Here is a 68150-nt window from a genome sequence, read left to right as displayed (position 1 = left end):
GACCGCCCCACATCCGAAATCACAACCGGTCAATACAGGGAAAGGAAATACCGGAGGTAGGATCATGCAAATACCTCGGTATCGAACTATCAGCCAAATACGACTACTTGACCGAATATTGGGAGAAGCTGAGCGAAAAGGCAAATAAGGCAATCGAAAGACTCAGTGCGAGATATCTCTGGAGTTTTTATATATCCAAAATACTCTTGAAAGCCACAGCAGTCCCCCGAATGTCATATTGCTACGCAGCAAGAAGTATGCCAAAGAGACTGAGAAATCATATCGAAGTCCGGCAAAGAGATGCAGGGAGATGGGCTCTTGGAATACCTTACTCTACCGTGGCGAAGAAGTTCCTCGTTGGTGAGCTCGGCCGGTGCTCTTTCGAGTCCAGAGAGGCCCTCAGTAAAGTGATGTACTTCGAGAGGGTGAAACAGATGGACCAAACTAGATGGCCCCGATTCGCCCTCACGGCCTTAGGGATCAGCAGTACAAAGGGGACAGTAATAGAGAGACTGGAAAGACTGAGGGTGCTCTACAGCCTCGATGATCTCGCACCACAGAAAAGTGCATTAGGAAGAACGATGTGTAAAGTATTCCGCAAGGAACTCAAGGAAAGAGTGAGCGAAGAATTGGACAGTGAATGGAAGCGAAACATGCAGTTCAAGCCCACATTGGGTGCATATCGGCACCATAAAGACACAAGAGGGATATGTAAGCCAATATACGATAACTCTCAAGAGACAAAAAATATCAGTCTTCTCGGCTCAGGTATGATAAGCGAAACAACCGACTCTCTTGGCTCGTAGGTGCGAGTATAACGAGTAGGTGCGATATAAACAGGAATTTCGTACGAAGACCCGTGAAGAGGCACCCTTGTCATACCTTCGACTTCGATTCTGAAAGGTGAGTGGCCGCATTGCAAGTACCCACATTCTATACTGTTGCCTCTAAGCGATGAGTCTGCTCAGGAAACAATCTGATCGCCTGAATCCGGTTCCGGGCATCGCTGCGAACTCATTGAAGTTCTGTGCCCTCATCCTCACTCGCCTCATCGTCATCACCGCGACTTGCGGACTCGCCTATTCCTCGCAGCCGTCGAACGAGCCATCCAAAGCGCAGATACCAATACAATGCGAGGAAGCAGCAAAAAAATTGGAATTGGCGAGAATACGCCCTAAAAAGCGCGCTCAGAAATAAAGAATGAGGGCAATGAGTGTAGCCCTGCCGGATGTAAGACGCACCACGAGATGACGCGTTTTCAATAGGAGAAATTGTGAAGGGAAGGGCACCCAGATCGAGTAGAACCGCCTGAGCAAGCCTCGATTACGACATCTGGTGCCGGGAAAGCCATAAAAGAGGAGTACCCATGCAGCTCGCTACTTACTCGCAACGATCGGACCCTGACTTCTCAAACTCGAGACCCCTTATCTTCCTCTTGTCATCGAATGATAGGTGACGGCGTTGATGCGTCTGATAGGTCGCATCAGATAACGAAAAATCCTATCTGAATCATCCGCGGCGTTCGCCATATTCGACAGTCGTGATTTGATATTGTTTTCCGATAAGTCTCATCGTAAAAATTAGGTTCGTCATGTTCAGGATCAGTGGGTAATAATCGGCAGCGGAGTTCCATATATACATTTATACTCACTGATATATATATGATGCGGCGCTCACTCTGGCTCCGGTGTGTTCAGAGCTTGAGTTTGCCCGCTCGAGTCTGGGTTTCCCCTTTATTCACGTCGGACAGGTTGCTAGTCGGGTGTGCCTCGCCCGAGTTCCAACCCTGCTGGAGTTCGCAAGAATCTCCATTCGAAATACATTAAGCCCCCACCCTTCGAAGAAGTAGAGCAGAAGAGTGAGCGCTTCTGAGTCGCAGATGCTGCCGCAAGGGTCCCATCGGAGGCGACGGCTTCGCCAGGAGACCACACTCACTCTGAGATTCTTATCCGTTGTGGTAGTGCTTGGAACGATTCTCGTCATCGCGGGACGAACTGAAGAAGGCGCACTTCAAGGCGTTTTCAAAATACTGACCTCTGCAGATGATGAGGGGTGCTCTCCTCTCGCCCTCGAAGTTTGCCTTGAAACCCGCACAAAAGGTTTCTGACTCAATCAGAGCCTCACTCACGTCTTGGGACTCATCTTCCAAACCGGTTTTCCGTCTTGCTCAAAGATGCTTTCCCCAGCGTTCGTGATGCTCCTGTTGGTCGCTTCTGTGATCGCTCACCGTAAGTCTCCGGAAAGATTCCAACTTTCCTTTCATTGTACAGGAGTCTTGCCATTCAGCGTTAGCATGAAGTCATTAATTTTCCACAAGGAGAAGGTCCCAGTAGAGCCAGTGAAGGATGCTTCCTCTGGACCCGGTCTCCCTACCGTTCCCGCGTTGTTTGAGCGAGGCTCCTCCCAGAGATTCACGCGTTCATTGTTGAGCTGAGACCTTTCCGGTATTTTTTGCGCAAAGCTTAAGATCGGCTCAGAAATCCCCCGGAATACGGGAGATCGTCGGTCCAGGTTGGACTCTCTCTAGGGATCCTCCTGCTGATAGCTCGAGGGTGACCACAGTGTAGGGAGACGGCATGTTCTTCCCCATCTTCTTCGGGAACCTTCATGATTCATGAGCCTTCAGTAGCATGTGTAGGGGCAGGCGAGGGGGCCATGCCCCTCTCCCCATGACATCGCCTCCGTACATTGAGCTCTATGGGGATCATCCTCCTCATTCTGGCCCCAAAACAACATTGCTGGCCCCCCGGAGGAAAAAATCCCATGTACGCCCCTGTGAGCCCCAGAGGGCTGAACGCCCCACGCGGTAGGCGAATGGTCAGCGCGTGCGGCGCATTCAGTCGCTCGCTGTAGTGACGCTGCTACCGTTGGGAAGGTCCCGGTTCGATTCACGCAGTCGGCCAATATTCCCCCTTGGGGCTCTTGAGGCTCGACATGTGGGTCGGAACTCTAGAAGGAGCGAGAGCGAACGCCGGTTACCTCTCGCCGCTGCAAGGAAAGGCAAGACAGTCAAATTACACTGAACATCACTAATTACAGGAAGTGTAGACGTGAATCTCCTCGTCCAAAACCAGCAAGTGCCACTCGACGGGCCTACGGTTACAATAGGCGAGTTCGTGATCCCCGCAGTACCAGAATCCCTCTTTCTGGAGCGGCAAAAAAATATCCCGAGGTTCAGTCTGCTCGGCTCAAGCCAGATAAGCGAGAGAACCGACTCTCTTGGCTCGTGGGTGCGTGACATAAACGGGAATTTCGGACGAAGACCTGTGTGCAAGAGGCACGCTTGTCACACCTTCGGCTTTGATCTTCAGAGGTGAGCTGCCGTAGCAACTATCATATATTATTGCCTACTCCGATGACTTTAGGTCGATATCGGTCTAGTGGCGACCGACTTACATAGGGTACAAAATAAGTCCTCATCACGAGCTGGTCGAATTTCTCTGAACTCCAAGACAAGGATCTGACTGTGGAATCGCTTCCAGGCATTGCTGCGAGCTCACAGGAGTTTGCTGCCCTCACCCCCACTTGTATCATCATCGTCATCACCGCGACTTGCGGATACGCCCATCCGTTGTAGCCGTCGTACGAGACGAGTGAAGTGCTCGGGTCGATACGTTTTTTTTTGTGGAGCAGCTCGCAAAGGGTCGACCCTATACTTCTCAAAAGGAAGTGCGAGTGCGAAAAGGGGGAGGTGGACTGATGGGAAGGTAGGAGGAAAATGTATAAGAGCCGTAGGAAAAAATGCATCGACGCACTACCAAGAAGAGTAATAAATCGACTTAATATAATCTTCGTCTTTCTGTGTACGTAGCTCGCAAAACAAAGAATGATTAGGGTTTGTAACGAAATGCCGGACGTGGACCGTATTCTATCTAAAGAGTTACAGTTCATTAAGTGAAGTGGATCCTGAGGATGAATATCGTGAAGTCGATTCTAGTACATCTGCCAGAATCGACGATGTACTCGACTTTCAAGACCTTCGACTTCTCTTTGACCTCCCGATAGAAGGTAGAGGACGCAGCTTCCCCTATGGGTGTCATCTTGAGCTCCCCTAAGGGACTATCCCGACTACAAAAACCAATCTGAGCTTTGTTCCCACCTCCACGTATCTGGTGCCAAGCGAGATACTTCCCACAGAATTCGTGATGCTCCCGTTGCTCGCGTGTGTTGTCGCCCTAAGTAAGCATCCGGGACGAATCTGACGTTCCAGCTTCATACAGGATTCTTGCCATTCAGTAGTGAAGTCAGAGCTGCTCCCACGAGGAGCGCATACCCATATTCCTAAGACGCATATGATCCCTTTAGCGTAGTTTCAGAGACGAGGCCTAATCCTCATCATCCTTCTTCAGACTTGGGCGTTGGTTCAGAACAAGATGTGCGCTGTGGGCATGGGGTCTCAAGAGCGACTCGCAGACGAATATTTTCCCTAGCCGTTGGCCATATGCCCACGAGGCGCGAACTCGAGAGAAGTTCCACGATCAGCAGCTGTGGTTTCCCATGTTTTAGCGCGAATAACAAGCAAGGCTCGTGATCATTCTCGGAATCGTAACGTGAATCTCTCCAAGGCAAATCGTCAAGAGGATGCACCCTGCTCGATTGGAAGAACTTCGAGTCTTCAATACCCCAGAGGCTCATATGAAGATCTTGTGAATTCTTAGGAGACTCCTACTGAATCTTCAGGCCCAGGATAAGCAAGCGTCGAACTCGGCGCGGGAGACTCCATGATTCGCGCTGGACCGGAACCTGTTTTCCTTGAAGGACAGGAAATATTCGCGGATTCACTTCGCTCAAATGGGCGCAAGGGCCGGCTCTCTTGAGAGATGCGGATGGCGGCGAAGACCTGTGTGGGGAGGCACGCTCTTCACACCTCCGGCCTCGATCTATCTTCAGAGGTGAGCTGCCGTACCGCATCTGGATTGTTGCTGGGGGGTTCGGGTCGACCCCGACGTCGCTCGATTTGGTGACGAACCACTTTCGTCGGGCGTAGAATCGGTCCTTCTTTCATCGTGAGCTATCCGGCTATGTCAGAGCTCTTGAGAAGAGTGCAAGGGAAGAGACTGACAGAGGAGGTAGGAAGAAAGTCGGCTGGCAGGAGAGACTGACAGCGAAGGAAAAAAGTCAGCTGCCAGGGAAGCCCGACAAGCCGGCGGCAACAGCTGTGAGCGATGCCCCTTCGTGAATCCTTCCCGATCAGGGAGAAAACGATGCTACAGGCTTTTCGAACCGACTGAGATCATTGATACGGTGTCGACTCCAGGATGCCTCACCCCGAGGCCATCGGGAATCGAGGTGGAATCTACGAACTCGAGCTGGGATCAAATTCTCACATTCCATCTCTTCTCGACGCAATCGTGAACAACTGCCCTACATGAGTAGCAACCCCGAACAGCTCGTTGAGGGGTGGTTGAGATGCACTTAGAAATTATCTCCCGAGGCCGAGCGTCGGCGATAAAATCCATCGATTCGTATTTTTGGAGAAAGACGATGGGTCATCTTTTCAAAACTAGAGCGATTTCTCTATGGAGGGTCTACGTTGTATAAGTAGAGGCATGACATATGAAACCGAAAAAATACAGACTTGAGAGATGTTGTGGCTGCAGAGAGCCAAAACATTCAATCTTGGAAGATCGGGATCATGAAGGAAGTCTCCGTTCGATTCACGGCAGTGCACCCAGGGGGCGCAGACAACGCTCGCATCGATTCGACTGGCGACGAGCAGAGAAAGTCGACAGAGGTCCAGACTGTCTCGGCGTCGGGAGAGAAACTGAGGCTTAAGTTGCTGTCGAAGTTAAACCGGAAGGGAAGATGACGTCTTCCCATACGATTGCATCAATGAGATTGTGAACGAGTGAAGATTTTCAGCGACCGAACCCAGCATGGCTTTGCTCTTGATGAATTCTGCAAGGTCCCGCCCCGAGCGCCGCCTTCAGCACGAGCTTCCCGCTCGCTCGAGAACGGCGCTCTGCGCTTGATCTCACGAGGTTCTATCAGTCGCTCGATTTCAATGTGAACGAGCAATTCGAGGCCAATCTGAGGGAGCTGTGGGAGAAAAGGAGGTCAGGCGAGAGCTTGGCAGCGTGTACCGAGAGCGGACGAAGGGGAGCGTATGAGGCTACAGCGGAGAGACTCGCGAGGATCCTGGACGGTTCTGGAAGAGGTCAGAGATGGCGACGAGGGCTCCGAAGAGAATAATGACGTTGATGAGGAATCCGATAGAGCACGAGCGAACGACGAAAACCATACTCCTCAGGTTCGCTTCCTCGACTCTCTCAGAAAGCACCGAAAATTCGGAGAAATCACGATGAGTGGTGAAGAATGTGGTCCAACTCGTCTGCTAAGCCACAACAGAGGCTGGAAGTGAGTTCCATCCGTGAAAAAAAGCTGGAAAAGCGGTGGTCAGTGACTTAAAACTATTGCGTGTGTGTGTTGAGTGAACTTAGCAAGCTAGAGCATAAACTGAGTGACCAAGAAAACTGTGACACCACCACCTCACCGGTTTCGATGACGAGCGTGATCGGTGAATCCATAACCCTCACGAGAGCCCCGATTGAGTAGGTGAAAAAACTACGCAATCAGAGAGCTTCAGACTACCCACAAGGATGCAAAAGCCATGTGGAGCAAATACAACCATCGCCGTGGGCTGCGCGCAGTGTAAAGATGCGATCAGCACAGAGTTTCCTGCGGAGGTACAAAAGGAGGTACTGCTGCGTGATTTGAGCGCTGAAGCACCGACTTCACTCCGAGAGAGAAAGGCATTCATCGGAGGTTTCGAAACTCTTAGATGAAATGAACGCCTTGAAGCTGGAGGAGGAGAGATCGTGCAGGAAGATCTGCTTCTTGGCTCCGATAATATTCTAAATCGCGCGCCAGATGGGGCACAACAGAGGCTACAGCTGGGAGACCGCGCGATCCAAGCCGAACAGGATGATCCAAGAGATCAAATCGCCGGCAATATTATTTATAGGAGGTCGGACCTCAGCGGCCGTCAAACGTCCGAAAACCAAGGGCAACATTCTGAGTGTCTTTGGTGGGGACAAATACGCGATATGGAGGGAGCACCGATCCCGAACCACGCAAGAAATTTGCGCGGAGATCAAGAGAATAGTGGGAAAGTATGAAACGACTGATTCCCACGTCCTCATATCGTGTGGTCTGATAGCAGGCCAAAGATCAAACAGTGCTGGGGGTGCATGACGAAATCTTGCGACCACTCAGACTTCTGAAAGCCATGACGGGTCGAATTGAGACACTGTCGTGGATTACGATGATCCAGGATTCGCTGTGTGGATCAACCCTAGCGTGAATAAGGCCATGTATGACTCGGAGGCGGTGCACAAGGGAACGATACGAATCCTGGTTGCAAGAAATAAGCCGTCAGAGGATTTTTCACGCAGGCCAAGTAAAGACAATGCAGAGCTTTACGGTCTGACCGACAAAGGTGTGAAGGACCTAGAGGTCCTAATAACTCAACATCTCAGGGAGGTAACCGGTTCCTCTCCCCAAGAGATTGAGGAGAGGACGGGAGCTGGAGCCACCAATTTCGAAAGAAAGTATGGAGAAATGCGGAAGCGGCTCGGGACACAAATGCAGTCTTAAGCCGATGAAGCCATATTCGAGCATATGGCTTAATACTTCCCGCCTGTGGGGCTGACCACTGAAAGGTACAGATCCAAAGCGCGTAAAAGCTCGGAAGACTCAAATCGACCTGGGACATCCAGGGGAGACGAGTCGGTGCCAAGGGGAGGACGAGACGAAAGAGCCGTCCGATTCGACAAAGGAAGCAGATCGAGATCGCGGTCGAGATCTAGGGCCCGGGGCGGACAGAAACGTTCGAGGAGCCGCGATAGATCACCGCAGACGAGTCGTCCTCGGCGGGCGTATGAACCGACGGAGGACAGACGGCAAGAGGCGAGACAGACCTACCGATCTCAAGAGAGGCCCCGAGGGGGTTCAGAGCCCGACGGGACTCCAGGCAGAGGCCCGCGTGGCAAGAAGAACCACAACGGCAGCAGCGACAACAACAACAACAGCCTCGACGACAGCAACAACAACAGCAGCCGGAGGAGCAACTAGAACAACAGAGACCGGAGGACCTACCGGGCGGAGGCGAATCCGCACGGTAGGAGCACCCCGGTGCTCCTAACACTAGACGTCAACGTCGACGGCGGGCACGGAGTGGCGGAAGAACACTTCCTGTGCCCGACCTGAGGCTCGCGACCTTAAATCTAAATGGTGAGCGGATCCAAAAGAGTAAATGGGCAGTGGTTGAACAAGAAGTCCTGCGGAGCGAGCACGCCGACATCCTGATGGTGAGTGAATCTAGGCTTATGAACAGAGAGAAACTGCCGAGGATTCAGGGTTCCCGGTGGCTAGGAAATAACAAGAGCGGGCCATCGGGGCGATCAGCATCCGATGGCGTTGGTAATCTGCCGGCCAATCACCTCGAACTGGAACAGAAGGGAGCTGGTGATGACTGGATAGCGGCGGGATTCAAGAAGGGGTCGGAAGAGTGGGTAGTGATTCCAATCTACTGCACACACTCATCAATAGCCTCAAATAGGAACCAGCTAAAGTCAATATCTGATTTCATTGATGCAGAATGCAATGGGAAAGGACTGATAATTGGCGGAGACTTCAATGCACACACCCGCCTCTTCGCAGACTACAACAATGCCAGGAGGAGGCGATTGTTGGAGCTCTGTGAGAACCAAAGACCTACAATCCTGAACTCGACCGACTTTTGCGCCAGTCGATTCACGAGGAAAAATGCAACCATAGACTATCTCCTGTGCAATGACATGGTGCTAAAAACATGTCAATACATGAAAGTAGACGAAGACCGGGAAGTGACTCAGCTGAGAGATCTCAACCTGAGAAGCATGACCTGTAGAGTACCGATAAAAAGTCCTGAAAAAGCAGGCAGTGAGACGGATAAAAATTATGAACGCGCGAAGAGTGGCACCAGTCGGCATGGAGTACCGAGAGAAATGATCATACAAAGAAAACATATAGAGTTCCAGGAGGACTATAAATACTTAGGGATCACTATATGCAACGTCCAGAAATACCTCCTTGTACAGGAACAAATATGGAAGAAGAAGGCACAATGTGTTACAAAGATTTCATGCTCAGGTATTGTGGACGTTCAACAGATTCGAAATCACACGAACCCAATCGATGGCCACGGGTACACCGAGGCTGACAAATGCGAACGCTCTGCTAGAATCGAGAGCATCGAAGCGAGTCGCAGCCCTGTTCGATAGAGCTCAGGTCGCCTCGGGGAAATGGGCGATGGGAATCACTGGATACAAAGTGGCGTCAGACCTCGTACTTCGCGAATTCGGGTGGTCTACATTCGAAGCTCGAGAAGCACAGAGCAAAATCCGATACTTTGCAAGGATCACTTTTTTCAATGATACGGTGGAGGAACGTATCGGAGAGAGGTTGAGCGAGACTTGGTCGGAATCGATAAGATTCCTGAAGACGGATTCCTGGTCATCAGGTTCCCTCTTCAGGTAGCAGGTCGGCTCGAAACGCTCCAATTTTAGGAAACGTCGAGTCCTATCTTCTTTGCCTGCCGTGCTCTTCCATCGAGCCACTCGTCATCCGTCATGTTCTCCATTCGCGGCGTTCGCTATTTGTGACCTTCGGTATCTCGAGCTGCGACGATTTTTCCCGAAGAACAAGGTTCCTCATCTTCAGGAATCATTGATGCGAATGACTGAATCACATCTCAATCAGGCGCATGTTCCTGCTCCTCCGCGACCACGGCATGAACTCGCCCGCACGTTATTAGTCGGGTGTGCCCCGCTTGACTCGTAGCCCCGGTAGAGTTCGGAGGAGTCTCTATTTAAAATACATCAAGCCTTCTTCGAAGAGCGGAAGACTGTGTGCTCCTCGAAGATGCTGCCGCACTTATGCAGCCAAATGCTCCATTTTGGCCCACTCCTCCAACCACTCCCGCGTTCTTGGAGCAAGGCCTCTTCCGGACATTTACGCGATCATTCGGCACCGCCCGATATTCTTGCGCAGATGCTGGGCAAGCCCCTAATAATTCGTCTCTGCGGGGAGCGGTCATTTCCATCACTGTTAGAGATATACCGCCCCTTGAATCCTTGAGATTCGTCACGTTGATCGGACCTGGGTGAGTCGGAGAACCACGAGTCTCCGTGATCTACAGATGGACGTATAAACCTCGAGGTGGCCATGCGGTGAGCGCGTGCGACGCATTCAGCCGCGCGCCATCGAGACGCCCCTCCTGTCGGGGAGGTCCCGGGTTCGATTCCCGAGGTCGGCCGACATCTGTTGAGGAGAACTTGGAGTTCTCTATTAGGAAATGGGGTCGAGGTATAAGTCGCGATTCATGGGAGACCAATAGCGGACGCTGGTTCCCTCTCATTTCGCTGCCGTGGCAGCAGCGGAACAAATTAGATGGTCTTACGACGTTATGACGGATTACCTGGAGAGTAGACGTGAATCTCCACGTCCAAGAGCAGCACGTGACGAACTTGGCCCTCCCGATCGAAAGACCAGTGATGACCATAGAAGCCTTGGAAGTTCCCACGGTACCGGGAGCTGTTTCCTTGAAAGAAGGAAATATGTCCCGAAATTCAGTCTGCTCGGCTCGAGTCAAATAAGCGAGAGAACCGACTCTCTGGAATCGTGGGTTCGGGATTTGAACGGGAAATTCTGCCGCAGACCTGTGTGCGGGAGGCACGCCTGTCACACGTTCGGCTTCGATCTACTAAGGTGAGCTGTCGTGTTGCAACCGGAATATTGGCGAGTTATTATATGAATCGAGCGACATCGACGCGGCCAAGTCTCATCAAGAACAAAATAATTTCCTCATCATGAGCAATTCGGGTATCTGGAGTCTTAGATTAGCAAGATCTTAATTACTTACTCATTTAATTGGAGCCTATCCTGAGGATGAATATTATAAAGTCGATTCTGGCGGACATACAAGACTTTCAACGCACTCGAGCTCACCGAGGACTCAGAGGCTCAGCGTAGACTCTCTGCGCCTGTCGACCTAAGGTCTCAGAACGCCCATTCGGAGCTAATGTTCTGGATTAGCCAATCCTCGGGTAGGGAACCATATGACTCAAGATTCACATCAATCGCTGTCGAACACAATGTGCACATCCCGTGGGACGCGCACCAATGATTGATGACTTCAGATTGTTCCTTCGTGTTTGGGAATGTTTTCCTCAAGATCTGTAGTGATTCGGTTGCTCGCGTCCGTAATCGCTCACAGTGAGTTTCTAGAGAGATTTTTATTGGTGGCTCTCATGCAGGATTCTCTACGAATAGTGTTAGCACGTAGCGACTCGGCGATGAATTTTCGTCTTCACCGTATGCAGAACGCCGTTCCCGTGGGACGGACAAGCGGTCATGTACAGCGGCGAATGGAGATTCAGACCTCCATCATGCGCAACAGCTCTGCGAACTCTTGACAGGTATCGGGAATCGGGTGTAGAGACCGTCTGCGGGGCGGGAACGTGTAGAGCTAGGAGACGACTAATGAGTCTCCTCTGATTCTCCTTCATAGCGGCCGGGTCTGCCCACAACTTCTGTGTTCTTGGAGCGAGGTTTGTACGGGAGGTTTGCTCGATCATGAGACACCTGAACCTCCTCCAGATAAATTCTGAGCGAATGAAGAGCTAGGCTCGGGAATTTCTTTGAGATATGATGGATCGGCTTAGATTAGCTATTTCCGATTGCTCTGGGGTACTGCAATTGCCAATAGTTGGGCGATGATACCGTAATTATGTACTATGAACATCGACATTTGCCGCGTCGATCAAGCCTGCTCGACGTGTAGATTGCGAGTGCCCATGATCCAGAGCCAGATCCCTCAGAGGCAGAGACATTCGACCATGCACTGAGAATCTTCGAGATTGTCCTACGAGCAACGAGTTTTACGCTTCATGCACTTCATGTATCCGGGAGAGAGGAGGTCCCGAATTAGATTCCGAGGGTCGGTCGATATTTCTCGCTGAGGGGCCTATGACGACATGATGAATTACAGGAAGGGTGAACGTGAATCTCCTCGTGCAAAATCAGGAAGCGCCGATGGACGGGCCTGCGGTCACTATAGGCGAGTTCGTGATCCCCGCAGTACCAGAATCCCTCTTTCTGGAGCGGCAAAAAAATATCCCGAGGTTCAGTCTGCTCGGCTTAAGTCAGATAAGCGAGAGAACCGACTCTCTTGGCTCGCGGGTGCGTGACATAAATGGCAATTTCGGACGAAGACCTGTATGCAAGAGGCACCCTTGTCATACCTTCGGCTTCGATCTTCAGAGGTGAGTTGCCGTACTGCAAGTACATACTAGAAACCAGAAATACTTCCTACGGCAGTCATTCCCAAGCTGAGGTCATGATTATGTTGCCAACCTGTCGATATTGATGCCATGTTCGACGATATGTGTAGATTTACGAACTTTCCGCAATATGATCAAATGCGAGTTATACGGAAACTTTGTCAAAATTCGCTCCAGCTACACCAGAAGGGAACTCCAGATCTATCCCATTGCTTCACGTTCGCTTGGCGAATAGCCCGCCGTCTATCCATAGACTGTCCAGGGAAGCTGAGAAATCTCATTTTGCTGAAAACCTCGAATAAAGCCACATGAACAACAACATACCATATTCTCGCCTCCAGGCGATTGTATTGCATCGATGTCGCTCGATTTGGTGGCGAATGAGTCTCATCGGGGGCAAAATCTCTGATTCCCAAATTACGAGCTATTGGGACTTCTTTGAATTCTCAGGAGACGATCTGATCGCCTGAATCCGCTTCCAGGCCTTCGCCATATTCGACGGTGTATATTTGATATTGTTTTCCAATTATCCTCATTGTAGGAATGAGGTTCGTCATGTGCAGGATTAGTGGGTAATAATCGGTAGCGGAGTTACGTACATATACCCACTGATATGATGCGACGCTCACTCTGGCTCCGGTGTGTTCAGAGCTTGAGTTTGCCCGCTCGAGTCTGAGTTTCCCCTTTATTCACGTCGGACATGTTGCTAGTCGGGTGTGCCTCGCCCGAGTTCTAACCCCGCTGAAGTTCGCGAGAATCTCCATTCGAAATTCATTAGGCCCCCACCCTTCGAAGAATCAGAGCAAAAGAGTGAGCGCTTCTGAGTCGCAGATGCTGCCGCAAGGGTCCCATCGAAGGCGACGGCTTCGCCAGGAGAGCACACTCACTCTGAGATTCTTATCCGTTGTGGTAGTGCTTGGAACGATTCTCGTCATCGCGGAACGAACTGAAGAAGGCGCACTTCAAGGCGTTTTCAAAATACTGACCTCTGCAGATGATGAGGGGTGCTCTCCTCTCGCCCTCGAAGTTTGCCTCGAAACCCGCACAAAAGGTTGCTGACTCAATCTGAGCCTCACTCACGTCGTGGGACTCATCTTCCAAACCTGTTTTCCGTCTTGCTCAAAGATGCTTTCCCCAGCGTTCGTGGTGCTCCTGTTGGTCGCTTCTGTCTTCGCTCACCGTGAGTATCCGGAAAAATTCTAAGTTTCCATTCATAGTACAGGATTCTCGCCATTCAGCGTTAGCATGGAGTTATCAATGTTCCCACGAGGAAGAAGTCCCAGTAGAACAAGAGAAGGATGCTTCCTCCTGGCCCGGTCTCTTTACCACTCCTGCGTTCTTGGAGCGAGGCCTCTCCCGGAGATTCACGCAATCATTGGTCGGCTGAGACCTTTCCCGGTATAATTTGCGCAAAGGTCAAGCTAGGCTCAATAATCCTCCCAGGGCACGGCGGATCGGTCTAGACTAGACACCCTCCAGAATAACAGCCTCCGATAGCTCCAGGGTGACCACAGTATAGGACGACGGCATGTTCTTCTTCACCATCGAAAGCAAGATGCCTATCCCGGGATCATTGATATTTCATCAACCCTGGCTGGCTTCGAGAAGCTCCCTGAGCCCTCAGGAGCGTATATCAGAGGAGGGGGGCCCGTTTCCCAAAAACAACGAGCATGAACGCCGATTGCCTCGGTCGCCGCTGCAAGAAAAAGCAAGAACGTCAAATAACACTGAACATCACTAATTACAGGAAGTGTAGACGTGAATCTCCTCGTCCAAAACCAGCAAGTGCCACTCGACGGGCCCACGGTTACAATAGGCGACTTCGTGATCCCAGCTGTACCGGAATCCCTTTTCCTCGAGAGGCAAAAGAATATCCCGAGGTTCAGTCTGCTCGGCTCGAGCCAGATAAGCGAGAGAACCGACTCTCTTGGCTCGTGGGTGCGTGACATAAACGGGAATTTCGGACGAAGACCTGTGTGCAAGAGGCACGCTTGTCACACCTTCGGCTTAGATCTTCAGAGGTGAGCTGCCGTAGCAACTATCATATATTATTGCCTACTCCTAGGACTTTAGGTCGATGTCGGTTTAGTGGCGACCGACTTACATGGGGTACAAAATAAGTCCTCATCACGAGCTGTTCGAATTTCTCCGAACTCCAAGACAAGGATCTGACTGTGGAATCGCTTCCAGGCATTGCTGCGAGCTCACAGGAGTTTGCTGCCCTCACCCCCACTTGTATCATCATCGTCATCACCGCGACTTGCGAGTTGGCAACCCATAGTAGCCGTCGACCGATATGACCAGAGCGCAGATATCGATATGTACCTTATAAGAAAACTATAATATAATTCCACGATCTTGATCATACTCGTCAACCGAGTAGCGCACCGTAATGAAGAACGGCGAGAGTGTGTAGAACCGATGAATGTTTGATATAATATACCGTATGATGACAATCCCCATTACGTGTTTTCGATCTGAGAGAATCCGAGAGACAAAGGGGAATCAAGCAGAGGAGCTTCGTCTGGGCTTGCTGAACTTCACACTTCACAACGATCGAAGAGCATCACGCCGACGGTAGCCGTGAACTCCATACGTCCGCAGCGGAAAAAAGACCGAGACAGACCGATAACGCTCGGCCAATCGCACGCTAAGTACGATAATGGCGGGGCTTCTAGTTTAGGCTCAAGAGAGTCACTGGACATTGAATCGCGGAGGCGGCGGCTGGCATGGGGTTCTGCAGCATCGTCACGAGGAGAGCCGTGTTGAGACGGGGGGCCCTCGTAGATATGAACGAAGAAGAGAAATCGTCGAACCTATCAGCGGAGAAGTCGAGACAACACAGAGGCGCTAGGGGCTAGGGGATCGTAACCTCCGTCGGGGAGGTCGTCGTGGCCCAAGCGGAGCCTGAGAGATCCTCCGCCACTCAGCTCGACGACTGAGGTAGCCTTTATAAGAGCATCGAGAGATCTTAATGCGATGAGATCTTGAGCATTATTATCACTCGATGCCTGTTCTGCACACTCGGGACCCTCGCTCATCATGGACGTGCGGCCCAATCACGTCGGCGCCGCAGGGCACGATTCCGACATGCCGCCTTCCCTGAGGAAAGAGGCCTGTCCGACGACGAGCGTTGATATTCGTCTCCGAGACAGCTTTCGGACACTGGTCCCTTGGTGGGTAGCTCCTTGCGAGTGTTTTCCCTCGGAAGCAGCGACAGACGGCGTGGATGGATCCCGATTTGGATGTAACGAGTCCCAAGATATTCATTAATTTGATGAAGCTCTCTTCGTTAAGGATGAAATAACTGTAGTTGGTGCATGGCTCGGTCAACGAAGGCTCTGTGCGACCATTTGGAAGTCCGCGGCTCGCAGTGCAGTCAAGTCTTAGTGAAGGAACTCAGCTCGTTCCACAGAGCCATTGTCTGAAAGAAAAATCCCTCATCCGCGACTGTCTTCCTCTGACTCTATGGCACGGTTCCGCTGCTGCCTTCCGAGGGTAGAGAGCCCTACAGCATGACTGGGGGCGTTATGAAATGGAGTCGGAGGCGGCAGAAGACGGAATCCGTTCGTTAAGCGAAATATGGTTCGGTCTCCGCGGCATAATTTCCCGGAACGTTCCTTGAACGAGGTTTCGCCCGATATTTCAACGGCTCCCTTTTGTTCCCACAATATCCTGGTGAGAGCTTTCACCTCAAAATCTGGAAGGGTTGAAACACGTTCGCTTATCTATTTTATGTTCGATATGCTTTTATCCCTCTCTTGAGTGCCTTGGCTCCACTTTCATCAAGACATTGATCGAGCGGTCTAGAAGCGGCTCGGGTGAGTCTCGATGATCGTTCTCCGATCCGACCTCGGGAGCGACGAATCAGTGAGCCTACCGACGCACATCGATCTACTCATACCGATCACGCCGCCGGAGAACGAAAAATATGTCAGGATAAACTCTATACGAACGACTTTGGACACACTTCAGAAATTATGTAGTTCCATGTTCTATCCCCAGTCCGATACCCAACCGTTCCATTCCTCGAGCAGAAGGGCCGCGAGGGGGGACATATCCACTGATACATATTTGATCGCGGATACTTTGTTCCCAATTCCTGATGGTGAACTCAACTAGCGAAATCAAGACTCAATACAACCGGGCTAGGTCATGCCCGAGGCGAAACTCAAAAGTGGCGCAGCGTCCAGAGAATTACGTTCCAATGCCATCTATCCACCGGGCCTTCCAAGCGGAATACATGATATGTAAGAGCTTCTTCCTTTGGTTGGCATCCGAGGGCGTTCCCAGATGGGAAACGCCCGGGCCGACTGCCGTTGTCTCGATGCGTTGCCACCTGGACTGATCCGAAACTCTCCTCCAATGTCCCGAACGTGCCTGCTCCATCCACGTAGCATCTTGCAACAGCTCCTACGCATGGGTTCCCTTCTTGCAACGGCTCCCCTCGCTAGATCTCGGTTGTCCGAGATCCATTGAGCTGTCTCAGATACGCGCCGGATGGGGCTAAAGATTTTTGAAGGCATCACATCGTTGCATTCTCTCCGGCGTTGGAGCGATCCTCATGGATGCTCTTCCCCACTGCAGCGCAGTCACGACGCGACGGTTGAAATCCAGAGGAGGCTGCGTGGCCGATCAGTCGATCGACGTAGATCGGGTTGTCAATATTGACGTCCATCGGGGAAGATGTCGGCTGATGAGGTCAAGATTGAAGACTTGTTTTTCTGATTTTTCACCAGGAATTTGTCTTTGCGATGTCTGCTCAGGAATTCCGGCGGGGCAGCTCGATTCACCTCTCTCTCTCTGCGTGTTCTTACATATATTTTTCTTCTCGCGTTCCCGACGAAACTCGATTCTCATATTCATTTATCCATTCATATTTCAGTAGGTTTTCTCTGTTTCGCTGTGACGGAGCGAGCAGAAATGAATTTCTCCCGTCTCGGTAGAGCTTTGTCAACCGTTCCAGTAGCCTATCAATACGCCGGTCGGAAACACGATTCTCACAATGAATTCATCGATGAATGGAATAATCTCGCGGTGAGAGGTCCGGCGTTATCTCCTTCATGAGTGGGCGCGATTCCCGGAGAAATCCGCATGACACGTCAGGAGAAAGCGCTTTCGCCATCCACATTGTTACATCATCACCCTCAGGAGAGATAAAGCGGCCGTAGATTAGGCGCGCTTCCGGAGCATATCGATGGGTTTTAGTAAACACAGCGCATTCCACTTGCAACAGTCGAGTGATGTTTGACCGATGACGTGGCAATTGGTGAAAATCAAGTGTCGTCGGATAAAGGTTCGACCAAGTGCGCAGCTAGTCGCCTCGCAAGCCAGCTCGCGATCGACGTCAGAGACCGCTACGACGGTCGCAACGTGGACGGAGCTCGCACACAGATACATTCCGCTGTCTATCCATGCGCACCGCTTGAGTGACGTATCTCTTTATTACTACGCGGCTGGTGATTTGCAGTGGTGTCATGTCGTCCGATCTTCGACTGCGCAGGGAGACCGCGCGGCGCTCATTTGCCAGCCGTTCGAACGACAGCACGCTCTGACCCTACGCCGACGTCAAGGACAGGTCAGCCGGGATTGCTTCGGAGCTCGCGGGCATCGCCAACAAGAGCTTTCTCCAGTCGCAGTTCCAGAAGTCGCGATCACTGCCCCAAGCTGTTTTCGAACAGCGAGAAAGAAAACCGCGGCGCAGTTTCCACGAGAGCCGCGCGTTCAATACCCCGAGACCGAAAGCCGACCGTGGATCGTCCAGGGATAACACGAATGCGGAAAAAAATACCGAATCTTTTTCGAACATTAGATATCGTTCCGTAGCGGGACTGTCCTATCTGTCGGGGAAAATCTCGAAATAGCCGAGCGCAGAGTTCGAGCAACGGTCGTATTCTTGGAACAAAAAACACACCCATGCGACCGTGTGTGACAAGTGCCGTGCGGTGAAGACCTCTGTGATTAGGTATTCGCTCGAAGATCGCTCCGCAGAGACCATGGGAACGAACGTTCGACCTGAGATTCTAGAATGAGCGGCGAGGGCTGTCCCATCCGCTGCGAAATTTCCACACTCATTGCTGACCGGCAGAATGCGCGGAGACCTCCCGAGGAAGATCACCGCAGGGACCCGCGTAGGATCGAATCTCCCCAAGGGATTCGAGCTGGATGATTTCTCCCTCCTGTAGATGGCGCACGTGGAAGGGGGGCATGGTTCCTACCCAAATCGTCCGGACATGAGGCTGAGGCCTTGAGGGGGCTGTTGGACTTTGCCTGTAGAAAGCCGGATCCCCCTAATAGAAAAATATCGTGCCGCGCCTTCCCCCCATCGGTCATGATCATGATTCATGGCCGAACTCCAATCCTTCGCTCGAGGGGGCGCTCCCAGAGACTTCTAACAAGAGCTAAACCTGATCACTCAGAACATTACTTGCATCATGAGTTTCAATTATTTTCGCTCCGCTAACTTGTGCTTCCAGTCAGCTTTCTTCCCAAGATTGTAGGCCCTGACGTCGAACTCGATGTTACGTAGAGCGGGGAAGCTTTGTGTGGCCAAGATGAATCATCGAGGCTTCGGCTACAGGTAGCTTGCCCCAAGGAATCGAAATCGTTGCTCTTCCAAGGTTCGATCCACTCGAGAACATCCTCGATAAGGTAGACCTGCGCAGACTTCATGGATTCGCGCATAGTACGAATTTGGCGCTGTGCATGCTGTCTCCACATTGGTGTCGTACTTCAAACTTCCTGTCGTAGAATCACGACCTCCTCACCTATAACGCCCATCCCGAATCCGCTTCTTAGACGTCTGGCAGTGCGAGCTCTCTGGGATTTCAGGATAGTCGGATGCAATTCAGTTTGAGTTATTCAGTCTCTTCAGCATCGTCCAGGGTCGCTCGCCGCCTTCCTGGCAAGGCCTCAACGGAAGTCTGCGCAGCCGGGGATTGAGCAGGCAGTCGGGACCGTGAGCGGGTCGGCTGTTCATCGCCATTCGGTGGAAATGCCATTCAAACTAACCCCTATTCCTTAAACATAATTCCAAAGATCTCCCCAGGAACTGCCGCTCGACCTCAACTCTAAACTACGGGTGTAATTCGAGCCGCTCGATTGCCCTCTCCCACCGGGCACCGCCGGGCGCCAATCGATGGATCAAAGAAGCAGAAAAGAACCTCCGGGAGCACATGGGCCAGAACTAGAAGAACATCGCACAGAACGTTCCCTTAGGTACATCAATAATGCTACACCAATCGAATCGCCCATTATACGGGGTTTCCGAAGGAGATGCTGCGTGAGAAGATCCCGCTGCTCCATTCTGAGCTAGAGGGCTGTAGAGGTAGTTGGCAAAACGGGAGCTCGCTGGAATTACTGAGTAGAGCGAGCTTCTCTAAGAGAATGAGGACAATTTGCATCGAGGTTGTTGCAGAGCGAAATATATTCGGATCAAAGCCATAATAATCGCCTTTCATTTTACAGTAATTTTTCTAGATTCGTTACGTCATACTATAGAAACTCCTTGCTGGCATTGGTTTGGAATTGGTTTGACTCATATCATAGCGATTTCATATTGTTCTAAATATAAATAAAGCAGATAATATATACACAAAATCAGAAGGGGAATTTCATAGTGCTAAGCTAGATGAAATAAATATGGAGAAGAGTCCATTTTTGTTGATGTTTTCTAAGTTCCTATGAATGTTGTTGCTGATGGTGTTCATCCGTCCGATGATGAGCTTCCTTAGGTGATTGTTGTTCTCGGAGCGTGTAAAAACCACGGCCGGCTTCGTCGTCATCATCGCCAGCATCATCAGCGATTTTCCAGGGCCTCTCCCGCGCCAAAGCCAAGCTTTCCAGCTTCATGAAGACTCGAAAATTCAAGATCCTGATATTTTTTGGTTTTTATCTTTGCAGCGTCCGTCTCGGGGAGGACTAGAGGAAAGTAGGAAGAGAAGCGGAATCGGGACTCCAGAAGGCAGAGAGAAATTCAGGCGTATGTCCGCGAAGCGCCGCACGGCTCTTGGCGGCAGCCGGAACGCAGAATAGCGATAGGTCAAAGATGTTTTGGTCTTTGAGGCTGGCACCGTCGTCGGTTTCTTCAGTAGTCGTCCTCTGAGTTGGGCGCCAGCGGGTACAAGAAGGCGGTCTGACGATCGGAGCCCAGTTCGTTCTCGGCCGAGCACGCATAGCCGCCCATGTCTTCCCACCGGATGTTTTTGATCTCGAGGTCGCCGTTATCGAGGATGCGGAAACGGTCGCTGTTCTGCTCGGTCACAGATTGCTTCGTGTCTTCGTTGTACCAATTGAGGGCAACGTTCGAGCCCTGGGCACGACAGACCAGGATAACGTCCATGCCAGAGGTGGCGAGCTTGTTGTGGGTCCACATTGTGATGCGAGCTGGGGATACTGCAAAGAAGAGGCGGATTATTAGATATTTTTCCCTCGTTGGGCAGATCACCTCAAATTGAGGGCCGATTGATCTTGGCGATGATAATCTCCGATCGGACCCGAACTGCTGGGATTCACTTACCCGAATTGAAATGCATGGATTTCTTCGACGGATTTCGGCATCGAGGCGCCGCGAGTAGGTTCGGAGCCCGAGACAACTGGAGCTTGTAGCTAGCGGACCGCGTTACTTCAGGAGTAGCCGCTACGCAGGTGTATTCAGCTTCGTCGGCGAGTGATGCACAGTCGATGAACAATTTCGACTTGACTTCGGTGAGAGAGAAACCTTTCTTCACGTGATTTTCCCTTGTGAAGATATTCGATCCGTACGCGCCATCCTGAAATAGAGGAGAAAGTTCGAATCTGATTTCGAATGTCCCCGGGATGACGAGACCGAATGTTCTCGAGATGACTACGAGGGAATGGATTCCGTCCGTCACGCGCCCGCTTACCTGTGGAAGTTTCTCGCCGTTCTTCAGCCAGTAGATGGTGGCGGGTTTCGGGCCGAAAGCAACGCATTCCAGAACCGTTTGTTCGTCTTGGAAAACAGATTCGCGAGGACCGGTCACATTGACTTGGAGGCGATAATAGCCATTGATGCTTCCTGCAAGATCGAAACGGGAATGGTCAGAGGGACTCGGCGCTCGGGGGGTCGGATCGTCAGAGGTCGGTCGTCGTAGTGATATTGACGGAGCCGGCGCCGTATTTTAGCTCTTCGGGGGATTCGCTAACTTCTATCGGCGAAAATCACACTAGCTATCTACCTGTGCGTCAGTTGTGAGGAACGCGGTTCAATCCGCAGAAATTTCGCACAGCTGCTCCTAGGAGCAAATAAAATGTGACCGGAAAGGATAGCGGACCAGGACTCGAAAAAAGGCCCAAACCCCCACAACCATCGATCTTCACGCGAAAACTCATCCCCCTATACTGCCAATGAGCGCCGGGCTACGGATCCGGATGGCGGATTCCGTCGTGGATAGCGGCCGGGATCGCGAGCGCCTCCACGAAGGGGTAACGTGCGCAAACGGGCTCGAACATGCACTGACTGAGCTGGAGAAAATTGAGACAAGCGATTCGATACTCACGTCCATTACGTTGCAGCCCGGCTCGGCTCTGACGGGTGAAGAGAAAATGTTGGGGACGGTCGGATTCGATTCTTTGCAGGTCTCGAGCCGTGAGACGGGTGCGCGGAAGAACGAATGCTGTGGTTGACAGAGGCGCTACGCTGAGCAGTACAGCGGCAACCACCAGAGTCCAACGTAGCAGGCTAGAGTCCTTGCTCAGCCGAAGGCTCATAACTTTGTTGCGTTGAGCTGTGTTTCGAAGAATAATAGAGTGAAGCCGATTGCGCTACTCTGGGTCGACCTTTGTGCCTTTGGTCGAGATCCGAGACGCTCGCGGAGTCAGAAGTTTTTAATTAAATTACGAGTTGGGGGTACTTCTTGCTCGCCGCTCTTAGAAACGGGAACTATAACGCGCACTAGGCTGAATCTGGTTGATCCTCTCCGGATGAGTGGTGATGAGGTTTTGTGCAACAATGTTGTTGTGAACGAGTGACAATACTTGAACTAATTGTCAGGGGGATCACAACTACAATTGGAAAAGTTCACTAAGCGAAGCTATCGTCACAGACACTTGTGTAAAGACACTGTCCGCGTTGTCGCCGTCGTCGTTGTCAATTCACAAATGTACGTAGAGCTCGACGTCAACGCTGTCAACGATGAAGCTTCTTGCGCTCTAGAGATGACCAATGATGAGCAAGCGGGCGCGGAGCGAGGTAGAGAGTCGAAGGGAAAATTATCGGTGCTGTCGTCTAGTGATTTCGAACGTGACCACAGCAGCATGTCCAAGTCGCACTGTAACCCGGACGGGAGCAAGCGATGCTTAGCAATGAACAAGAGAGCACATGCTCGAATATAAAAGGTACGGCCACATCCTCGCCACCAAAAAAACTCTCGCACACGTAGCCGCTACCGGTGCCGCCGCCGCCGCCGCCTGATCACCGCGTCCGTACCGAGAACAACGGCGCAGAGAGGGTATTCTTCCTCACCACCGGGGCCGCCGATGGCAATCGCCGCCCATCTCGCGGCAGCGGCATCGGCTGCAGCGGCGGCGCTCTACGAGACGTCTCATCCCCTTCATGTCGTCGTCTCTTCATCATCTCCTCTACGGCGAGCCCGAAGGCAACGACGACGCCGACAGTGCGTTGCTGAACAAGCCGTCCGGTCCGTCGAACAGATCATCGAGAAGAACCCTCTGACGTCAATGATTCGCTTAGCTCACAGACAAGATTGCTCTCCTGAAGGACCGTTGTCGATACCGTTGCTGCGGCGATCATGGGAATGCCTCGAGGAAAGCCTCAGAGCTCGGGCGAGAATCCCATTCGAATCTCCCCGTCGAAAGACCCCCAGAATCGCGAAATCAATTTTTGAGCGATCGAAGGAGCCCTCGGGCCGGCGTCGGAGGAATTCTTGGAAATTGTTATTCTCTTGACTCGCGTCCACTCGTTCGCCGGAGCCGGGTCCACAGCGGGAGAGGGGCAGCTAGAATTCGAATTTCTGTCAAGATTTCCCAGAAGCATTTATTTAGAGCGGAGAGGGGCGACTCGGAAGCGAAGAAAATCATGAAGTTTCTCCCCAACGCACTAACGCATTGTAGATTGCCTCCCAGCATTAACGTTTCTACCAGCATTCGATCGAATTCTGAAGACGGTGACGAAACATTGCGTCATGCAGACCCACATGGACACTCAAATTGGACGAATCGTTTCTGAGAACCAAACCTCTGTGTCCCTGCTTTGCCACCATCGCAGGGATTCTTTTCTCGCTAGGTGATGAATATTTTCCTAGCTTTCTATTTGCTCGCTGCTCTGAGTGTCGTCATATAGAACGAGAGCTTTATAAACTCCTCCTTTTTTGTCAGCCACTTGCTCACGTGACAGCGCTCAGGTGTCGCTCGGCTACCGAAAGAAGCACGTGCTCGCTGGTCGGCCCCTCCGTAGAATCATAGAACATGGTCACCTCCGAAGCCCGCGCCCATCGCCCTTAGATTTCTCCAATCCGACCCATCCTGTGGAAACCCGCCTCACGTTGCCGGCCCCATGAGGCTGATACAGAGACGCCACGGCTCGTCCGAATCATTGCGGTTTGAGCGGAGGAGAAGATGTCTTGCGATCGCCGTTTCACTGTCCAGACTTGTTCGGGCGAGAAAGTTCAAACGTATATACCAGACTGTCGACGAGTCGGTACGAGCTAAGGACAAGCGAGAAAAAATTTGACATCGATCGACCATGGCCGTCTTTTCGGGCTAGACGAGAGAAAAGTGAAACCGATTCGCCGAAAATGCAGAATACGCGCTTACTTTCCTCGCCTAAGCGCGGCTAGCCTCTATGAGACAAAAGTCGTCGTCGTCGTCGTCGTTGCCTTCAAAGGCTACCGCTCATTCTGGGTATTGAGATTCTGAGCATTGAGAGCAATGCGCTCTGAATTCGGGTTGACCGGCGCGGCTCCGGAACCGAATCATATTCCGCTAATCTCTTGCATCAGACATTCAAGTGCTCTTCTTCTCGGGCGATGAGTCGCACCGAAGCTGCCAGGACGCATACCTCGTGTCTGGGGAAAGCGTAGTAGGGTAACTCCGCATCTCCTCGACAAAGCTCGGTGAACAGTCATTCACGAAGAGATCCATCGAGAGCTAGATGTCTTCACTTATACTGGCGTCATCCTCAACGATCGGCTTCCCTCCGCTTATCCACTTGAGCAGGAAGGGGAATCGGTGGATCCCAGCGGGCGTTTCAAGATTCGCGTAAACGCACCAAGAGAGTCTTTGGCTCAGAGAGATTATCCGCGCAGTGTTTCGATTGAGAGGCGACTGCCTCGCCAGCAGACTTTTCACCTTGGTCGATAGAGATTTCATGTGTGATCCGGGGCTGCTCAACGAAAATTATCATCAGATGTTTTCCAGGGTGAAATCATGGAAAATTATCACTGGATCGATAATCGCCATTTTAGAGCAAAACGCCGAAGCGACCGAGTGCGAATCGTGGACAACAATAATCGGAAAATTCATCGCTTCATTGAGGATGTCTGACCAAGCTGACCAAGTTGGATATTGGGAGGGAAATCGCTTCTGAGAAACGAGTTGGATCATGGTTTCCCGTTTCCGCATGATGGTGCTCGCGTCGATGAGTGACCGATTATTAGCGAGGAGCTCTCCGAACACGATTCAGCTGCTGTGTGCGAAAGCGAGCTCCGAACGGTCGGCTAGGGGGAACCGATCCAAAGGATCCGTTCAGAGCAATATGGTTTCGACCGTTGGAGTGGGAACAACTTGTTTTCACTAGCAACTGGCGTTTTGACCGCGGCTCCCAGAATCTGTGGCAGGACGGTGTCAGCAAGCCCCGATGATGCGGTGCAATTATGCGATAATTCCGCTCAAGGCCTACCCCCTTACGACGACGAGGACGACGATGGCTGGGACTCATTCATACTTCCGTCTCCGGCACGCTACTTAAGCAGTATACCCAATCAATTCTCGTTCACGGGTGCCGTGACTTTATCCAGTGGTCCGTGAAGTTATTCAAACAGTTGATCCACACGACAGTTTTATAGACATAAAGTGCATCGGGCAAGGTGTTTAACGACATGTCATGTCAGTCTTTGAAGAGCAAATAAATCATTCGGGTCGGGTGGTCACGCTCGCCACAGCACTGCAGTCGAACATGTACTGCATTCGACACGAGCGCTCTGCACGTAGCTCCGGCCGTTCACTCGATCGGCAGCCTAGGAAGAAATGATAAAATAGTTGTGGTGCGCTGGGTACCCGACACCTCGCTCGATTTCCGAACAAGATAGTTTAATTGATAACCTCAAAGCTAGAGTCTACTCGGTTTTGCTGCTGTTTTCTTGAGGCTAGCCGCTTGGCGTGACTGCCTGCGTGACCGACATACAGGCGTACGCTGAGCGTAACCATGCGATGCCATTAGCCCGAATGGAGTACCTTGGATTTTTTTCTCAAGGGCTCCAGTATAAAGCTCTGCTGATTCCGCCGCGAACGGCGGGAAACGGCTCGACGGATATATCGCGAAAAACGTATGCAATCATGACGGCCAGTAAATCAACCGAGAACTCCCTTCGAACGTTTGGGATCGAGGGAATCCGTATTTCCCGTCGACGGTCATGATTCTAAGGCTCCGCGGATCGCTGAATATTCTCATTGCCCATCCAACGTACGGTCGATGTTGAAAATATCTACATGACCTAACGCACGTCGTCCGACGCCCTTGGGAGCTGCGATCAGAACTGAGGAGAGAGTTTCTGGGGCTGCCATCGACAAGATGTGAAGATTCACCAAGATACGACGAATTTCATGAGGATCAGGAAGCGTCTCGCGACGACAGATCCGGAGGGGAGGAAGCTCCCGCTTTCACGTTGGAGAGCGCAGGAGCTCGCTCTTATCGTTCATGGGCTCTTCGAGAAAGTTCGACGCCAACTATAAATAACATATAGCACTCCAGCCGACCATAGCGCCGCCACCGCCGACTACTACTTCTGGGATAACGAACAGCGAAAATGCAGCCCCCTCATCATCTCCCTTTGACCGTTGCTCGAAGCTCCGGTCCTGGGCTCCGCTCATGATATTTGATCTCCCCATCTCGTCTATCTAACATAAGTTCCGTGTGCACCTCAGAGAATTAGCTGTCAGTGAACTGTCAGGCGGACTGGGGCAGCAATTCCGGATAATTGACTCCTGGCGGGGCCGATAGGGGCCCAGAATCCAGCATGTGTCTTCTGCTCAGTTCACGTACGATCCGAACGTGTGATCTGACCGAGCGGCGGCGAGCGCGCGGACCGTCGGCCGACGCGACGTACCGCTCCTTCCGCGAATGAATCATCCATGTCGTCGTCGTCGCCGCCGCCGCTACTGCCGCCGTCGCGTCCATCGCATCAGCGGTCGGCCAGGGAAACCCATCGTCACTCCCGTGACGAAAGGCACGCACAAACGTTCTCGAGCTTTCCTAGAGGAAGGAAGGGACCGGAGAATTGCTCCAAAGAGCACGAGAGAGCGAACGCGCCACCATCGAGAGAATGGATAGGCTGAACGTTACACACATGCGGCTCCGGCTCGTTAACCACCTGAATTCCTCCGGTGAACGGCGCAGATTACCACTTGAGACCGCATGCTTGCCGTCATCGACCAGTAGCGGCGACGGCCGCAACAAGGCGAATCGTGTGAGGTTCGGGTGGCAATCGTCAAAGAGATTCCGCGCCGTAGATAACCGACATACGTTCAGAGAAGCCATGTTCAGGCCCGCGTTGACATTCCGGGGGTCACCTCAAGAGAAATGCGCTCAGTTTCTACGGAATTCGCCTCGTCTGAGCCTCAATCAATGGCTCTCTCTCCCTCTCGAATCCTGTAGAGCGAACAGAATTTTTGAAACGGAAGAGAAATTCCAGCTCCGAAAAAATTCCATGTCATATCCGCGGCGGCTTTCCCGACCGGCGGGTTCGGGCCGAGATTTCAGTCTGATAGGAAAACTGATTAGGACCGAGTTCCTTGCTCGACGTCAGTCAGTCAGTAGCTCCCTCACGCACACTCACTCGTTCACTCACTCAGCTAGTCAGTCTGTCAGTGGGCGAGTGAGTGAATCGGTCGGAGAAGACCTTTGAATGAGGCGAAAAAATTCCATTGAGAAGACAGAGCGCCAGACCTATCGGGCAGCCTCCGTGTGTCACTTTCCTATGCGACCCATGTGAAAGTCATGAGCGCGTAGAGGTCAGCTCATGTTCACGGGAAGGGTGCCACGCCATGTCTTCCGCGCGTAATATAACGCGACACAATTCTCAAGGGAAATAGTTTCCAGGTTTCGTACTGTGAAGGAATCTCCGCAATCAGTAACGTCTTGATCTTCTCTGTAATTAGGTCTGCTTGTCGAGAGAGTTTTCGATTGTCATCGCGATGTTCTTCAATCGCGAGCGCGGCTCAAATAGCACCCGCTGCAGATTGCAGACCTTCCTCGCAATCTAATCTGACTCTCTGTGTTTCGGATATTGTTATCGAGAGGACACTGCAGAACGCAGGTTTGATCTCACTCTACCCTCTTTTCCCCATGACTGACGGACGGACGGACGGACTGACTGACTGAGAATCTCTAACGAGAGCACGCTAGTAAGTCGGCGACGCATCTGTCCGTCCGTCGGTCGGTCGGTCGTTCGTTCGGACCATCGGATGGATCAGCCCACTGACAGTCTCTCGGATGAGTGGACTGACGGACAGACGGACGGACCGACGGACATACAGACATCGACGACTCAACTCGGTCGGATGTACCTACAAACTTCTGCGTGTCCCTTCTGCGAATATGGGGCCACGTAGGAACTCACACACAAACATCCAATCGGTATGCCCCGATTCTAATTGCCTGCCGGATCAGCTTCGGAGAAAATGGACTTGCTTGAATGAATCTCTGTTTGAAGTCGAGCGCGCCTCTCGATGATGCATTTGACAACCAGTTCGCTTTAGCGCCTACAGTAAATTCCAACGGTCAACCACGGCCACGATTCGCATGCATGTGTGTAGGGGAAGGGAAAATCTTACTCGGAAACTGATCGTGGGATACGGCCGTGAGGCCGCTGCTCTGCTAGTTTTGTGACATTCTTCGCATCAAGCTCGGCTTTCGGCGGCACTTCTGAGATACCTAGTTTTCTCTTACCGGCTGTCCGACATTCTTCAAACTTACATTCTCGGCAACGTATCAAGCGGCACCGACTACACACATTCAGTCGAACTTCGAACTCAGTCAGTCAGTGTGTCGTTCACACACCCCGGGGCACAATACTATCTCACGGAATATCTGAGAACACTAGTCGGCGACGGGAGCGGACGAGTCTTTAACCTGGGCCAATGTTTGCTCGCCTAACCAGAGTAGGTTGATATTTGGCGGTTCGCCGGTTGATTGCTGTTCGGAGATGATCCGCATCCACGAACAGTCGCCACAGGCATCCATACCGCTCATTCTGTAAGCAGCTCCCGAAATATATGACTGAGGGCAGCCACGATCTTCATACGCACATTGATCACCGGATCTCGAACTTTTTCTACTCGCCGACCCCGTCCACAGAATTCTTTGGGGCTCATCGACCCCCTCTCGAGGAATCCCGAAGAAATCGTCGACCTCGAAGAAGTCGATGTCGAGCCGGCGACACACTTTTCGGGAAAAACGCTTTCGAGCCCGAATCCGGCTGAACTCGGCTGATCACAATCGCGAGCTGAACTTGCTCAGAGTGTTACATTCGCTGATCTTTTCGCCGTTCGAATCTCATCGGCGTTTAGGATACCGTTATCAAAATAGTGGTTCGGGATATGAATTCGAAAAACGTTTGATCGTTGATCATGGCGGATCCCACTCGGAGCTCTCACTAATGAGGAGCTGAGGGCCGTGTGCCAGCAACCGTATCCGAAATCGCTGAGCCGCGCGAGACCGATGGAAGCACGCTGTGCTCCTGGAGCTCTTGTCTATTCTGTAAATCAGCGGCGACACGATCGACAATAGTGTTATTTAGTTCAAACCTTCCAAGTGGGCACTCGAGCTTCTCTTTCAAGCGTACGGAGCTACGCACGCTTTCCGTTCGAAACCTCTCAATCTGCGACGGATGAGCTAAGGTCGAACAATTGTCGGAAACAAGCTGGTGGAAATGGTTTCTCTCTGAAACGCACCTCTGATCCAAGCCGGTCATTGAGAGATCTCGGTGCAAGACGAGAGACAAGACGGGGAACCGATAGATTGGGAGGAGCGCTTTTCGTCGAGCACATCCGCTTTTGCACATTGGCGTTGTCTCAATGTCGCTCCAATCCCGACGCGACAGGCGGCTGATTCCTCCACGAACTGGAGGCGATCAAAACTCTTCCAACTTCTCCGCTGAGAGCATTTTTGCATGGTATCGTAAGGCATCTCGCGCAAAACGTTCTCGGCCGCTCAGAATGGAGGGGGATCGGCTGCAGCGTGATGACCGTATCAATAAGAAGCCTCAAGCGAGATTCACCCAGAGATCTCGCTCGCAATTTTTTCGGAGTCCAATGTCTGCATCGACCGGTTTATGAGCGGCGTTTCGATAGAGAAAAAACTTGCGACAGCGTAATATGAAGCGAGAAGCGTGGGTGGAATGACAAGCTCCCGCGTTAAACGCTCTTAGGTGCCGACCACTAATTCGAGTGTCGATTTTCTGTCCTGCTCTAGCTCGCTCAGCATCGGTGACTCGCCAGACGAGTCTGGATAACCATGAGCCCATTGCTGATCGAACAATATCGCTCGAAACCGAATAGCTCGGTAGGTACCTCAAGACAGGTATAATGTGTAATCAGAGAAGGCAGAACCACCGCGTTCCGCTTATAGCAATCATCAAGGCAGGGGAGTGAGAAAGGAATGTTGGACTCTGTTTCTTCGAGAAAGCTCGGTTTCAAAGCCAAATAACTTTAGAGGGAGCATTGAAACCAGACGAATCCTTGTCACCATTGGAGATATTCACCGTCAAAGGACATCACTGGTCTGTGATATCCCGGATCTGGTATACCACTGGATATTCTTCCAAGGACGATGATCTCATCAGACTGATTAAGAATCGGGCACACTGAATTCGGTGAATGAAACCTCCGATTTTACCCCTGCAGAAGTCTCCGCAAACGTGTCTGCTGCGTCTTCTCCCAAAAGCTGCTAATCAGTTTCCCCCCTGCTGCTGCGATTTTTCTCCTGCTCCGATCGATGTGCGCTTCCCCTGTATTATTATTCTGTTTTCATTCGTCCGAAATCAGATCAGTCTCCATCGACACTGAAGTTCTCGGCAGAGACGGAATCCGAGATATCGAGAGCTATACTCGTGCCGAGTGGCTGCGGCCATCGATTGGGAGGCGACGCGAGACGCGACGGCCCATGCCGACAAGCGAAAAGAAAACGGATTCCGAAGCATTCACGAAATCCGAAACAAGCACGAGTAGTCGACGGAAAAGTCGATGCGCTGTCGTGGGTGACGCATTGCGAATCGTTTGTCATCTTCGTCTTTATCTCACCGGCTTTGAGCGTGCCGGGTCGAATGATACGATTTTCTTCTCCTCTGGAAGCATGTGACGTTTCATCCTCGCGACCCGCCTTCTTGGAAGCGAAAAACGTAGAGTGACATCGAGAGTTCCGTGTTGGCGGATAGATTGAATAAAATTTCTCGGTGGTCATTAGTTGTGCGAAAAACAGATAAGATAAACGGTCACTGGCTCTAGTTTTCCGTCTCCATTTCGAGCGTTCCTTCTACCGGACTGGTCGTTTTGCAGCGATGGTTCGGCGAAGCATCGAAAGAAAAGAGAAGAAAAGCGAGGATTTCCGTTCGTTTTTTTTTGGTCAGCTCTAATCAGAGTAGCCCAGCGAGAACTCAACTCGGATTTCATTCTGGAGCTTCCATTACCACAATCTAGGTTGGTGAACCTTTTTTTCCTTCAAATGAATGCATCAACGAGTGCCGCGGAAACTCTTTTTGATTCCTCGCCTTTATCTCAACGCGGTGGTCGACATGTGGCTCTATCCCTTTGCAGCGCTCTTGCCCGCGCGGAAAAAAAGCAGCGAGCAAACACACGAACACCGCTCATGGTGTCAACACCCCGGTCTCATGACAAGATTGATGAGAGTCATCACGCCCGGCGCCCTCTCTTCACGGTCAAGGACGAAGGTTCGGAGAAAAATAAGAAGTCCCTTGCACCGGGAAGATCCAGATGATCTCCAAAAAGTCTCGCAGAATACGCGAGCGAATTGAGAGCTCGCTCTCTCCCGAGTATTTGGAACTCACAGTGGAAACCATGGTGGATCGGGCGAATGCACACCGGTTTCGAACTCCTCGACGACCGCCTGAGATCCTCATCAATGACCAGGAGGCGATGAGAGGAGTAGGTTCTCCGGGACAACACGGAGAATCTCCCCCGGAGTCTCATCGCGGAAGCGACCGAATACTTAGTGACGATGAATGATTGAACTTACATTCAGATGTTGAAACGAGAAAATGATGTCTCGCAGATTTGGTCCAAGTGATGAGATACGTCTCCTGAGTTTGCTCATTGACGGGCCCTCTTTATAAGACGGGCACGGAGCCCTCGGAGAGCGTTACCCTCCCTCCTTCAATGCGCATTGAGCTCAGATCTGCCATGAGCTCTAACTTCCCGATGTTCCGGTCCTCAATGAATCCGTCGGATATCATGCTGTAGCAACGGAGCAGGCAGCTCATACCATCAAGGAGGGCTCTCTGCCTCGGGGGGTCGCCAGAAGAATTTCGCTGGTACGGTCCCGAGTACGTTCCGAGAAACGCTCCGATCTCCCTTCTGGATCCGAATTCTGGAGCGAATTTCTTGCCACCTACACTGCCATTAGGCGAGGAAAGCTTACTCCGGAGGTAAACACAAGGGAATTGTGACGCACTGTGCCTCATTTTTCGTCGCAGGATGGGGGAAGTCCCGCCGGTATTGTCGTCGGAGTCAATCTCGGGGAAATTTCCCGAGCTCGGAAATTTCGGAAGCTGGCTCCATATTCTAACGATTTTCCATTCATCTCATCATATTTCATTATTTTCATGCATTTTGCCATACCATCATTCTCATTCCAGTAAATGGGGAATCGTATGGAACGTTAACAACTAAGCTGGAGTTCATTGATAGAGCATCTCGAATATGATATTAAAAAGGAATGTGGTCCTTGTTCCGAATCGTAAGATCCAGCCAGAGCTCTTCTTCTGATTTGGAATGCGTCTCTTGAGCGTAGATTGCCAATGGCTGCTTCTGAGAAGAAGTTTGTCTACTGTTGGAAACTGTGTGTTTTCGTACCTTCATCGTACCTTCAATGGAATGTTTTTCATTCGAGAATTCTCGAGCATAGCTTCCGGCCAAGCAGCAGGAATCTCAATGAGTTTCCGGGTAGTACAAGAGGAACCCGACACATTGATACGATAAAGACAACTCTACCTTTACCATAGACTTGAACGACATTTCATTGATGACTGTTCTCATTCAACTCCGAATTCCATCGGTAATTATTGGGAACACTCCGTTAGATCTCTTGACGTCCAGGATCTGATGTAAAGCTCCGTGATGTAATATGGGCTCATACGATCGGAATCCGACGTCGCATCATCAATTTCACTTGTCCCTATGCCCCGAAACACGGACGAAGGTGAAAACACCCCATCGGACGAGCCTTGATTTTTCTGCAAATCGCCAAAATCAGCTCGATGGAGTCGTTCCGACGCTGGGTCTCGACCTACCGTTTGGGTGATCGTGTCCATCGAAGCAAACGGTCCATCGTAGGAGGTTTCTCAAAAGCACAGGGACGCTCGGACAGGAACAGAAGAGCTGAGATTCATGCCTGGGTTCCGATACCACTACGGATATGCATTATACTGCTCATCGGGACGGGCCGGGAAAATCGGAAGATATTCCAGATTCGCCCATTCGGGAACCGGGATATCTGCCTTCGATTTTCTCTTCGCATGTCGATGAGGGAGTATGCTCGTTGAAGAACCCATAGCTCCTATCGAGGTCATGAGTGTCCAGAGAGATGATGACTCTCGACGACTAGAACGTGCCGCCCCCCCCTCTCCCCCTCCTCCCATCGGAGAGGGTGCGGTAGGGGTAATTCAGAAATATCCTCCGTGTAGGAAAATGTATATCCCATCCGTCCCCTTCGAGCCGAGAAAAACGAAGTCAGGGGTCTCAAGTCCCAAGCGATTGAATTCGTCGAATCTATCCACCAGGAGTTAGGGATGCTTGTTTGGATGCGATGACCGAGCCAACATCGAGCGTCGAGGTTGGTTTAGTCAGAGCTCGAGTCGAGGAAGTCGATCCCGGGCGAGACGGCCACCCGGAGATCAGATCAAGGAGCTCACCGCAAGAATCTTCGGGGCATCCTAGAAATGCGCCCCAAAGTTCAATATTGACGTACTTCTGTAATGCATACGCTGTCTACTTGGCTTGCTTCGTAGCTTTGCCTCTAGCCTTGCGACTGCCTGACGGCGAAGCTCGCCTCCCATCAGTCATTCAAGATCAGTGCATCGAAGACTACTGCGACGCAGAGATGAACGTAACTCACTGCGAGGAGTGCCCGTACCCAGACTGCAATATAACCCTGATCGAGACGCGAACCCGTTTCCTGTATCCGGAGGGAGATCTGATCTCTTACGTCGACATAGATGTCCCAAACATCATAATCCATCCGGAGCTCATAAAGACCTCGTTGCAAACGACTTTCCTTTTGACGAGCCATAAGTCCTCGACCAGAAAATACGGCGTCAACATAATGTTCTTGAGGGATTCCGCGGGCAAGTACGCGGTAGGTTTCACGATTCTAAAACTCATATACTCTAATGTCCACCAAGTTGACTACCGGCGAGAAACGATCGAAAACCTAGAAAGGAGAAATTATACCCGGATACGCATGAGCATGGATGAATTGAATTCGACCGTCGTGCCTTTCGGGAATGAGTTCGGAGGAGTGAGTCTCGGCGTGAAGTTTCGCCGCTTCGAAACGCATACGAGAGTGTATTTCTGCTCTAATGGTATCTGCAGACGTCATGGCAGAGCTCTGTATTGGCCGTACGTGACAAACGAGGAACCGATCGAAGTTGTACAGTTCATCGACTCGGAGGCGCGGTGCGATTTTCAATTATATGAACCGCTGGACGTTAGGGCGCATTGTCGGCTCGCCGCGGAAAAGCATGTGAAAACCAAATGGGCAGTAATGGAATGATACCGAGTCGACTACCCGAGGACACCTACGGCTACCTAGCTCCGGTCGCGAGGACCTTGTAATGAGCAACGATGGCGGAATTCTGCTCAGGTCTCAGAAGAATTATTCTCATTGGGAATTTGGAATGGGTCGTCTCGTTCCAGCACCATCGGCGGTCTGCACGAAGGAGGATGAAAAGCGCCTTCGATGGAGATCAGAACTCAAAGGATGCAACGTGGTAATGTGAACGTTTCTAAACACCAACTTCGCTGTTGATCAACATCGCTGACGCGTACCCAGTGCTGCGCGCCCAGAAGAGGAGATCGGCGCAAGAATCTTCCCGCTCGTGCTCTCGAATCGAGAGAAAAATGCCCCGGGAAAATCAAGGAGACGAGAAAGAATCCGAAGAGGGCAAGCGTTCACCCCGCGAAGGAAGTCCAACAGCCCGAACAGCTAGCCCTGGGTGCGAGGAGGGTGAGGATAGAGAGAAAACCCCCGAACCGCCAGCACTGGAAGCAGCACCCTCGCCGGAAATTCAAGTAATCGAGGAATCGCGGCCCGAGAGTCCAACATGCAGTCCTCGCTTCATCAGGAGAGCTCTCACACCTCTGAGAGAATCCATGAGGAGGGCTCAAGAGCGATTTTCGACACCACCGAAAGATCAGCCTCCTCACGCCTCCACCTCAGCGGAAGCGACTCGTGAGTTCCTAAATACCGTCACGACTTCATCGCAACGCAGGCGTTCCTATCCGGATCCTAACCTCACCTACAGTATTCAGAGCTAAGAGTCAAAATTGATCCGATAAACGAATCTTTTCAGAGCCAGATCGAAGCGGACCGAAAGTGTCGTGCTGCGAGTGGACAGCTCTCGCCAAGAGGGTCACCCCCTGTATGTTGAATCCGTCTACGAAAGCTAAAGACAAGCGCTCTGGGGAAGAAGCCGACGCGGAGCATACAGACGACGAAGAAGTGGAAATGCGCACGGAGGAGCCTGGAGCTGGCCCCAGTTGTCTCCGGACTGACCAACTCGTCGTCGAGACAGGCAATCTTTCCCTCTCCACCATTTCAGGAGGAACGTCACGCGTCACGCGAACGTCTCCAGAGAAACCCAGCAAACCCAAGAAAGGCAAACGACGCTCACCTTTCTCCAAAAAATCAAGCAAGCAGGATCAGCCCGCTGATCTCGGGTCCGAAAACGAGGCGAGTGATAAGGGGGACGGATCATCGCCCGGGAAGTCAAAGCAGGGCAAAAATCGAAAATCGCATGCCAGCCCGAAAGACCCGGAAAAGAAGGCGTCCCGTTCATCGGCCGGAAAGCAGATCTCCTGGCCCGATCCAAAGAAGGGAGGCGCTCCTGTGAAGCGGGCTTGGTTCTACAGGTTCACGCGGTCGGCCTCGCTGGGGGGGAGTCCTCAGGACTCGGAATCCAGAGCGAGAGGACCTCGGAGAGGGCTCTCTGCGTTGCTCGAAGAGCTGCCGCCCGCCCGGGGCTGGGCGGACAATCTGGGGCTGCGACGCGAAATGATGTCGTTGGAAGATGCCATAAGGAGAGCGCGGTGTATGACGGACTCGTCTACGACCGATTCGACCACACAGCTCTCGGAAACGACTGACTCAGCGTTTATGTCGCCGACCACGACGAGCACGACCACATGTCGACTCGCGCGTGCTCTAGGCTTCGTGTCATTACAGGAGCCCGCCATGTTCGACCTAATGAGGAGGTGGTTTTCATACTTCGCCCGAAGGGCGAGAACTCGCGCTGGTGTCTGCTTCTGGTTGTTGATCGCCGGCATGTGGGCAAACGTGGACGAAATCTGCGATTGCTGCTCTTTCGCTTCCGGGCACAGAAGATACATGTCGCCGAGAGACACGTCACCGATCAGTCCGCTGGACAGCACTGCGATCTCCAGCTCCGATAGCGGTACGGAAGAAACCTCCCCGGTGGATGTGAGAGCTCTGTCTCCTCCGGCACTGTGTTTCTTGAAGTTGACCCTGTCGGAGATAATCGATGCCGCTGAAGGATATCTACCGATCGAGCCTGAAGCTTTGGACAGACTCTGCATCGAAGTTGCTGAAACCGGAAGGTCGTACTTGGCCCATGGCCCCTATCGGTTAGAGATTCTATCAGATCGACCACAGCCCCGGCCGGTCTCTGTGTCGGTATCGAGTTCCTCCGACCTCGAGGTAGCAATCTCCCCGGTATTCGCGGGACCGAGCACTTCCGGGTACGCGGGACCGAGTACTTCAGGGTACGCGGGACCGAGTACTTCAGGGTACGCGGGACCGAGTACCTCGGGATACACAGGACCCAGTACCTCGGGATACACAGGACCGGGCACTCCAGGACACGACGGACCGAGTACTCCAGGATACGTATGGCCGAGTACTTCGGGATACGTATGGCCGAGTACCGCGCATTACGTGGGGATGGGTGCTTCACGCGACGCTCTCCAGAGCATCTCGAGTTCCGCAGAATCGTTGCCCCTAGATCCCGTGGGACCTAGACCCAGCTATCCGCGGGACGGACCAGCGAGTACTTCCAGTGGTGAAGACAAATACGACTGGCGTGCTCATAATTGCCCGATAAGCGTCGCCACACCGACTACAGCTGGAGATGAAGTAGAAGCAGCCGGATCTCCGCCGATGGATGCAAAGGACGATGAGAACGCCGGCGGAGATGACGTCGGAGAAGACGACGACGACCATGTTTTCTACGGTCGGGAAAGGATAATTTGAAAAGAAGATCTGGACGTGCATCAAGCTCACCCGACTCAGACAGGGCTTCATGAATGCGCCTCTCTGCTGGGACTTGTAAATTAAGTTTAATTCTTATTTATATGACGCCCCGCGATTCGAGTATTTTCTTGTGGATTTATGATTTCTTAAGGATTCATGAAAGGAAGTCGCGCGGAACTATTGTATTGACTCATTGTGCAGACAAAACGGGAATTGTATTCATTTTTCAATCAAAATAAAACGAGCAATCATCGTTGACGAAATACGCCCGGAAGACTATTCTATAGGGCCGAGGTAACAGCGGGAGGTCGACTGACTCCCTGATTCTCTTATTGATCAAGTGCTTTATCCTGACGGATCAATCCTTCGAATGTTATATAATGATCGAATTCTCGGAGCCGTTCGAAAATATTTTCCCCAATTCGAATGGATAGACTTCATCTCTGAGGAAAAAATCACACTCAAGGTCAGAGTGAGCCTAAGTGGGTCGATCCGTCTTGACGGTGAGAGAATGGGCTCGGATGACTGAGGAAAATACCCGTTGCGGGAGTTTGCAGAAAGCATAGAAGATTCGGCGAGTTCCGGAAATAGACGTGCCATGACGGATTGTCAACGAATTCTATCTGAGGACCAGTTCCCTCGAGAGCCACGGAGCCGTTCGTTCTCTCGATTATGGAGGGCAGATGAGCGGGGGGCATTTCGTCGTGTTTACGAGGGTGGTGCTCAATTACACGCTGCACTGGCTGTTCATTTCCCTCCTCAAATCCCAGAAGGCTCCATGCAAGGCTAATCAATCGAGATTTATTTTCGTGGATACAAAAGCTCGTCCGCATCTTGTGCACGATCCCTCTACGCTGTCACGAGTCGAGGCGGGGGACTCAACTTGGAATCGCATTTTTTTTCGCCATCCGGATCCGAAAGAGCTGCGTGAATTTGCATTGAGACAATCGCCTCGCTCAGGCTTAAGCGTTTCTCCGTTATGGTTTACATCAGAAGTGCTTCGCCGATCATACGGCTCCCGTCTCTCTGCTAGCCTGTTCGCATCCGCGCGATTCCGATGATGCGGACTCCAGGAAACAGCCTCTAATCTGACAAGGTGTAATCAGAACTCGAGCTGATGTCGACGAACATTGTTCGTCGCCGAGTCATGGAACAGCGAAACGCGATATTGTTGCGCATTGGGACACAGAAACATCGGGAATCATGGAAGGTATTCACTCTCCGATAACGGACCGTTCCCCCGACCAATGATCCGAACCGCGAAGAAAACTCCTCGGAGCCACGGAAAGCAGGCCGTCCATCCCGTCTAGACATGCCTCCGCTCGGGCTGATCACACTCTGCAATGTGTTCGGGATCCGCCGCCCCATCCTCTTGAAACTCGCCCCATCTATTCTTCGGCATGCGGCTCCGGATGCTTCGGATCAGAGGCAGGGAGTCTTTTCGTAGTGGCGGCCGGTACTTAGAGGGCGATGATCGCGCGTGCCTGGGCTTGTTCAAACTCGAAAAATCATGAAATGAGTCTCGAAACTCTGAACGGGTCACGGGAGCTCATGGGGAGTTCCAATCGCCCTTGGAGTTCTTTCGTGATGATTTTCTTGCCGTCACGGCGAAACGTCTCTCATTCCGATTCGATTTTGCCTCGGTAGTCTCTCACGTCGGGACCCACATACGTACATCTCACATACGGGAAGAAATGAGCTAGAAGCAGGCTGTTTGACAGGGTCCAGGACTCCCGGGTTCGAGCTTGCCTCGAATGAGTTTCATTGGGGGGATCGGTCGTCAAAAAGATGACCTTGTTATGCACCAAAATCCAGATGCATAGTACGATCTCGATGAGAAACATGCGCAGTTCGGACTCAGGCCGCCGACGTGTTTTTCTCCTTCGACTATCACGGGAGGTGTCGATTTCTCAAACACGATTATCTTCACGAAAACCATTTGGATGCCTCTTACCTTAGATTCTGCCGCGTAGTACCGTGAACATGTACGGCATTGTCAGCGAGATACATCGAGTTTTTTGCTCAGTCAGACCACCTTGACTTATCACGAATTCTGTCGACGAACGATTACCTCCAGGCATCATTAGGCGCTGCGTTTTCCCTCGCTGGGTCTGAGAGATCCCCAACATTCACGCACGGACACCGGGAGCTCCGGATCAGCTAGCCCACCTCGTGTCGTCCGAGAGAGCTCCTAGCCGTTTTTTAGCCCCTTGGGAGGCGTCATGGAAAGAATTCGAGAGAGTACAGACTCGTGATACAGGGTGAACCTCACGCCAGCGCGAATCCATAGTTCTACAACTCATCACGTATCTCCGGCGAATGTTAATCATTCGAACTACTTAAAGTTAGTACTCGCCCGGAAGATTCCGGGACTTTCCCCGAAACTCGAACTCCAACCCTGAAACTCGAAATCGGATTCGAGCTCTGACCGGAACTGATCCATACCGATTCGGGAACTGTGAAGTAGACTGGGATTCGACTGATCTTCCTTGGATTTCGAATCGCACTCGCTGCCGGGGCGCAATATCTATAAGAATCTTGAAAGCGACTGCGAATCGAATCTTGAACCGACGCGTAGACGTAAATCTCGACGCCAGATGACAGCCTCTCAGAAATAAATATCTACTGCAAGTTGTCCTCGCATTTCACCACAGTCAGGAATATCCTCGTGATCCGGTAGCTGCGAGGCGCGTTTTCGGCGACTCCGGTCGAAAATGGGAGCCCGATGTAGAAACTCATTCCATTGGAAAGCGTTTTTCGCGAGCTTAGTCGGAAGTGCCGCTGCTGCGAAACATTCGAACGCGCAGGAAGCCAGGTCTGAGTGGAGCTGACCCCTCGAGGCTCGAGATTGCAGTACTTCCAGCGCACAACTCAGCATGATGAGAAATTATAACGCATCTCTTCCGTCCTACCACGCGATCTTTCATCAAAAACACATATTCCTCGCATCAGGAACGATCCACGCCAGAAGACAGCGCGCCGATTATGGAATGCCGTAGATCTGCCCTAGAAGAGTTTTTTTCTCAATCCGGGAGGACATAATTTTCTGGACAAATGGCTATCTGCGAACTTTGTATCATTGATGATCTCAATCGCGACAAGAGCCAGCTTGGGTCCGCTTCCTATCTGGTGAGTCACGTCGCACGTGAGAAACTCGTGAACCGTTCACGTGACACTGTCGCATCAAAAGTGGGTCCCTCGTGTCTACTACTGGGCGAGAGTCAAGATATGTAGGCGAAATCCAAAGTCAAGTTTCTGACGAGCGGTCCTAGATATCATCGTTAAATGAGTGCTGCTTGCGCAGAGGATCAAGTTGAAATGTACATGTACTGATTCGGGGCGCGCTTGGGATGGCGGCTCGCCATGCTCAAACGGTTCTGGGATTGAGATGTGCCGAACAAGGTGGCTAATTCCTAACGGCTGCGGGCTTCCGAGTAATGATCGTGTCGATCCCGTTAATTATCCTCTGGGGCCTCTCATGGGTTACGTGACCACAACAACGCACCAGAATGTACCTGTGCGACGCTTCTCTCAAAGCCGCGAAGGACCTGCTCTTACCGAACGTGTGGTTTTGAAGAAGCGAAGGCCGCTTAGAAAGTAGATCAGGGCTTAGGTAAGAACAATATTTTATTTCTAAAGATAGGTGTCCTCATGTCTCGTCTCAATCCCATGCTCATAGAAATATTTCACAACGATTGATTGTGGTGACAGCGGTTCACCGAATGACTTCGGCTTCATCAGAACTGATTCGACATGGGACTCAGCAGCTCGAGTTCCGTAAATGCAGAGCTGGAATGCTCAGAGATTTTTATCACCCGGCTATCATTTTTCGCAACAGGATGTGCTCAATATCGAGCCTCCACATGCTGTGGGGAGCATGCAACTCGTGAGGAGAGTTCCCTCCTCATTGAAAAGGAGTCACTCTATAACATTGCGTTAATGAGTCGAGGCTGACCGAGACACAGATACCTCATCAAATCTCATCAAACTCGCTTCGCCTCTGACTTTGAATGAATCAATGAGAAGGAGTCTATGACAACTCGAGATGTGGAATCCACAACATCCGTTGGGGATCACGGACAATTCTGAACACCTCGCCATCCTTCGTTTAAGCACTGACATAGATTGGAAATGTCTATCTCTTCTGAGGCATGTGTTCTTTCACAGACACCACCTTAGATCTTGGCTTCTTATTCTTGTACCAGAAGTATTCGAATACCAGAGTTATGCAAGCCATCACGACACCGATGAATATGACGATGAAGACACCACCTATCGGAATATGGATGATTAGCGAGAATCTGAGGAAGGATCGGAAATGAGGGTGGATCAATATCATACATAGTGTCCAATGAGCGAGCTCCGTACCGATGTTCTTGATGGAAATTCCATCGTTGTTCTTGCCCTCTTCATCGCACTCCTTCTTCTCGGAGTTCTGGTTCCACCAGGTCTCCTTCAGACTCTCGAGTCGTCTCTGATTGAGCAGTTTCAGGATTCTGCGAGTGAAGTGTAAAAAAAATAATGATGAGACAAACAGGAAACTCTCGATGCCCGATTAACAGCAAGATCTTCTCGTCGCTCAGCATGAACTCACGCGCTTGAAAGTTGGTCCCTAAGAGGGGAATTCTGTTGAACCGCCAACGCAAGAGGTTTCCTCGAAAACTCGGAACCGATTTGTGTGAGATCACAGTTTGTCATGGTTGCGTACTTGATCTGAGTTGCGTCAGCTTTGGAATAGAGAGTGATCTTCCTTATCATCTCATTGCGGCACAGTTTGAGACTTATCAACCATTTTTTCGTCCACTTGGATCGCGCCACTTTGGCGGCCTTGCCGCCCCAAAACGGACAGATATGATTTGGCCCTCTTTGTAGCACTTCTCAGGCGGAAGTGCGTTTTTCTTCTCTTTCTCGGGATTGCGATTATTCCCATCTCATCGCGCTCTTTGCTCACCGATGAAAGCGAAGCCTTCGCTTGTCAGGCTATCTTTGACTCTCTGCACGCCAGCCTCGAAACTTTCGGGAAGATTCGCCTCCTGCATGGTCCACCAAATTTTGGTGAATTTGTCGCTGACCGGGTAATCCCAGACGGCGAGTTCCGCTCGCTGATCGTCCGTCAGACTATCATCGAGTGACATGTTCTTCCAGATCCTGTTCAGTATAACAATATATCGTGATTTTAGAAGATTCCGATGCATAAACCCACATTAATGAGGTTCACAGCTCAATCCACGTTGGTACTGACTCGTAGAACTTCTCTTCGATATTCGCCATCCTCTGGAAATACGTCGACGCTGTCGTGTCCTTCTGTGGAGCGTATTTGACTTTGTATTGTTTCGACAAGTCATCCAAGGATTCGATCGGAGATTCGAGACGGGACACTGTCAGGAAAGCAGCCAAGTTCGCCGTGTATGAGGCGATGATGATGAAGCCGAAAAGCCACCAGGTTGCGGCTACGAGTCGCCCGGACAAGTTTCTCGGCGCCTCGCCACCTCCCTGAGGTGTGAGTGACGTCATGCAGAACCAGAGGCACTCTTTGAGCGTAAATTCACGCTTCTCGTCGTCGTCCTTGTATTTCTCCTTGTTGTTCCTGCGGGATGACATCATATCGATGAAGGAGTTCATCTTCTGATTGGATATCTCTGTGATCGCTTGTGAAATGTGCGGTTGGATTGGATCGCTGCTTCCAGAAACTCTGCGATCTCCCTCACCGGTAACTATATGGCGAAAGTCGGTCGAATATGAACATGAGGAACGATGTGAAGAAATAGGCGGCTAGAATGCAGCCCCACACGTTTGTCTCGAGCACGGTCAAGAATTTGAAGAGCGATGGTTTCACTTCTGGCTTCTTCATGAGGATCGACAGACCGACTAGATCGTAGTACGGCACGGTGAAGTCGACCACCGTTTCCCTCTCAGCCATGACGGCGATGGGACCGAGCGCGATATCAGCTTTCTGGAAAAAAAACATGGGATTGGTCACGATCGTTCTCAGTGAGGAGTAGCCGAGAGCTTCGCGCGTCACTAATCATCTCTATTACCCACCTTTTGAACCAAGTCTCCGATCAGACCACTCCATGTTCCCTCCTTGTTCTTGGATCCGAAATGTGAGTCGGCGACCTCGTATATTTCGTATTCGAACTTCAGGATTTTCTTTATCTCGTCAATCAAATCGATGCAGTAGCCTCTGAACTTCTTGGTTTCGTTGTTCCTATACACGAAAGGGGGTTGCTGAAAGGAAGTAACGTTCAACTCTGGCGTCCGCTGCGCCTTCCCGCGCCCCCTTCTCCCTCAATCATCATAGCAGCAATTCGTCTCCACATCCAACGTCGGAGCATATTGCAATTGGATTATTTTACTTACGACAATCGTCACAACTTTGTAGAACGTCACAGCGCCGTATTGTTCGAGGGACGATTGGCCTTCTTTCCAGACCGCGACATTTGCATCGCCTTGGTACGTGAAGTAGCCCTTGTCTTGGGTGTCTCGATTCTTGGCCGTAGTGAAGTTGAGATGTTCTACTTTCATCCTTATCTGTTGGTAGCCGACCTTCATATCGAAGACGACGTCCCCGTAAATGCCTTTGAGTTTGGCCGAGTTCAAGGCGGCGTACAAGTTGTTATTCGGTCTCGCGCTACCAACTCCTGGACACGTCGCAACGATCGGTTCCTTCGAGTACTTTTCGGTCGCGAAGATCCGTTTCACCGTGTACTCGCTTATTTCTTCGTAGAAGAGGCCGTCGAGCTGGAAAGGAATCAAATAATCAATTCGAAACGCGCTTCACGGAATGCGCGGAAACTCTGATTCAGGTGAGAGGGCTTCTTGGCCAACCTTGTCCGCTCCGTAGGGTCCTTCTTTGCCAACTCGGGTATCATCCACCTTGACGGGATGCACGAAAAGAGCTTCGAGATTCGTGCAGCCATCGCACGAGGGTTCCCCCTCCTGCTTGGTGACGAGCACCCAGCAGTGATGTCGTTGTCTGAGATCGTATTTCTTAGCCACTTCGAGCGCATTGCTCAAGTGACTGATGCTGCCCACCACGAAGTAGTTCGAGACATCCGTGGACTGGATAACTTGAGTCTTGTTCCAGAAATCGGCGGCGCTCTCGCCGACTTCACGCATGATGTGACGGGTCGGCACGTTTTCCAGGAGACGGGCGTACTTGTGGTCGATCACTGTCATGCAGAACGAGGATGTAGATAAATTTGCCGGAATAGGTTTCGAGAGGAAGAGCGGAAGTTATTCGGCGGCAATCAGATGAACTCACAGACAGTCTTGTCGTAGAGAATTCCGGCGGTCGCGAGATCCATCTTCAGACTGAGCTCGCGCACTGCTTGAGTGTACGAGTCGCCCGGAGGCGTCACGTGGATGAGATAGTTGCCTTGATCGCCTTTTTTCGTGCTCCATCCGCTCATGGAGTACTCGTCGCTGATTCCTGAAACAACACACGATCTTCCTAATTGCGAAATATGAGCTGATTCCACACAATGCAAACCAGATTTTCTGTCACTTTGTGTTTGCGGAGATTTATTCGTAGCTGTCCAGACAACGTTCCAACGATCCGAATCAGAGCTCCGTAGGGTCCGTTGACCAAACTATCGTGACACAGAACTGGTCTGATGGTAGATGCGAATAAATGGACACTCGAGAGATTCGCAACCTAATGGTTGTCGGGCGAGATTCTCAGAGACAAACGGTGCATTCAAATGGAGCTCGCTCGGAGTTGTGGCCAGTGCGCTATCTCTGTCAAGAATCGCCGCTCATATCGATCGGCGACTTGAGGTCGGACACGACCCGTCCGAGAACCTTGGCGAAGTGCGGACCGCGCTACGAATCTTCTCCTTCGAGCGTGGGACCTTCGGAGCCGCCTTCGAGCCCACCCGTGTCTGAGATAGCTAGTTCTTACCGTATGACAAGTCGAGGGTGGGCATGCCAAGGTTTTTAAGGACTTCCTTGATGGTCATGGTGAGCTTGTAGTAGTTGCTTCCCGGGGTTCGTACCGTGTTTATGACGAGACTGGGCTTCTTTTCCATGATCATCGAGCAAACTGCAAAAATTTCGCGAGAAATCCTTAGACTTCTCGAAAGAATCTTGTTATTGATACCGATTTACGTCGAGCATAGTTTTCCATCGCAGTTCTCGGCCAGGATTTCTCGGGGGAGGTACATATTCAAATCGGGAAAGATCTCGGGGTTGATTCCGAAAAATGTTGACAGACGTTTTTTGTGATCCAGTTCGACGTTGGTCAACTCGATGAAGCTCCATTTGATGTTTTTCCCGTCATTCTTCGCTCTGGAGAGTCCTCTCTCAATAGCTTCCTTCGCAATCGGGAACGCTTTCTCGGTTATGACGGCTGAAAATGAAGACAGGGGAATTAGGTCATTGATTGGGCGTTACTCAACGTAATCATTGCTAGGAAGCTGAAATACCGGCGCTCGATCAGCGAAAAAGTGTCAGGAAGCTGTGAGATCGCAGCCGAAGTCAGGGTTATTTCATCTACGCGACCAAGACCCCCCCAGCTGCCCGGCGAATCGCTTGCTAAAGTCGGTAAAAGGGAAAAAGAAAAGAAAACCGCCTCGAATTCCGTTTGCCCCGACGTCGTCCTTATTCTGTTAGATTCTTTTTCGGTCTCTCATTTGATACGAATGTGAAATCTGACCCAGCTCTATTCCCAGAGGCGATCCAACGCGTGGGGACATGTTGTTTCGCTCGTCGGTACGCGTTGCCGTGGCTTCGGGTGGATGGGGGGATCGACTTCGAATTTTAAATCAAGTCTTTTGTCGGCGTTGTCATGGGCGCGTGTCACCCTGTCAAGCACGGGGATTCCCAACGAACTGGACGTCGTGCACCGAGAGACCGCGAGGCGCTCTCCAGAAAACATAATCGAGACCCGGTATTCCAAGGAACATCCAGAACTACTATTCCGGTGAAACTCCGAAAAACCAGCCGAGGTCCGCGCTCGGTCCCTCCGATCTATACAGAAGTGAAAAGCGTAAGGATCCCCAAGCTCACTCTGATTAGCAGTATCAGAAGAAAGCTCCCGTGACGAGAAGCTGTCCCGGTCTGAATGAGTGCGCTTCGATCGTGTGGTTCGTGTAGATCGCTTTGTACTCTCGAGGGAGAACATCGCTCCGCACACTTTCGAACACCGTAGCTTTCATGCAGCCTACCGTGCAGCCCAGTCACGACTCAGGCTCAGGAAGCCACAACTCAGTCGACAATCGACTCGCGAGTGACGATGTCCATGCTATGCGCGTAAGCAACAGGTCGTTCGCTCTATTTGGTCGTCGACCATTGAAGACCGTATTCTTTTGTTCGACTACTTTCAGGAGTCCAGCGTAGCGCGGCCGGAGACTTTAGCCAGCGGGGAATACACGTTCCGCGAGGTGAACATCGATCAATTTCGAAGCCGGGAGAGGAGCAGCGCAATCAAACAGGAGACCTCCGAAAGAGGTGAGATAGTAGTGGATATGAGTCGCAGGAAAGAATCGCTCGGCGGAATTAGGTGAATAAGGAGAGTACTCACCGATCTGAAACTGTCCCACGACTTGCTCGATCCCGGATAGCCATAACACGAGTAGACATACTCTGGAAATTGGTCGTTCCTGTATCAGAACTCAGAGGCTCAGTGACGGCGAACTCGATGCAGCAACGCTCGCTACGATTCAAAGGAAGTGAGGGAGAACGCTATGGAAAAATTCCCTCCGGCTTGGGAGATCATCGGAAATGTTGGTCGATCGAAGGGAAACCTCGAGAAAATAATCGGTAACGAGAGGGGATGGTAATAATCGGTTCCCAGAGCGGTGGCCTCCGGAATCAGGGGAGGTCTCGCAAGGAATTCGGTTCTGAGGGCCTCGGGGGGAATCCCCGGTCACGAGGCTTTGAACGGATCTGGCTTCGATAGATTCATCTGAAATCATCGCATACCACTCACCGGAAACGAGTTCCCATGACGGATCTTCAGAGCTTCTGTTGACGCCGTTCCAGCCTCTGGATGCTGGACTCAGAGACCTTGGCGAAGACCACATCTCAGAACGCTATTGGCTCGTGAGCCTCTCCACTCACGGACCGCCTCCGCCAATGGGGAACTCCAAGGTGAATCGATACGCAAACTGCATCTGAGTACCCGAGAAACAGCAGATAGCGATTTGACCTCAATGGAAGGCGCGCAGGCTCATTAGAGCTTAGAACACAAGAAACATTTGTCAAGAAAAATCTCTCTCCGATTAACAAAGGAATCTGGAGGCCGCCATCGCCGGTCAGTCTCGCGCAAGAGATCGGGGTTGATCAGCCATCAAGAGATGTATACGTGCGTATCTCGGATCTGACGCCCCCGCGGCTCAGACGCAACTTGAGGCGGAGAGCGGCCGATCTACATCCATACTACAAGTTTTGACTTTATCTTTGTCTCGTGGCATTCGACACTATTCACCTCACGAAACTCCGAGCGGTGGAGCTCGGATGCTATCGAGGCGTTAATTTACTCCCGGAAACGATTATGAACTAGGTGTCTCTGGAGCTGTCGCATATTTTAGCGCTCAGTTTCGCGCGCTCTTCAGGTCCAATTAGGCCGAATGTTCACATTGAGAGGAGCGGAAAAGCTCTCAGAAGCTCAACTTCAAGAAAGATCAATACCTGAGGGATCGAAAGCTCCTGAGCTGCTGAGAGTATTACAAGTGAGAGGAGGCTCGCTCTCTGAGCTGGGCGGCATCCTTTGTACATATTTATCGAGTTGATTCAATGATCATGTTCCCGTATAAGCCTCAGCTTGATTCTGGGGCTCACTCGAAGTCAATCAGCCTTACGACAAAACGTGATGCTATGGTCCTACCGCTCTCTCCGGAGCAAGAAACGGGGACAGTACTACCGCTCGAGATTCATTCAGACAGGATCTCCAGAATGAAGGACGGAATGGATTGGGAGCGAGAGGCTAGAAATTGAATTCGGGAGCGATGATGATCGTATGGAAAGGTCGAGGGAGACTAGGTACGTCTCAGGCACCGTGGAGCTCGATCAGATTTCTACCTTTTTATATTTTTCTGTTGGGACGCTCATGGAATCGTCATATCATATCATCATCATATCTTACTCTCAATAAACCAGTATCTTGGATAACACATAATTTTATTTTTTCCATAAGAGATAAACACCCTCTTCAACAACATGACATGTTTGTAGTAGTCGTCACGAAGACATAAGAATTCTCGAAGTCGATCTGGCCCAGCGAGTAATGGGCTTGAGCACCTGAGAAATATCAATAACGCCGGGCTGGGTAATTGTATGGGATGAGATCGGTTCGGTTCGGAAAGCCCGTATATCTGAAGGGTTGATTCGATGATTCGAAAGCATAGCCGGAATTTTTGGTTCCAGACTGTCCGTAATCGGTGCTGTAATTAGTATTGTCCGAGAAGTTGGTCTTCCGGAATAAGTTCTCTTTGTTGAACTCCGACGGACTGACTCGTTGAGTTTTGCCTGGAAGCAATGGGTCCCTGTCTATCTCGCGTATGACACTAATCCGCACCGCTCGTCAGGGAAGTACGCATTTCGGCGAGGATTCTTCCTGAATGGTTGAATTATCTTCCGAGTTCTTTGGTCGCTTACCCGAATTCGGATCTCGCAGTTCTCGCCGTTTCCGGAGCAGCTCGATGCCGAGGAGGAAGAAGGCCACGAGAAAGCCGACGCCGAGGACCCAGAACGAGCCCTCCATATGGGGTATCTCAATTTTCCGAATATCGCCGGCCTGTGGCTTCGATTGCACGATGCATTCGTTTTCCTTGGGCCAGAACTTTTTCTTCCATCTGATCACGAGTCCAGTCTCTACCATTCGGAGTAATCTGCAATGCGGATCGGATCTCCGTCGGAGTCATACGTATCTCTGACGTAACGAAACTCATTGCATTTTGAGGATGACGAATATCAAACGTACATGGCATTGAAACGTGTCAAGAAGGGGAAACCTGGTCGCACAGCGAGGTTCTTCACTTCTCGTATGATTTCTTCCTTCGCGACTGCGTACTGACACTTCCCGGTCGCGAGGTACTGTTTACCAATGAAGTGGAACAAAGTGACTTCCGAGCCGATGAGCGCCATCGTACCTTCGGCTACATTTTTGAGAATCCAACCCTCGTGAGCCGTTTCTATCTGCATGAGCTTCTCGGAGAGCTGCGTCAATGGACCTTGTTGTTGAAGCTGGAAGGATCGGGCATGGAACGATCAGAAACGAGTCGAAAATCAAAAATTCAGCCTCACGAAGAACATTCTCTCGGTTTTGCTCGACAACGCCCTACACGCGGCGTAGACTCACCCTGAGGATTTCGATGATTGCTTGGCCCCTGAATGCTCCCCACTGCATCCCGGATTTCAGAAGGGAGTCGACTGTGTCGAATGGGTTCCGAATTTTCGGGAACGTTAAATCGGCCACGAGATTCCCAGAGTAGGTGGTCAGAGTCACGATGACGAAGAGCCACCAGAAACCGACGAGAATCCGTCCGGAGATCGCGTCAGGGAGGTGAATTCCACCTGCAAAAGTTGTGACTCGATCTCAACACCTATCGCAAGATTGTGAAGAGTAGGACATGGAAATTCATCGCCGATCGTGGGAGGAAGTCAGGGTAGGGGGCCGTCGCGTCGCTTTCTGAAGGCAACATACCCGGCGCTCGCTAACAGGGAAGATCTGCCTCCCACCACCCACCTTGTTGAATAATCGCTCCGAAGCAGTACCATTCACAGTTCGAAAGTTTGAAAAGACCTTTCCCATCTCTTAGATCGTAGTAATCGTAATATTTTGAGTTTATATGAATGCACCACAGCACCGGTCCTATTATCAGCACGGTACCGAGCACTGCCAGCCATGTCTGAAACGTAAGTCCAGAGCGTATCAGCTGCCGATCGCATCCGCTCATCTCGACGATTGAAACTGAATACGGGGCTTGGAAAGCATTCTCACATCCCAAGTGAAGGGGTCCAGAAAGAGGTATTTGTAGTTAGGCTTCGGCTTCGGCACCAAGAATTTATAGGGCGACTCGTCGAATGCCACTGTGAAATTGACCGCTTCTTGCCGATCGGGAGTGGGCGTGAAATCGTAGAGGGCCACGTCGATATCTTGCTTCACGAGCAACCCGATGAGTCCTGACCAGCTGCCATCGGGCTGCTTCAAGCCTGGTACCGGCTCGGACGGCATGATGAACTTGTATCTGAGAGGAGATCGCATTTCGATAGTTCTCCCACCGCACGGCGTTCCACGCGAATGATTTCGAGCGGAGATCCAACTCGGGAGCTCTCCGAAAACTCACGTAAAATTCAGTTGTCGGGAAAGTTCTTTCAATAGATCGATCAGTGTGCCGTTGGCGCTTATCACCATTCCTTTGTCCGAGAGGACCTGAGTCATCGGAGGTTCCTGCGGATTGTCGGGAAATCCCTCAGTAAAGCAGATGTGCAGACCGACGCTCGAAGGCGATCAGAGTCACACTCACGTTTATGATTCCCACTCGCAAGGTTATTCCTCCCATATCCCCGAGGAACCTCGGGAAGAGTTGGTACGTGTTCCGATTCGCTCCCCCGACCATCGCGAGTCCGTCGAAGTAATCCCATGTGGCAACGGGATCAAATGTCTTCCGGCCAGCCTTCACAGTGAGCGTCCGAATGGTGTATTTAGCGCAGAAGCCGCATGATTTCGAGCGACGCAAGTAGTCCTTAGGGTTTAGGAACACTCGTGAGGAAATTCGATCGCGGGAGTCATCGCTTTGACCGGAATGCGTGAGACTCGACGGGGGAAACCTACCCTGACTCCTTTGTTGATGTTGTATTTGCGGGTGAATAGGTCCGTGCTCGGGTTGAATAACGAAGGATTCTTTCTAGCGGTTTCCATATACGCCATCATCGGCAGATCGATATGACAGGTGCCCTTCACCTGGAAGCAGTTTCGACCCCGGAATTGATTCGGATCGTTCCCTCACACCTCGAAAGTGCGGGTTGTCATCATGTTCGGTCGATGTATCCTCAATCGACGGTTCACTCACGGGACACTCTTCGTCTTTGACCTCGGTTGAGGCAATCGCGATGTTGGCATCGCTCGTTATTTTGTCAAACAGGAAGTCCCGAACTCTGTTGCTGAACGGCGTTGTGAGTATGATGAAAAACTCTCGGAACAGGGAGAATATCTGATAGTCGACACCTCGCTCGAGAAATTCGAGAACCAGCTCTTCGTCCCCGATGATGATGAATTCTCGGTCATCTTTCTTCTTCGGGCTAGCTCGATATGAATCGAGGATGTTTCGCATCGAAGCTGAGTTTGAGCCGCACTGGCCGTTCTGGCGCATCGTCGGCGAGCAGTATTGCCAGAGCGAGATTGAAGCTGCGCTGTTCACGCGATCGTTGTTACGAACGCCTTCGACAGCGCGCATCACCATTTCGAGATACTCGTTGGCTGCGAAAGAATGGAAAAATTCGAGACCCCGATCCAAGCACTTCAAGAGGAATCGGAGATGATTCTTGTTGAAAAAAATCAAGGAGCGTCCTTCGGACTGCAGAATGATCATCATCCCGATTTTCGAGGAGAGAGCTTCTTTCCACCAAGCACACGGGATTTCTCATTTCTCCAGGCTCAGAGCGCTCCGCTGTGTTCACAGTGCATCTCAGCTCGGTGTCCATCGGTCGGCGCCGGACTGAACATATTATCGATCGTGGCCGAGAGTTGTTATCGACGAAAGCACCGTGTCGTGGCTCGGATATGGAACGGCGGGCTCTGGTCCTCATTGGGATCACGAACAACTTTCCTTTCAGGATGAGACAGATACTCACTGTAGGCTTGAGGTGTAATGATTGTTATCTCACTCCATCGACTCAAGGGAAGCATAGCTCTGAAGTCTGCAAGCACAGGCAGAACGTCCGTCGGTCCGTTTGTTATCGGTATGCTCACAGCGAACGGTTTCCGGATGCTGGTTTCTTTGTCGTCTGCATCGAACCTACCGATTTCGGCAGCATCGGAACTTTAGCTACGATGTCATTCTCGGGTTTCTTCCTCCTTCGGGAAGCCGGAAGGTTCGAGCTCCAGGTAAAGCGTCTTTCCTTACCGTGGACAGTAAGGCCTGTTCAGGGCGAGAAGCATGGCAGAGGGGTATTTGCTTTCTTGCAACGCCATCGCGGCATAGGTGTCTTCGCATCCAACCGCTGTCACCAGGAGGTTCAAGTTTATTCGCGTCGGTTTCTCAGGGTTCACCCTTTCGGGGAGTTCGTGGACGTCCTCTATGTCGGTGGCCAAAAACGTGAGATAGTTTCCGCCTGGAGCCAAAGTCTCGTTGTACTCCGCATGGCGGGACATGATGTATTCACGAACGTCTTGTCCATCGACCTCGGTCTGGCTGTCGGGTACGATTTCTGGGAAGCGAACAGATGTATTGAGTCCGTGGTCGTGCTTATCGCCAGGCTTCGGGCTCCCATATCCACATATGTATGTATGCTGCTCAGATGGGTGAATGTACTCACGAACTTTGATTTGGTGAGCTTGAGCTACCCAGCCTCCGATCGAGGCCACGAGGAGCACCCGAAGCCACATTGCGACTCGACGATCCCGGAGAACGCTATTCTCTGTGCGTCCGAGTCAGACGTACGATCGACCCTCAGAACTCGTCCTGCGTCGAGATCCGTCCGTTGCTCTTGGCCGAGAGGCCGCCTCCTCAGATAGGGAAGGGCCAGCTTCATCAAATAGAACTTTGCGTCAAAACGAGATCAATTATAACCACCGATTATTATTTGGCGAAAGAGAGGACGAGGCAGTCTGGGGACTAGAGTTCGTGAACAGTTGAGCCTAGAACAGTGATCGAGAACTACTGATCGTGAGATATTCCTCCGACTTGTCTGAAAAAATTGGACCAGTAGGCGGCACGAGGCACGCGACGTTTTCTCTCCCATCGGAGGATCGATGCGAATTAGCCGACGGCACCCGCAAAGGGGAGGGGATGACCCTCGAAAAGTTGGAGGAGATGAACGAGCAGACCCGAACGAAACTCGAGGAGACTGTCATTCGAATGCGTTCAAATGCTACCCGGAGAGCCGAAACGTAGAGGATCTGATAACGGACATTAGCACGACTTTAAGCTGCTCCTGATTAGGGAAAGTTTTTCAAATTCACTCCCGAGCAAAGTTCGCGTGGGTCGAATTTCCGGAAAAACGCGAACGATCAAATCCTGATTACTCTCTGTTAGGTAGCAGTTGTAAGCTAGGTCATCTCCGCCTCCAACGACGTAAGTAAATTCTATGGTATCGATCACCGCGCAGCCTTTATCGAGGGAACCCGTGGGCGGATCGTTCACCTAGACTCTAGGTCCTAGAGTCTAGGCACTCATGATTATTCCCTCCGTCGGCTTCATGGGAAACCAGAGAACAGGGATCAGACTTCGCGCTCGATGATCCTCGCACAGCTGCTCAGAATATGCAGATGAGTCGCGAACAGATCAATGCTTCTTCGTTTTGGAGAACATGTCATAATGATGTGGAGCCAGAGTCATTATGTTCCGCGGTCCACATACCTAGTTTCCTGGACCTTGTAGGGTTGAGAGTTCCCGGGGTTGGAGCCGTCTCTCTCGAGAATCAGGATCGAACTCACCTTCAGAACTAGAACTCCACTTAAGGTGAACTCGCGGTCCCGTACCCGCGAAAAAACTTTGAACCAACTTCGCAGCGGAGATTCTGAAATTGAGCTTGATCGTTTTGTCTGGAGGACGAGAGGAATCGAAGGAACCCATGATTGAATTATGATGACTACTCACTTTCGATTCGGTCTGTTGGGTCGTTGGAGCGCTGGAGCCGAAGTGTTGTGAGGTGCACATCGGACGACTCAGGAGCCCGCTAGCGGAGCGGTGTCTCCGAGGGTGCGAAGGACAGCTCTCGAATCGGGTTTTGTATTGATCCTGGAATGTGAAATTCATGCATTTACATTTTAGCCGCAATACTGAAAGATGAAGGACCTCGGAATCGGTCCGACTGCGATCCATTTAGACCAACTTCCTCGGATCTATGCACATTCGCCGTTCCATCCGAGTTCATTCGTTCTCACGGGTCGAGACCAGGCAGGATTTCGTTCGCATTGATCCGAGTCGAGACCTACCGGAACGACTCTATCTGGGGTTCTATCCATTCGCAGGCTAATCACCTAAGCGTCTCTGAGCGGAGGGCTTTTTTCCCCGCCCTCTCTACGGATGGGAGCGGGTTCCTTGAACATACGTTGATTCCAAGCTCGAGAATTCTCCTGATAGAATTCTGGAATTCTATTGACATAATTCTCTGTCGAAACGAATTCATTTGGGAAGTGCGGAAACTCACCTCGATTGTTCCACGTCGAAGTTCGGGTGTCGATACGACGCCTCCGTCCCGAGCCGAGGCGTAAGCTCGTATTGACGAGGAGCAACGCCTCGATAGCCTTCATCGAAGCAATATCGACCGCTCGGGAAGCCATTGTATTGTTGCTCCGACACAGCGCAGAATAATGTCGACGCGTCATGCCATTCAAATTGCAGCCTGTCTGCTACAAGTTGCCTGCTCCCTGAACGGCATCGGGTCATCTGCACCGGCTAGCACTCAGAACTGGTGTCTATTTTCATATCTTCCTAGCAGCTTATAACAACACGCTTTGAGCTTAACTTCAGGTCGTCATGGAAAAGCGACAAGAGTCGTTTTCTACGATGATGTCTAGATAGCTAATAGATTTGGGTGGAAACATCCCGCAAATGTGAGAGCTCCCGAAGCTGGGAGCCTCGTACTCCAAAAATCTTATGGCTTCCTCCGAGGAACCGTGAGGTCTGAGAATCTGCTCCCCTCGGCGGGGAAGCTCCCATATCAGAATAGGGTCCTGTTTGAGATTTGTGCTGTGAGAAATCCTGATTAGATCTGCATGAATGAGTATGCGAGATGTCCATTCGGAGAAAATATGCGACTGTTCGGGGACGCTCAATAGCGCCGAGCAGGATAGCCGTATTGAACCATATCGCTTTTGTTCGGGAAACCGGGGAACCGGAACGGCGTCGATGGTTGTTCGAATGAGAACGCGCTCTGTGCTCCTGCTTTGAGCCCGAAGTCCGTGCCGAACTGAGATTCGAACATTGATTTATCCCCGTATTGGGTGTCGTAGATGGTCCCAGTCACACCATCGGAAATGTCGGGAGTCATGGTCAACTCTGAAAGGCCAAAGCTCCGGGAATGAGATTCGGTCGCTTATGTCCGAGGCACTCATGAGTTCCCCACCAGGGGTTTTCATCGGATCCATCGTTCGATCCCAGCTGGAGGCTCACCTCTTGGCGCGTTCATGAAACGACGTTTCCTGAGGAACTCTATGAATAGACAGGCGAAGGCTGATGCCCAGCCGATACCCAAGACCCATAGAGCTCCTTCTATGTGGGGTATTTCGACAATCCGTCTATCTCCACCGTAGACTTTCGGTTCCACGTTACATTCACTGTCGCGGGGCCAATGTTTCTGGACCCATGCAGCATACAGTCCTCTCTGGATGCATCGTCCGATCCTGCCGGTTTGAGAATTCACACAGATTAGTTTGAGGAAACTTACGTCGCTACGGGCCTTTTGAAAATACAGTGATACTCCTCCACACGGGATCACATCGGGACCAAGGCACCTCGGTCCGAGTTTGCGCTTGGTCTGGCGGGCATGAGTGATTTTGGCTTGAAAGCCTGATTCGGAACTCCGGATTCCGGACGATGAAGTCGCCGGTCCGATGATCCGGTGGTCCCATGAGCGGAGTTCTTTGTACTCCGTATCGCCCACCTTTCGTTGAAGCGGTGCATGTACGGAAAACCTTTCCGGACCGCGATGTGTGACGTATACTCGTAGAGGGGCTCCTTGGATACGTGGAAATCGCAGCGCTTATGGACTTGGAGTGAGCGGAGCATGTAATAGCGGAGATGGATCTCGTTATCGACGAGGGCTCGTTTTCCCCAACGGATCCGTTTGAGGACTTCTTGCTCGTTCTTCTTGTCGAACTCGCGGAACCGTTTGTACATCTCCCATTTGTGCAAGCCGCTTTCCTCCTGAATGTGAGGAATGTTTTGCTTTAACGGATATGAAAGCTCCTACATGACTGGGGTCCGAATTTAGCTGCTCCCCGCTCTCGAGCACCGTTCGATTTTCACCTGACACTAGGACATTCGATTCTAAGCAGAGGAAGATTCTCACCCCGAGAACTTGTTTGAATGCCGTTCCTCTCCAAGCACCCCAATCCATGGTGCGCCTATACGACACCAGCTGTGAAATGTATGAGACCGAGTATCTGGTTTTGGGGAATGTGAACTCCGCTACCATTTGTCCGGAATACGAAGTCATCGAGATGACAACAAACAACCACCAGAAGCTGATTAGCATCCGTCCAGACGAGGCCTCGGGCAGATGTACGCCACCTGAGAATTCACAAATCTGATGAGTCAGATGCGTCAAGGTCGCACGGATGCTACTCATGGTGGGGAAACCTCCGCGAAGTGATCGTCCTATTGGGGCTTAAGTCTCGGAGCTAACCTTGCTGGATGTAGGCACACCAAATGTACCAATAGCAGTTGAACATCTCGTTCAGACCTCCGGTCCGCTTCATTTCATTGTATTCGTAGAATTTGCTCGTCTTATGCAAGCACCAGAGCAGAGCGGGACACAATATCAGAGTCGCGAACGTACAGACCCAGGTCTGGAAAATTCAGAATCCCTCCATCAATCTACTCTCGAACGGAAGACGCCGGGAATAACGTTCTGACCTCCAGACTACTCACGTCCCAAGCGAACGGGAGGAAAAACAGGTACTTGTAGTCGATGTGAGGCCAGATGACCATGTATCGAACATACATTCCTTCGATGCCGGTGGAGAAGTCTACGATTTTTGACCGTTGCGGCGTGACCAAGAACGGGTAGAGCGCGACGTCGATCTCATCTCTAGCGATCTGCCCCATGAGACCACGGGTGAAGTTTCCGCTGGAATCGTGCATTCCAGGCTCCGGTTCCTTAGGGACCACCCATTTTATTCTGTGAGAGGTAGGACTACGATTTAGACACCGACGCAAGAGGAACATTCGAAAGCCTCAGCGGGGAATATGGCTTCGCGAGACTCACGTGAAGTTCATGTGCCAAGCGAAGACTTGAATCATGTCTCCGAGCGTCCCGTTCACTCTGAGAATCTCTCCGGTATCGCGTCCATTCTTATCTTTCTTGTATTCGATCATTGTTACCGGTGGGTACTGCAATAGATTCGATGCTTCGAGAGAGGAAATCGGGCGGTAAGAGAAACTATCCATGTAGCGCGACTATTAAACTGCTCGTGCTCACGTGGAAAACACCGATCCTGAGGACGGCGTTTTTACCGAAGCCGTTTTTGAATTCGGGCAGGAGATCCTCGTAGAAGCGGCTCTTGTCTTTGGGAATATCCTTCATGTATTTGACCCCGTTCGCGAGGCTCCAGTCCGCGACGTGGTCGAGTGAAGGTTTCGACAGCACCATTTTAAAGCGCCACATTTCGTACACGCTGCATAGCCCACACGTTGAGATCTTGCTCAAGATTTCCTGGTCGGAGAATTCAGCTCGTACACGAGATGGCTTGTCGCGCTACCTAGATATCAGTAAATCGCCGATCTATTCACATTCGAATGGATCGACTGACAACTTACCGCCATGTCTTTACGGATTGCGAGGTGCTGACTGTTGTCGCCGATTTTCCCTTTGAATGTGACCCCTCCGAGCCCACGCTTCAGGGCGAGTGTTCTGTACGCCTTCAAGCCTTCCTCCACGTGACAATGTCCCACCACCTATTGGGAAGAATGAGCAATTTCAATTGCAGAGGGATTTCGCGTTCCTCCAATCACGGGATGATGGATTCGGCTCATCACACTCCGCGAAACTCACCGGGCAGATTTTCTGCGCATGGTTTTTGCTTGGCGAGGAGTAGCATTTTGCCTTCTGGCTTCATGAGCGAGAGCAATTTGTTCCGGAAATTCGAGTCCACGGGATCCTTGAGGATGACGACAAACTCCCTCCAATGTTGCATGAGATTAATGTCGAAGTTGGCGCCCATTCGGAAAAGCTCGAGCACGTACTCTTGGCTCCCCATGACGATGAAACTGGTCGCTTTCAAGTCGTCTTTGTATAAGTTCAAGAACACCGTGGTATTTGAGATGTAGGTCTCGTTGCCCCGGATGAAGTGCATTTTCTCAAGCTGAAAATCCCGGAACAGTCGGCTCCTAAGCCTCGAGTCTCAAATCGACGAGCTGAGATCGAGCTCTCGTATACCGGACGCAAAATCGTGCTGTCAAATTACTCCCGGCTCTTATCGGGTTGAGCGACTCACTTTCCCAAGCGCAGCCGTTTGATTGTCCTGACAAACCCTCAGAGACGTGACCATGTTCAGCATCGGTTGTTTAATAATCTCGTATTTCCTCAGAAGCTGGAAGTTCGTTACCCAACCAACGCGGCTCACGGACTTCAAGATATCTGTTGCGAAGCTGTCCTCCCAATCTGTGGAAGGAAAGCTCCTATCACTATACTCTCCGGCGAGTATGCTCAGAGAGCCTTCCTGCGAAGTGCCATTTCCCTCGGTTCGCGCAAGAGCAAGTCAGGCACCCCTCATACGACGTAACTATGGATTCCTGGATGATTTCAGCCCCGGTTGCTCTCACCGTTCGGTTCCTCGATCAGCACGACTGTTTCTCTCCACCGTGTGAAGGCGATCGTGTTCGCAAGGTCCGCCAGGAGCGGGGCCACGTCTCCGGCAAAATTTGTAACGCGGAAATTTATGCCGAATTTCGTCGCGTGAGCATCGATGTGGAAGCGTCGACAGAATGCCGGGACGAAGGTTATCAGGTAGGTTTTACTCCCAATCTCAGCCAAAGAATGACTCCTGTCGCAACTCGTGGCCGTGATCAAAACGTCAAAAGTCCCCGCTTTATAGGACTTCACTGGGGGTAAGAAAGATGGGACCGTTGTTAGAAGCTCATCTAGGTATGAGAGTATTTGATTCAACGCCGAGTTTCTCGTGAGATCTGTGGCTCCCGCCGTCAATGAATCACCCTACGGAACTTACTGGCATCGGGGAGAGATTTGATGAATGTGGTTTTAACTCGGATCTTCACGTCCATGAAATGATCCAAGTGGGATTGTACTTCAGCTTCCGAAGTCAGAGACGCCTCGTCGATGAAGATTCCTGTTCGGAAAAAGATATCGAGACATCTCGGAAGCCTGAGCCAACATTAGCGCTGCTCGGGAACCCTGGAGAATATCCCCACCACCAGCCGAGCATTATCGACATTGACTCACGCTGATGATGACGCTCGTGGAAGTACTACGGTGAGGCCACGAAACACGTGAATATATAATACAGGGCAGCAATTTGGTACGGGAATCGCTGTAGACCTTACCGGCATTTATCTCGAAGAGGTACGCAGGTTTGAGAGTCGTCGGTTTGGCAGTTGCCGTCGTCGGTGGAGGAGTTTTCGGGGTCGACGGGTGTACTGTCGTGGTGCCAGCCGTGAACGCTATCGAGGTTCCGAGCGGAGGTCCATCCGAAGTTGACTCCGAAAGTTTCGAGGACACTCTCGTCACATCGGTGGCTTTTGAGGAGACTGGGTCTTCGGTACTGGCCGAATCAGCGATACACATCCGATAAACGCAAAAGCTCAAAATAACAACGAAGAGACAATGACGCGGTCGCACTTCCGACGCCATGGTTCCGAAACTCCTTGGTGGGTCGACGTGTACTTCACGATTTTGCCGTGTAGGCGCTTGAAAGGAAGGGAAATAGGCGTGCCTTCCGCGGAGGCGGGTCCCGCTCGCCAAACAAGAAAACATTCTCGAGCGGCGAGCCATCGATCCAAACCGCGAGTCGCTTTTCCATGGGCTACCTTCCCTTGCTTCCCCCCGCTGCTTGATGCTCGGGAAATGTTCCACGAAGAGGTTCCCATTCATGATTCGGATCTCGATTTTTCGCTCTTGGAAACAATAATATGTGTTCTGGTGGTTACTCGATAATGGCTTCGTGTATCGTGTATAAGGTTTCCTGAGGACCCGGAGAGGAACTCATTTCCCCCGATTCCTGCGCCCCGAACTCCTCGAGGGCTCGGAAAGGAGCCAATCGGAGATACGGCCCTGGACGCGGAACCCGCCAACCCCGCAATGCCAGCCGAACCCACGTCATCGTGGACGGAGCGGACTTTCCTAACATTCCAAAAAAATGATCCCACATGTTTCTCTTTTTTCTCCAATCCAAATCAGTGAGATAGTTGCATGTGCGATCCCAAGACTTGATGAAAAAACACGGGCGAATATTATTCTCTCATCATTTATTCCGGGATCCAGTTGCTCTTCACATGTTGTTGATGTCGTTGTTATAGAATTCGTTATAGACGTCTCGTTCTTCTAGTCTCACCAGGTCTTTTCAGTGACATGGTTTCACTGAGCAGGCTGTATTTGTCAGTTATAGCACAAACATTCATTTTAATGACTCTATACAATGTTTCGCACGAAAGTCGCAGTCACACAGTCCGCAAACAGCAAATAATAGCAGCCAGCATTTCACTCCATATCCAGCGACCGGATATCAGTAAAGAGCCGGGACAGTTCTAGAGCGCTCCTTCAGCTCCGAAGCCTTCGAGGCCATCAGGATCTGGCGCTCCCCTCCCAAGAAAGTTCACGATGCCGCGAGTACGCGATCGTCCGGAATGTCTCGCAGTGAAGCGTAAATACTACTTCGACTCTCGTCCGAGGACCTATACACGATGCTCTGGGGTTGGCGTCTGACGTTTCTCATCTATTTTCCTCGCGTGCGTCTCCCTCGTCGTCAGTGTCGTGCACTTTACTTCCTTAGTGATTGGATCTATTGGGACAGGTTCAACTCCTCTGCACACACACACGGTTCTAGAATGTCTTTTTCGTTGGCGATGATGTACACTAACACATCACAAAACACTCGTGGAAGGTGTGATACCTTCGATTGCCGCCGGGGAAGGGGCTCGAACCCGGCGTCGTCGTTGTTCAAGCGAACTCTGCGTCAGTTCACGGGACAATCATTTGTACGCTTTTCGCTGATTTCTGAACTCCTACGATTGTTTCTCCTCTCCCTGAGCGTTTCTAATAGTCGCTGCCGCATGAAGGTGGGTTGGAATCGTCGAACACATTCATCTGGTACATGCACGAGATCACCATGAAGATGAGATACCAAAGAAGAAGGACCACACCGTAGGTATTGTTCATCTTCCAGCGGGTGGCGTACGTCAAGGCTGGTACCAAGAAAACAGTGAACAGTACACACGCTGTCGAGTAGATCAAACCTGCAAGCGAAACTCTGGATTATTTACCGAACAACCCCCACCCGACAGGCTGGTTCGCAACCGTCTTCCGATTGTCCGCAAGCCCACTGAGCCCAATGAGTATCAAACACTCAGTCGGCGCAGAAGAGTCCACGATCTACATGAACCCACCTGAACTTTGCAATTCGACGGTGGTCCCTGGCTTGAAGACGGTCGTCTGGAGGAACCAAGGCAAGCCGAGACCAACTAAGACCTCGAAGATGTTCGTGCCCAAGACGTAGCAGACTGCCATGTCTCCGTAGCCCTTCCGCACCACAAGGACGGCAGCCATGATATCCGGCAGTGTAACCGAAATCGACAGGAAAGTCAGCCCGAGGACGCTGTCTGGGATTCCGAAGGTGTAACCTATAAAAAATAGGGTGTGAGTTTCGGAGCGAGCGCTCGCTTGGGGCTTCCCCGAAATTGCGGCAAAACTTGCGAGAAGGTGCAACATCCAGCAATGGCTCTGGTTGTGTTCGACGTACCGATGATGGCCATCATCCAGACCAAGATGTAGGAGAACGCAGCGATGAAACCACCGGACAGCAAGAACGTAACCATGTAGTACTTTTCATACTCGGGCTTCTTGCAGTTGGGGATCAGGAACGACAAAACGAAAGAGAATGGCTTCGTGATGACCAAGAAAATTTTCCTAGGAACATTCAAGTTCTCCCAGGCTTTAGGATCGATCATGGGCTCGTCGAGATTATTGCCTCCGTTGTGAGCGTTCATCGCGGCTTCGAGCTGCTTAACGACACTGGCGTCTGGGGAGAGATCCGGATTGTGAATACTGTGTATGATTCCCGCACACAAAGCACACTGGCATCGAGACGCGGATACGAGCGCTCCGGAACTGGCGCCTGCCGCGCATCACGCGAATTTCCAGGGCATCGCGGAGCCCTCTCTGTGTATCCTCATGAATTCACAGGTCCTGTCAGCTGGTGATACAAGGGTATGCAAGTTTCGATGGGTTATCCACCGCATCGTCGTCAATGCGCTTCGGCACAGCTGGACATTTGTATAGAGCATGTGTTCTGAATTATACTCCATGTGTGCGAAACTCCACCGCGTCGAAATCTGGCCCGTCGGCGATTCTAAAGTAAGGCTCTTTTGGAGCGCTTGGCTCCAGTCTACATTCTGCTTTTGGCACCTGTTGTCGATTCGATATCAATCGAATTCGAAGCGAGGCCAGTGTTCGAAATATCCGGAGCGGAACTCGTCATATTGAAAATCTGAACACCTACCGAGGTTTGACATGATGTTGCCGTTGTCCTTGAATGTCTTCATCTCGTTATCGCCATACTGGGTGTAACTCTGTACCGTGGTGATTTCGCCTGCAGAATTTTCAGGGGTGGAATGAGTACAGATATCTAGGCGCATGAGGTGAGCTGGAGTGTTGAAATGAAGCGTTCGACGCCCTGACAAGCTCTCTAATTCACTCAAACTCTCATTATCGGGGCCTGCTCGCCATAGGACGAACAAAGATATCGACATTGTTTCGATTTTCAATCCAAACACCTGTCACTTTTTCTACTCATTGAAGACCTCGACAATCTGCGACATATCCGAAACGAGTAGGCCCATGGTGTCAATCACGAAAGCTGGTCGAAAATGAACTCGATCTACAGCATGTTTTCGGTCTGAGCCTAGAAGACCTTCCCGACGCTCTAGACGCAATAAATCTAGCGTCGACATGCTGAGAACCTCGATACGGAGTTGCTTGTCAGTTCGCGCAAAACTTCGTGGATAAACTCACGGATCAACTCACTTCCATTGTTGTCCTTGGCCTGAATTGGGTCTTCCAGATCTTGAATTCCGGTCACATACTGGAAACACGCTTCGAGAGGTCTGTTGAAGGCCATCACCAAACCGTATATTATGTACGAGACAAGGCAGATGGTTGCTTCAATCCTACGATCCGGATAAAGTTGGTATTAAAGAGTTTTATTTCGATTCCTTGAATTTCAATAGCGACCCTTCCCTGAGTCATGAGAATGCTCTGAAGAATCACGGGCGAGACCCGGAAAGCGATTCCAAATGAGCGAACTAGAATTCTTCTATCCCCCCGGAGCGAGGAGTTATCGAATAATCTCGGTATCATTATTCTCTGCATCGAGTCGTACAAGCTCAGCTCAGAACACGAATGTCTACTGTCAAGGTAGTCTCTCGATGATTAGAGATCGCGTGCTTCCAATTACGCGAGGTCGCGTGAATTATCACATGATCGCTCCTTCCGAGAGCAGTGTCTCATAAGCAGGTGCGCAAGGTCACTACGGGCGCGAGCACAGAGCATGGGTTCTCGTAGAACCGAGAAACCTTCAGCGAGATCAAGGTTGATACAATGTTCCCCCTCCGACGCCCTTCCGAGACTTTGGCGCGGAATTCGGTAGGTTTTTCCGAAGGAGAAGACTCACCAGTCAATTTGGTTGTCCATGAGCGAACACAGAACGATCACCATGCAGAGTAGGAAGAAGAATGATGATCTATACAGGGGCCATGCGTGAATCTCAACAGTACGTTTCGCGAAGAGAGCGGCGATTGAGAGCACTCCAGCTGCGTTCAGGACCCCAGACCCCAGCGTCGTGGACAAACCGAGATCGTTCTGAAACACGTTCCGTTTTGCGCGTCTAATGATTCCTCGTTTTTTTTCCTTCTTTTTTCTTCCGTACTTCGGTTTCCACAATTATCCAGTGCTGCGCGGTATATTCGGTGCTGCGCTCTGAACCACCTACCTCCACAACATTGACCCCGATGACAGATGTAACCAGCGCGGGAATGGAACTGGCCGCTGCCATGAAAGTACCTCCTGCGACATCGGGATCGATTTCCAGATCTGATCACGGATGAATTTTTTTGATAATGGAACTCTCCGAATCAATCTGTCTTGAATTCAATGGCTATCTCGAATTCCGGAGATCGCTCTCCGAGCGGGATTTAGCGTTTCTTCTGAAGAGCCAGTGTTTGATCGTAACAGCCAGTCTACCCCCCTTGGTCATGACTCACAATTAATGAGGACGTGGAGCGCCGGTACGAAGTACTCCTTGCAGAGCACAGAGATGATGAGGACCATGGTGGTGGCCGTCGCGATGTGAACTATGACGCCTCCTTTGGCGCGCATTTCAGCATTGACCATCGGTCGCGGGAATTCCTCGATCGCGGCAGGCCCACACTTGACTTCAGTACCATTGATGATGATCGTATGGCTGTGATCTGGCGATTCGATCAATTAGGCTCAGTCCGTAAGAGCTCGAGTAAGTATACGCTCGGAGCGATCGGTTCGAGCGATGCAACTTACGTCTGGGCTTGACGTGGATAGTGACATTGTCTGATTCTTGGAGCGTCTCGGTGACGGTTTCTTCCAACGCTTCATGCTTAGCGGCTGCTAATAGCGGTGATATCAAACAGGCGAAATAAATTACTAGAACGCAAGTTTTATGCGTCTTCATCCCGGCTCTGTAATAGAAGGAACTGGAGCTTAGATCTCCTCAGGAGAAATGACACGCTATCGCCACAGACCTCGGTCGAGCTATCAAGCAGTACGGCGCGCCTTCACTCCGGAATTACGCACGTGGTGTCCCATTCACCCTAGTGCTTATTATCTCGCTTTCCTCGCCGCGCGTGGGTCTTTTCCCAGAGTGGAAATGAATTTAGGGAATTCTATCGGGTCCCCACTGTCTGAGTCTGACTCTCGATTCTGGGCTGGCCGACCTTTCATTCCTCGGAGATCCATGATGCCTAAATCCTCTCGGAGGAAGGAGCGGAGGGAAGGGAGGTTCGTCAGCTGGCTGGTCAGGAACGGATAAGCCCAAAAACTTACGATTCGGGGAAATGGGATCATCCACAGAGTTCAAATGGAATTTCTGGTGCTAGCAGGGGTAGGGGGGGGGGGGGGCGAGAACGAACACTCACTTCAAAGAGGTCTTTGATAATCACTCAAAATAACGATAATCCCAAGCAGGCGCGAGTTTGCATCTGAAGTCATGGCACGCCAAAAAACGATTCTAATCGCTTTTTTCCGGTGGCCAGACTCCTCCGCGACAACGCGTCCCGTGCAAAACCTTGTATTCCACCGTCCTTGAGTAGACACCTTTGTAAATCGGCAGCGACGAAATTTCAATCACTTCGAGAGCACATCAAGCAAACATCGACCGGGCCGAACCGAGTCACAACAGTTCGAGCAAACAAAAGAATGAATTTTACTGGCTTGACAATCGCACCACTCTGTCACCTGCGAATCCTCACAAAAGGAGCACACGTCCACGTTGGCTATCCACGACTACTCGCCACATCGGGACCTTAGGTTTTTACTTCTTTTTCGACTTTCCCCTCGTCAAATTTATGAAATCGAGCGAGAACGTATTCCCGCCGCGAGCGATCTGAACGAGAAGCGGGGTGGACGACGGACGGCAGCGCAAACCTTACGTACGGGATCGGCTGAGCACGGAAATTTTAAACTGAGTGAAGACGACAAACGGGCTGAGTGAGCACCGCGAACTTAGAAGTTTATGCAAAGGCTTCCGTCACTGGATGTCTGATATTTCTATGACGTAGAGGCCGATACATCGCGGTTTGTAAAGCTTCCGCCGCTCGACCGATGATGACACATGCAGTCTACTCTAGGACGGACTAGAATTCTCCACAGCAATTCCTGCCGATCTACCACTTTCAGCCTTATCTACAGCCTCGGCAGCATGGCGTCAACGAGATCCGGCGAAGAGCGCTAGTCCCAAGGTTCGTTCGACCCTCGGGGAGCGGAGCGAAAAGCTCCATTACTGACGCTATATTACTTCGAAAACTCAGAACCTTCCATTAAAACGGCCCCGGCAGAAGTTCTTCACGTGACCCGCTACGACAGCGTCGAGGCCCTCTGCGGAGGTCAAACCTAAAGGACCTCTTGTCGTAGCTTCCAGCATCACTCTACGGCTCGAAATCCGAAAGAATGAGAAAAAGGTGTTCCCTCCCATTAGTTCCGGAGTCCGGAGTCCTCACAAGGACCTTTGACCCCCCGGAGAAATTCCGGTAGAGACAGGAACACCCTTGCGGAGTCTGAGTCTCCTCGAGAGACGCGTTCGAGAATTTGTGTTCTCGATGGCGAGCTGGGTATAGCGCGGTCCGACTATAAACCTGAATCCGCACTGAATAATAAACATGCGCGTCCAAAGAAAACTACCGGTAGGACAGATCCGGAAGACAGCACACGGGACGCTTCCACCGCCACTGCCGCACAAGAAGTCGACGCTTCCGATCTTGAGTCGAGATCTTCGAACTAGTGTGAACGTCGAATAAATCTTAAATAACGTAAAGCGTAACTTAAGACTACCCGACTCCCTCTCTCCGTTCCTCTCGACCCGATACGAATGGATTAGACGTCGGAGTCCGAGGCGCTCGGGAAACGTACTCTCAATGGATAGGTTTCATGGGTCTCGGTGAGTATGCGACCAGAAGGACGATCCCATAGGCCGAATGAAGGAGCTCAAAGGTGGAATGAGAGGATCACGATCGAATGCAGAAATTATGATTCGAGGAAGAGCAGAAATCTGGCGGCTGGCGTACTCCGAACGACAGACAATGGACGACGAATGCGCGCAACGAACCTTTGGCTGCGACGAACCAATAGAAGACGTCAGAACTGTTCAGACCGGAGCGAAGATCCTGGTACCGAGGGTTAACAAACGGAATCCGCACCGAGAGGGTTTGATAAGCTAGACTGAGCCTACTATGTCGACACTACAAGAATGTTTGTGCTGGCCTGGCTGCGATTGAGCCGACTATGGTCCTCCGCGAATGGCAGAGCACATGTCACTTGCGGAGAAAGGAGAGGAGGTCAAGATGCAGTCTCACAACTGACAATTTCATGTGATTCGCGTGCTTGCAAACCATGTTAACCTCCGACCGACTCGGGAGCTCGACGTCACCCACGCGTACACCACTCGATGCTACTCGGAACCACAACGTCCCATGAGAATGAATGAAACTCACGCCGTCGGAGCCGGAACATCAGAGCTCCGACGCCATCGAGTTCATCGTCGAGAGCGAAGTTTCGGGCTGAGGGCTTGATCGGGGCCGAATGCGGTGGGTCGGCTCCAAACGTTTGATATCGGATCATCCCAGAGAGGAATCCTCCGAAGACTTACTTGTGATTGGCCGTGGACTCGCATCACTTGGGAGCTGAGCCACGTTTCCCAGAGTTTACTCGTCACAGCTCGTCTCAAAAAAAGAAAGAAAAACATGAGGCCAATCAGGCGAAAGTTTTCGATGTCTCGGCGGGACGAGCCGCGAAATCTGAGTTGCGCGGAGGGATCGAGCCGGGGGAAGAGTTACTGTAGATTTTGACTTGTTTTTTTCTAGTGCCGGAGGGAACCACGCTGGGCAGGATTCATATGAAATGCAAAGCAAGGTCCTCGATGCCCCATGACGGTCTGAAGCAAGACGAACATATGACTCTAATCGGATACCGTGGTCGACTGTTAGTTTTCCCGTGACTGGCATCTCATGACGTTTTCCCACATGTGCGCAAAACGGCGTCCGTCTCATTGAATTGTGGCGCTGCGATTATTTTACGGAGATTGATACTCTCAAATATATTGCTTGTGG

General features: G+C 51.3%; 7 protein-coding genes across 7 annotated transcripts; 3 read left to right on the top strand and 4 right to left on the bottom strand.

Annotated features, from left to right (window-relative positions):
* Window positions 1-2116: 2116 nt before the first annotated feature.
* LOC100907942 (uncharacterized) lies at window positions 2117-3652 on the top strand. Its single transcript, XM_003743628.1, has 3 exons — window positions 2117-2228; window positions 3040-3313; window positions 3483-3652. The coding sequence occupies exons 1-3, from the start codon at window positions 2174-2176 to the stop codon at window positions 3595-3597; spliced, it is 444 nt and encodes a 147-aa protein (XP_003743676.1). The 5' UTR covers window positions 2117-2173; the 3' UTR covers window positions 3598-3652.
* A 9751-nt stretch (window positions 3653-13403) lies between these two features.
* On the top strand, window positions 13404-14770 carry LOC100904858 (uncharacterized). Its single transcript, XM_003743691.2, has 3 exons — window positions 13404-13503; window positions 14071-14344; window positions 14514-14770. Exons 1-3 carry the CDS (start codon window positions 13449-13451, stop codon window positions 14602-14604), a joined length of 420 nt encoding a protein of 139 aa, XP_003743739.1. The 5' UTR covers window positions 13404-13448; the 3' UTR covers window positions 14605-14770.
* Window positions 14771-19731: 4961 nt separating this feature from the next.
* Window positions 19732-31830, bottom strand: ImpL2 (Ecdysone-inducible gene L2). The gene is made up of 5 exons (XM_003743627.2): window positions 31771-31830; window positions 21842-22069; window positions 21209-21360; window positions 20842-21094; window positions 19732-20717 (listed from the first exon to the last, which is right to left on the bottom strand). The coding sequence occupies exons 2-5, from the start codon at window positions 22050-22052 to the stop codon at window positions 20410-20412; spliced, it is 924 nt and encodes a 307-aa protein (XP_003743675.1). The 5' UTR covers window positions 22053-22069; window positions 31771-31830; the 3' UTR covers window positions 19732-20409.
* Window positions 31831-34871: 3041 nt separating this feature from the next.
* On the top strand, window positions 34872-37502 carry LOC100907665 (mucin-5AC). Its single transcript, XM_018639651.1, has 2 exons — window positions 34872-35202; window positions 35324-37502. Exons 1-2 carry the CDS (start codon window positions 34872-34874, stop codon window positions 37237-37239), a joined length of 2247 nt encoding a protein of 748 aa, XP_018495167.1. The 3' UTR covers window positions 37240-37502.
* A 3872-nt stretch (window positions 37503-41374) lies between these two features.
* On the bottom strand, window positions 41375-47264 carry Ir25a (ionotropic receptor 25a). The gene is made up of 13 exons (XM_003743690.1): window positions 47171-47264; window positions 45455-45589; window positions 45143-45283; window positions 44504-44671; window positions 44068-44411; window positions 43600-43980; window positions 43282-43467; window positions 42948-43192; window positions 42482-42826; window positions 42191-42387; window positions 41834-41966; window positions 41608-41735; window positions 41375-41511 (listed from the first exon to the last, which is right to left on the bottom strand). Exons 1-13 carry the CDS (start codon window positions 47262-47264, stop codon window positions 41375-41377), a joined length of 2634 nt encoding a protein of 877 aa, XP_003743738.1.
* A 1226-nt stretch (window positions 47265-48490) lies between these two features.
* Window positions 48491-52789, bottom strand: LOC100904564 (ionotropic receptor 93a). Its single transcript, XM_003743689.1, has 13 exons — window positions 52720-52789; window positions 52308-52611; window positions 52036-52199; window positions 51255-51661; window positions 51017-51145; window positions 50709-50927; window positions 50529-50632; window positions 50183-50429; window positions 49928-50090; window positions 49541-49755; window positions 49163-49425; window positions 48838-49088; window positions 48491-48708 (listed from the first exon to the last, which is right to left on the bottom strand). The coding sequence occupies exons 1-13, from the start codon at window positions 52787-52789 to the stop codon at window positions 48491-48493; spliced, it is 2754 nt and encodes a 917-aa protein (XP_003743737.1).
* Window positions 52790-60717: 7928 nt separating this feature from the next.
* LOC100904420 (probable sodium/potassium/calcium exchanger CG1090) lies at window positions 60718-67339 on the bottom strand. Its single transcript, XM_003743688.2, has 10 exons — window positions 67151-67339; window positions 64852-65009; window positions 64560-64766; window positions 64289-64389; window positions 63971-64158; window positions 63325-63467; window positions 62801-62890; window positions 62042-62320; window positions 61689-61922; window positions 60718-61538 (listed from the first exon to the last, which is right to left on the bottom strand). Exons 2-10 carry the CDS (start codon window positions 65000-65002, stop codon window positions 61339-61341), a joined length of 1593 nt encoding a protein of 530 aa, XP_003743736.1. The 5' UTR covers window positions 65003-65009; window positions 67151-67339; the 3' UTR covers window positions 60718-61338.
* Between the last annotated feature and the right edge of the window lie 811 nt (window positions 67340-68150).

The sequence above is a fragment of the Galendromus occidentalis genome, unplaced genomic scaffold (genome assembly GCF_000255335.2).
Source record: "Galendromus occidentalis unplaced genomic scaffold, Mocc_1.1 scf7180000077450, whole genome shotgun sequence".
In the NCBI taxonomy this organism is placed as follows: Eukaryota; Metazoa; Arthropoda; class Arachnida; order Mesostigmata; family Phytoseiidae; genus Galendromus; species Galendromus occidentalis.
This window is presented reverse-complemented; position numbering and strand designations above follow the sequence as displayed.

Bases quoted from the DNA above. Each gene is read 5' to 3' on its own strand.
- Ir25a (XM_003743690.1), bottom strand. From the start codon at position 47,264: ATGTGGTCTTCGCCAAGGTCTCTGAGTCCAGCATCCAGAGGCTGGAAC. The intron at 43,981-44,067 runs GTTGGCCAAGAA...ATTCCTTTCCAG, and splicing joins GACCCTACGGAGCGGACAAG to CTCGACGGCCTCTTCTACGA. The intron at 42,827-42,947 runs GTGAGGGAGATC...GTCATCCCGCAG, and splicing joins CTTTCGCCATATAGTTACCG to GAACAACAAGGAGAAATACA.
- LOC100904564 (XM_003743689.1), bottom strand. From the start codon at position 52,789: ATGTGGCTTCGGGTGCTCCTCGTGGCCTCGATCGGAGGCTGGGTAGCT. The intron at 50,091-50,182 runs GTGAGAATGCTT...CTTACGTTTCAG, and splicing joins TGGACCCCTTCACTTGGGAT to ACATGGCTGGCAGTGCTCGG. The intron at 48,709-48,837 runs GTAAGCGACCAA...CATTGCTTCCAG, and splicing joins ACTGCGAGATCCGAATTCGG to GCAAAACTCAACGAGTCAGT.
- ImpL2 (XM_003743627.2), bottom strand. From the start codon at position 22,052: ATGAGCCTTCGGCTGAGCAAGGACTCTAGCCTGCTACGTTGGACTCTG. The intron at 21,095-21,208 runs GTAAGCGGGCGC...CCTCTATTTCAG, and splicing joins ACGGCGAGAAACTTCCACAG to GATGGCGCGTACGGATCGAA. The intron at 20,718-20,841 runs GTAAGTGAATCC...TCTTCTTTGCAG, and splicing joins ATCCATGCATTTCAATTCGG to TATCCCCAGCTCGCATCACA.
- LOC100907665 (XM_018639651.1), top strand. From the start codon at position 34,872: ATGCCCCGGGAAAATCAAGGAGACGAGAAAGAATCCGAAGAGGGCAAG. The intron at 35,203-35,323 runs GTGAGTTCCTAA...GAATCTTTTCAG, and splicing joins CACCTCAGCGGAAGCGACTC to AGCCAGATCGAAGCGGACCG.
- LOC100907942 (XM_003743628.1), top strand. From the start codon at position 2,174: ATGCTTTCCCCAGCGTTCGTGATGCTCCTGTTGGTCGCTTCTGTGATC. The intron at 2,229-3,039 runs GTAAGTCTCCGG...CACTAATTACAG, and splicing joins CGCTTCTGTGATCGCTCACC to GAAGTGTAGACGTGAATCTC. The intron at 3,314-3,482 runs GTGAGCTGCCGT...AATCGCTTCCAG, and splicing joins TTCGGCTTTGATCTTCAGAG to GCATTGCTGCGAGCTCACAG.
- LOC100904420 (XM_003743688.2), bottom strand. From the start codon at position 65,002: ATGAAGACGCATAAAACTTGCGTTCTAGTAATTTATTTCGCCTGTTTG. The intron at 64,767-64,851 runs GTAAGTTGCATC...TCGAATCGCCAG, and splicing joins TATCCACGTCAAGCCCAGAC to ATCACAGCCATACGATCATC. The intron at 64,159-64,288 runs GTAGGTGGTTCA...AACGTGTTTCAG, and splicing joins TCGGGGTCAATGTTGTGGAG to AACGATCTCGGTTTGTCCAC.
- LOC100904858 (XM_003743691.2), top strand. From the start codon at position 13,449: ATGCTTTCCCCAGCGTTCGTGGTGCTCCTGTTGGTCGCTTCTGTCTTC. The intron at 13,504-14,070 runs GTGAGTATCCGG...CACTAATTACAG, and splicing joins CGCTTCTGTCTTCGCTCACC to GAAGTGTAGACGTGAATCTC. The intron at 14,345-14,513 runs GTGAGCTGCCGT...AATCGCTTCCAG, and splicing joins TTCGGCTTAGATCTTCAGAG to GCATTGCTGCGAGCTCACAG.